The sequence below is a fragment of the Vipera ursinii genome (genome assembly GCF_947247035.1).
Source record: "Vipera ursinii genome assembly, chromosome: 1".
Classification (NCBI taxonomy): Eukaryota; Metazoa; Chordata; class Lepidosauria; order Squamata; family Viperidae; genus Vipera; species Vipera ursinii.
In genome coordinates, this window is record NC_139512.1 from 175,699,861 (window position 1) to 175,771,949 (window position 72,089).

Consider the following 72,089-nt stretch of genomic DNA (forward strand, 5'->3'; position numbering starts at 1 on the left):
GCAGACATTTCCCCAGTACAGTTCCAGCACGAAATAAACAATGAATTATCCTGTACTCTGTTCCGCATCTTCATTCCTGCACCAAAGAACCCGCTATTTAACATCTTCCATGCTCATTTAAAGACTGGCAAGGTTGTTGGGTTGTTCAAATCACTTTGGGGATCTATTCCATATGGCAGGAGCTGCAATAGAGGCAGTGTGCCTTCTATGTCCTACTGGAAGCTATTGATTGCTTAATGGATAGAAGAAGAATTTTCCATGCCTGTATAACATGTAGAAATAGTTTCATGCTTTTTAGTTGCATATTACTCATACCCTGTAAACAATTGTTTTCTATAAGCAGTGTTGTCTATGTATATGTTCACCATGTTAGCTAAGCTATGTCATTTGATATATGTACAACGATGAACTGAATATATTCAACTGCCATCATGTGTTAAATGGATTTGTATTTCCCTAGATTAGCCAAAAAAATGCCATCGCTTGAACAACTTGTGTTCAGGCTGGAATTCAACACAAAATATCTCAGGACCCTTCCTAATTAGCCACAATGTTTGGGTTTGCACAAGAATAAATCAGGAAAAAGTTGAAATAAGAGCCTGAGCATATCCCCCTAGGAATTAACTCTAATCCCAATTTACTTGCAGTAAGTTTAAGCAGCTTCTGCAAAGGAAGATTAGTCAGAATATAAACTTTGATGAATTCTGAGGAGTGTGAGTTATCTTCTAGGTTATTAGAAAGCCAGCTAGTTGAAGCTGTGATAGAACAATGTAGAATATGTAGGAACTCAAAAATATCTCCATGTCAACAAGATCAAAATAGTTGGGTCTGGAACTTTTTATTATTTCTCATCTTCCAAAGCAATAAGCTTTCTCAATTGCTTATGAGCATTTTAATTAGGCAAGAGCTAATATTTATCTATCCATATCTACCTCTCTGCCAGGAATTTAAAGTAGTGTGCATATAAGGTCATCTGTTTCTGGAAATGTATGTATGACACTGCAATTAAAATGTCCACAGATTTACAATTCCAAAAACTGTGATGAAAATTATGACTGAAGAGCTTCTAGATTTGATTCACACATTAAGTTGAGTCAGCATTTCAGAAACGGGCTGAATCGCTGATTCTAAACAGTGCTCTCTGGTTTCTTGGAACATCTGCATTTCCCCCTATTTTACTCCAGAGGTTGTTGGTGGGTTGAAAGAATTAGAAGGTGATTAAAAGATTAACATTTATTGATGTTAATAATGAATGTTTCTGTTCGTTCCTTGTGAAATCAAATTATGTTTCTTTCAGTCCTCCTCATCTTGTGAACAATAACTTTTAACACCGTAATTTAGGCTCTAGGAAGGTGATTTTGTTAGTAGCAATGAACACTTGACACTATGGATTTAGTTGATATAAACACCTGTGCAAACCAGCAACATATTTTATATGAACTGGTCTAAAACACAAGATATATTGACTAAAAAGCCAATTTTGTTTAAGAACAGGCAAATATTTGAATGCAGATAAGGTCTTACTATACAGCACTTTGAATGTGGAGATTTGCCTGTTTATATCATTTTCTCCACAATATACACCAACAATACTGTACTGACATAGTTCATATATTGCATTAAACCAACATGAGATTGATTGGTTTTTGACTTTCACCTCTTGTGTAACCCTAGCCATTGTAGTTTGAAAATTATAGTTTATAATTTTACAATCCTAGCTACCTGGATTAAATAAACCATATTTTAACATAATATGCAAAACAAAGTATTTAGCTGCTTCCTAATCACAATTTCTCCATTTATCTTAGAGCAGAATAGCATTCAGAAGTACATGCACCTTTCACAACAGATGTATCATGCCTGTCAATCAGATGTTTTATAAAGACTGATAAGATTTAATTTCATATGCCTATCCTGAATTTATACATGGATTAGAATTGAGTTATTTATTACTTTTGCAGTTTTTGAATATTTAGAAGTGTTTTTTTTAATATTCTGCTCCAAAAAGGATCAATAAGAAATATTGTCTTGTAAAAATGGGATAGATTTATTGGCGAAACCATATTACAGGTACCTGGATCTAGAACAGATTAGATTTCTTACGCTTAATTTGTACAGTTCTCTTATATAAACCAGAATTCAATCTTTTATGCATGTTTTTTCCATCCACATCCAGACGCAGCTGAAATTCCAACTCAGAATAGAAGTCACAACATAAAAGTGCAGTTAAGGAATGACAGATGTTAGTTTTTAGAAAAGGAAAACAAAATTTAAATTAGATTTCTAGGGGACGTGAGCTAAGACCTGTTTGTACGTATCCGATAGTAGCTAACCAAAGACAGGTTTTCTTCTGCTGCTGGCAGTGCTAAAGAATTGGTGCCATGCATTAGCAGGGGAATTTCATTCTCTTGATCTGTGATTTTCCGACATTTGTTAGCTAAACTGCTTAACAACCCCAGCTACCCATTGCTCACAACAGGGAAGTTCCTAAAGCACACCTTTGTGTGGAACTTGGGCTTTGTCTCCAGTTGATTTCTACTTCTGAACTTCGCTCCCAGAAAGATTCTTATGAGTAAGATAAGCCTGTAACAGTGAGACAATTTCTGAAAACTCCCCACAGAGCTCTGTCCAAAGAGCTCATTCTGTGTTCGTATATCCCTTTTCTTCTTCCTACCACAACTAGCCCAATGAAACCCAAGGGAGGGAATCTTCACATCTGTCAACTGACTTTTCTAGTTCTACAGATATGCAGGAAAGGATAGCTGTGCCAAAGATTTAAAAATCCAAGGGACACCTCAAAGGTGTCTGAAATCTGCTATTCTTCATCACCCTTCACGTCACAGGGGAAGACAGTGACCGGTGAGGTTAGAGAAGCAATTGCTGACCATTTCAACTGATGGGGGAATAATAATAATAATAATAATAATAATAATAATAATAATAATAATAATAATAATAATAATAATAATAATAATAATAATTTTATTTGTATACCGCCCTTCTCCCAAAGGACTCAGGGCGGTGAACAGGGCAATAAATACTAATACAAGAATACAAAAATTAAGAAAAAATTAAACAAAGTGCCCAATACCTTAAAACAATAAATTTAAATACATTAAAAACAGTAATAAAACCCCAAAACCCATCAGGCCAGGCCGGCTTGTTCAAACAAGTAAGTTCTTAAGATCCCGTCGGAAGGAGCGAAGGTTGGGCGCCATCCGGAGCTCAACCGGTAAACGGTTCCACAAATCCAGCGCACCCACAGAGAAGGACCTCCCCCTGGGGGCCACCAGACGGCATTCTCTGACCGGTGGCACCCTGAAGAGGCCCTCTCTGTGGGAACGCACAGGGCGGAGGGAAGTTGATGCCGGCCGCAGGTGCTCCCTAAGGTACTTGGGACCCATGCCATGTAGGACTTTAAAGGTCATTACCAGCACCTTGAATCTCACCCGGAAGACAAGTGGAAGCCAATGCAGCTCACGGAGCAAAGGTGTAACATGGGAGTATCGGGAGACTCTCAACACAACTCTCGCGGCTGCATTCTGCACCAGTTGGAGCCTCCGAGTGGTCCTCAAGGGCAGCCCCATGTAGAGAGCGTTGCAGTAGTCCAATCGAGAGGTCACGAGTGCATGAGTGACCGTACGCAAGGCATCCCGGTCTAGATAGGGCCGCAACTGGCGCACCAGGCAAACCTGGGTGAAGGCCCCCCTAGTCACAGTTAATATATGATCTTCTAAAGAAAGCTGTGAATCTAGGAGGACTCCCAAGTTGCGAGCCCTATCTACGGGGGGTAATAACTCACCCCCCATAGAAAGAGATGGAATATTCTGAATTTCCCGGGATGCCGGAATGCACAGCCACTCAGTCTTGTCAGGGTTGAGTCAAAGCCTGTTCCTCCCCATCCAGACCCGAACCGCTTCCAGGCAATGGGACATCACGTCGAGGGCATCACTGGGGTGGTTTGGGGTCGAAATAAAAAGCTGGGTATTATCAGCACCAGAATGGGTCCTCCTCTCCTTACCAGTCCAGTTTTTGCTGCCTAAAATGGAACAGGGTACAGAAGGAGGGATGTAGCAAGGAATGTGGAGAGGCTGGGAGGAGATCAGCAAGCAGGGTTGCTTCATTTCTACTGCAAAGTAAAGTTGACTTTCCTGCTAAAGAGAGAGAGAGAAAGAGCAGCAAAACTGCCTTATTTACCATACACTGCACACCCACAATCAGGACAGCATGATTTGACAGTGACTCAGAATGGAGACAACAAATGCAGGATAAGGATCAGCCATGAAGGCAGTTAATTTTTGCTGATTGATGAATGGGTAGATAGCTTTTAACTCAGCCAAGGAGAAAGGGCCCTTAGGCTCTGTTTAAATGGAGCTTCCCTAATTTCTCACAGCAAGAAGGGTTATAAATGGAGGCCACCAATATGCCCCCCCCCCCCGAGGGTGATTGACTCTTGGATCTGGACTTGTAAAGTTTCCAAATGCACATGGCAAGGTGTTAAATGCATAATGAGGGTGTCTGTGTATGCATAATACACTGTACATAAATCCAAGTCCACGCTGGGAACTGAGAGCACAATTTGACCTTGTGTCAAATGTCTCAATCCTTATCCAGAAACAATTATTTGACTTGGTGCCAAATCTGTCTCAATCCTTATCCACTAACTCTTTGCTTTTCAGTGCTTTACACCAGCCAGTATTCATCAGTAAATTAGCTATATTTTACACTTATAAATTGAACAATAGCTCTATGACCTTTTAAAGAAATATGACATAATTTAAAATCCAGCTCTAATGGTTTCAACAAACCATTAACCAGCTTTAGATTTCTAAAAAAATGCTTTTTGGTTACTGTATATTGCTATGTTATTGAATTATTCTTGATTTACTTGCTGTTTAAACTTCAGAATATTTGAAGAAAATCTGTTTTTGCCTTCTAAAGACAGCTACACATAAACCCTGACTTACTAACTAATCTCCAAATTATTTTGCATACCGTATTGATTAAGAACTCTGTGGGGTCTTCAGTGGAATGGAACTAGAATTTTATCCAGGTTGTTATCGTTCACACAAATTCTCCATGTCACTTCTACTACCTTAGGCAGGAGATTGATGTTTATGTGAAGCCAGTTGCTCTGTGGTTCAATCAATCAGAAAATGGGAGTCACTGACAGATTTCTGCCTCATCAGCATTGGCACCAGAAGGAGCCACATCATATTCCCCTCCTGTGGGATCTTCCCATCTCCTGCCTCGTAAGTGGTGCCTGGCAAACAGCCAGGCAAATGTGGAAATGACGGAGCCAGGATGCCATGAAGTCTCCCCGCAATTAGATTTCAAACAGTCCAAAGTCTAACTCAATGCCTCATTGATTTACTGCCATTTAGACACATTGGCAACATTATTTTTCTCTCTAATTTTTGGCAATTATCTGGGCACATAGTGAAACAATCAAAATATTCCATCACTCTGTGCTGAAATATCTTTGAAGCATAGTTAGGATTCTCCATTTTGCACAATATCTTTCTCTTAGTGGTAGCCCTGGGAAGCCCGACTACGAATGAATGCGTCTATGTCTTAAGTGGCCTATTTATCACATGGAAGATGAGAATACAGAGCTAATTTAAACAGAAGATTAGGACTTTAAATCTATTGTGCAAGGGGTGGTTGCCATCTCTCTAAGTGCTGATAAGGAGATGCAGGTTCTCACAAACAGGCCACCATTGGGAGACAGTTCCCTACTTGTAGTTTGGTGATATTGTCTGTGCTCCCTGGAGCTGCTGTGTAGTGATAACCGTAAAAACAATGGCTTCCAATAGGCTAGAAAGATTATGGTTATATCTTATATCCCAGAGCTCTACTGGCTAAAAATAACTGATTTATGCTGCCTCTTCGTGCAACCACCTTTTTCATCAGATATTATCAGCTGTCACACATTGCATGGCTATTTATTTATTGGCCATTTCATCTGATTTAATGTTGGGCTGTTCATATTGTTTAATGTTCTTAGCTGATTTAATTTTTTAGTTGATTTAATTTTTTAGCTGATTTAATGTTTTTTTCTTAGTTTTGAACAGCACTTACAGTCTATTGCAATTTAAAATACTGTAACAAGAAGTCTTGAGTACTTTGTTGAAGAATTGCTTTTGTCTTTTTCCAGGGTGCAAACTAAGGCTGCACACACAAAAAATCATTCTCCATATTTTTGTGTAAAGATATCAAATCAGTACCTTCAGACTGAAATCTTTTGTCCACTGACAAGACATTAAATTCAACAGCTCTTTCTTCAAAGAGAGTCAGTTTAGGATCTTCTATGTTGTTGTTGTTAGCTGCGAAGTCGTGTCTGATTCATCGCGACCCTATGGACAACATTCCTCCAGGCCTTCCTGTCTTCTACCATCTTCTGGAGTCCATTTAAGCTCACGCCTACTGCTTCAGTGACTCCATCCAGCCACCTCATTCTCTGTCGTCCCCTTCTTCTATTGCCCTCGATCTTTCCCAGCATTAGGCTCTTCTCCAGTGAGTCCTTCCTTCTCCTTAGGTGGCCAAAGTATTTGAGTTTTAGCTTCAGGATCTGCCCTTCTAAAGAGGATCTTCTATAGTGCTCAGCATTTACCTAAGAATTTAAGAGTCTACTGAAAACAGTGCGTAAAATTGTAGCTGGTTTCTTGTGAAATTTTGACCAACTTCTTCTGTCCCAGTTATATGATACAATAGGGCAGGGGTAGGCAACCTCGGCTCTTTTATGACTCATGGACTTCAACTCCCAGAATTCCTAAGACAGCCAAGCTGGCTTAGGAATTCTGGGAGTTGAAGTCCATGAGTCATAAAAGAGCCGAGGTTGCCTACCCCTGGGCTAGAAGAACAGAAAGATTGCTTATTTATAAACAGAGGTTATGTTCTGAGTGGCTGTTTGTAAATATATTTCATTTGCAAATCTAAACACGGATAGATATGCAGCACACTGAAAACTCTCAACTTTTGGGACCTTGTAGTTTGGAGTTGTAGACAGGTTTATTCATAACAGAAAAGGTTCATAACTCCAAAGTTTGAAAGAAGACTTCTTCAAAACAATCTTTTCTTACTAGATGTCCCTTAGTTCTTTTAGGTTTTAATTAGCCCGTTATCATTCTAGGTCAGGGGTAGGCAACCTCGGCTCTTTTATGACTCATGGACTTCAACTCCCAGAATTCCTGAGCCAGCTTGGCTGGCTCAGGAATTCTGGGAGTTGAAGTCTATGAGTCATAAAAGAGCCGAGGTTGCCTACCCCTGTTCTAGGTAGAGATGTTATAGTAAATGGGATTTATAATGTTACACATCTGAAGGATATTAAACTGACTCAGCTGACTCAACACAAACGCTTTGCATCTGCTCCTTTTCCCTCACGGGTGTCGAACTCGATCGCATCATGTGACATATCGCCATTTTTTTTGCCTTTGCGGGGTGGGCGTGGCCTGCGCGAGAGGCATTCGGCCCGCGGGCCAACGCTTCGTATGGTTTGTTGTCAATTATAGATCAAGAGCTCCCTCTGCTGGTAACAGCCAGTTGTTAACGTATCAGACTAAAGTCTGTTCAGTTTAGGATTTTGGTCTTTGGTTTCTCAACCTTTTAAGATATGTGAATTTCACTTCCCAGATTTCTCCAGGTAGTAGAGGCAGGAAAAAAACCTGTAAAATTATGCTTTAAAAAAAAAAAGAGAATCCTCCAGAGACTTCACTTTTAAAGCTACAACTCACTGCGCTTTGTGTGCATGCAGGGGGCTGGGATGGCGAAGCTGCTTCCTTCTAGGAGTCCCACTATTGCAGGGAGCCCCTTGGCTGAACACTGCAGATTCAGAGACTTCATTTTTAAAGCTGCTGCTTCTTCTTCTTCGCCATGCAATGCTTTTATAGTTTATACATGAATTAACAAAAGTGATTGTACTTATTCCAGACAGGAGCACTCTTCTCCTCAGAAGCTGACTCTAACAAAATTGCTCCTCTGCAGTCAATTAACGTTTACACGCAATAGGGGTATGCAAAACACATAAAGGCACTGCCTTTATAAGGCCAGCTGAAGAAATCGCTTTAAAGCTTAGGGTGGGGTAGGTTAGAGTCTGGAAAAAAAAGAAACAGATTTTGATGTATGGAGGAGTGTTTTTTGGGGAGTGGGGTAGGAGTGTACCAGGAGTGCCTGTTAATTATTTCTAAATATTCTTTGATGTTTTATTGTTTTGTACATAAGATGACCAGCCATATAAGACTTTTAAGTAAAGAAAAAGATATCAATAAAATTGATTGGGGGGGGGATTAAAACATGGCAAGGATGACAAGAACATGACCGACTACTATACACAAACACCAGACTATGCATCCAGATGGCATTCTTGAGAACCTTCAAATATGCAAATGGATTCCATCCACTTCAGTTATGAGAAGGGTTTGTAATTTCAATAGGAAGAAACAAAAATTTATAAATTCTCCACCAAATAACCAATAACTTAAATTATATCCAGTTTGCACCTAAGGGATTTGTTTATGTGACTAGTATAGAAATAAAGTCAATCTTAATAGGTTCTAATTTATATTAGAAACAGATATTAGAAATCCTTGCTATCTAAGTTTGGCAAATGAGGCCACAACATTCCCTGTCATGCTGGAGAAATATTAACATCACATTAAATTACTAACAGTTTGCTGCTGTTCGTGATACCAGGATCAGTTGCCTGAGCAGATCACTTCACCCTGCTTAAGGGATGACTTATCTGATTGATGATTTGCATGTTTAACCTGATTCCTTGCCAAGATTCAAAGTGTGACCTGCTAAAATGTAGCTCTTTTACCACCCCTCTTCCTTTGTAGATGAAGGGGAGCAACCAGATTCCTCAGCTCAATCAATTAATCTCTTCCACTATCAACCACGCCTTACTCATTCGAAGATTTTTACATCTGAAATGTAAGTATATGGGACAGCTACTAACTTGTAGAAGTGTAAGAAAATAATATATATTGGACAGTCAAGCACATAGACCTGATGCATCAGCAAACCTGGAAAAACATTTTAAATCCTGGATAGTTAGATTAACTTAGATACCTGACAGGTATACTATAAGCCATAAGAACAATCATATTTTAAAATATAAACTTGGTAGAAACTAGATGTGTAGATGTTTGTATATTTACCTATTTTCCAACTAGTAGCCTTTGAGACACTCCAGCTGCATTGGACTACAAGCTCTAGAATTCCAGACTGACTAAACTGGTTGCCAGTTTTGAGAACTATTGTCCAAAACATCTGGTAAGTGCTACATTGCTAAAATAGCTAAGGACAGTCAACTTTTGCAATATTTGGAGGAGGTTAGATTTCTTTTTAAATTCTATCTCTATTGGTTCATATAATTATGTTATTATCTTTGCCATAGACTGCTCAGAGTTCTTTTAGAGTAGAGCTGCATAAAAATACCAGTAATAAATGAACAAGCGAACAGACAAGGCTTTTTCATCAAACAAGATATTGTACTTTCTTCAAAAATTATCAAAAACCCCAGGGTCTCTTCAACCAACTTGGACCACATAATATGTGCTGTACTTCTGTGGATCCAAAATAGGGTAGCCTTTCAGGACAATCTATTTCCATCCACCATATTTTCATATAATGCAAGATTACAAAGACCCCATCAGGCAGAATAGAATAGAATAGAATAGAATAGAATAGAACAGAACAGAACAGAACAGAACAGAACAGAACAGAACAGAATAGAATAGAATAGAATAGAATAGAATAGAATAGAATAGAATAGAATAGAATAGAATAGAACCTAGGGAATTAAACTAGGTAATGCTTCCCCAGAAAAGTTTGTGGTTTTGGAAAGACCTTTTCGAAGCTTCAAACATTAAAATGGGGTAGAACAGTGGTTCTCAACCTTTGGTCCACAGACCCTGGGAGGTGGGGGAAGAATGTTGTCATAGGGGATCTGTGAAGGCTTGAAGAAATGTTATTATTTAAATCTTTAGTTAAGTCTTGGAAGTCTGTGGCCATAGGCATCAAAAAAGTATTTAAAGGGGGTCTATGGTGAAGAAAATATTGAATCGACTGGGGTAGAATATTTCTGCAACTATCAACTTAAGTGAGTCCTGGGAGTACCATTAATATAAATACATTTTTAAAAATCCCTTTTCCTCCATTCCTGAGTTATAGCTCCAGAAGTACAAGGACTTGAAAGAAAACATAAAGAAAACAGTACTAGGAAAAGGACAATAAAAGCTGTTTGTGCTTTGATTGATTTTGCTAATTTTACAAGGTGGAAGAAAGGTTATGTGCTTGGGAGTTTTCTAAGAGTTTATCTGATCTAAACACGATTCCATAAATGCATTTTCAAAGAGGGCAAACCCCAAATCCTGAACATGCTGCCATAAAACCTTTTGACTACCATGAAGAAGGTATGGAGAATCCAAGAATTGACCTGTGTGCTCCTGAAACATTTGGCATGGAGGAAGATATGACAACATATTCAGAGTCAAACAGCCAGCCAGCTGGGATTGCCCATCTCAAACAGGTATGGCTGGGGTTTGCATCTTGTGCCTACAACACAAACAAAACTGATGTGGATCTAGATTATTGAGGAAATGGGGAGGAAGGAGAGAAGGAAAGCTAGATTGGGTGACATGGACCTATTTGGTGATAAATTTCAGAATACCATTATCTCATCATTGTTAGAAAAACTGGAACTTGGCAAATGTAGTGTGAGTTTCCAGATCAGCTTTAGCATTGCCATCATGCAATACTCATGTTGATCTTCTTTCTTAATTGTCATGAAATACTTGCCTTTTCTCTTGCAACCTCTCTCCTTTTCTCTTACCATTCTTTGCTAGATTTGGCTTTCTAGGCTTCTTAGATCTTGTGGAGAGGCTTCGTATATTCTTTCTGCTACCCGTGGTTCAGTTATTATTTATCCTTTAATTGTCAATAGATATAGGTACGTTGGTAGTTGGTTGGTCACTCAGTAACTCAGCAATTCAGCAATTCACTCAGCAATTCAGTAACTCAGCAATTCAGCAATTCACTCAGCAATTCACTTCAGAGATGCTCAGCGCAGTTGAGAAAAAGATGCTACTTTCTGGAAAAATTACAATAAGGATGAATTGGATTAGGCTGAGCCTCTGCTTTTGTTCATGCACTCGCTCCCCAGATAGAGGGCAGGGTTACATTAAAAAGGAAAGGTTATATCTGATTCTTCTTTTCCTGTTTACAGGCTGAAGGTGTTTTAAAGAGCAAAAGGACTGAAAGACAAAAAATCCAGCCAATACACAAAGCTGGAGATGGGTTGAAAAAACAAAAAAAGAGTTTGAAGAAGGAGAAATACCAAAGTCACACAGAGTTTGTTGTAGGTAGGACTTTGCTATTGCATATCAACAATTTAGGAAGAAGCTGGAGGGAGGGAGGGAGGGGGGGGGAGGGAGGGAGGGAGAGAGGGAGGGAAAGAGAGAGGGAGGGAAGGAGAGAGAGAGAAAGAGAGAGAAGAATGACATAATTCCCTAGGTTTTTCAACAAGGAAGGGCTAGATTGGTGGCCATATAACCTGCTTTACCAAAGGCAACCCCTTGTCAAGTTCAAGGTGAAATGAAAGCAAATTAGCCAAGAAATGAATAAAGGAAAACTGGGAAACTGTCTATCCAAGTAAGCAAGTTAACAGAATGAGCAAGGAGTTTGGGTGAGATTATATTCAGTTGCATTATTTTTCTAAAGTTGAAAATACTCATTTAAATTAGCAGGGGCAAGATTATGGCACATGTATGCCATCTTCACTCTCCTTTCCTGATGAAGTTTCCTTGGTTTTCCTTTAGTTTTTATGGCCACCTCTATAAAGAAGTTGTTGTAGGCTAGAGCACTGATGATGTTACTTAGTTGGGTATAAAACGTCTGCAACCAAAAAAACCAGCTCAGAGACCAGCGAGGACTCCGCAATTCAACCCCAAGCTGCATATATTCTCTTCTATTGGAAGCCATTGGGGATGCCTCTGGGGAAGGAACTTCGTGGTACATTAAAAATATTCTGTGAATCAGTCATGTCTATCGCTGAAACAGTGACATCTGAGGTACTTAATTTTCTAAGTGTCCTCAGCCCTAATGATCTGTTGCATAAATTCTCTTAATGGAAAGCTTTGGTGGTCTGACAGCCCATTTTATAAAAGAATAGCGTTAAGATCAGATAAGGGATGCTTCAACAGATCTGGGGGCAGGGGAACAGGTGGGGCAAGGTTCCTTCTTAAGGCATAAATTTGGGGAACAGAAAAACTCAACTATTTTTCTTTATCACTTCGCTCCCAAATGCCTGTGCAGGTACTATTACACAATTGTCTGTAGCACAGGCTTAATCCTACAATTAATAATTTGAAAATCTCTGTGAAGTTCCTCCCCTCCCCCCCGAAAAAAACAGTAATAAAAGGTAATTTTAGCCTCAGCTATAGATCTGTGGAATAAAGCAGAATAAAAATACTTCTTTCTTACAGGGAAGCCCAGAGAGAAAAGAGTTGTTAGGAAAACAATTGCTCATTCCAAGGGGGAACCAACAGTGGCCAAACGATCAGCCCGTGTGGAAGAGGGAACCCACGAGAGAGATTCAGAGCATGAAGATGCTGAAGCAGAACCTATTAGCTGTCTTGTAGAAGAACACGGAGAAGGAGGAGGAGGAGGAGGTGGTGACCGAAGTCTTCCCGATTCTAGCATTTTTATGGAGGAGCATCCCTTGACACCTGATATGAACCAAACACTTAGTGAAGAGGTTGGCAATACTTCTGGGTTTCATCCAGGACCTGGAAGTGAAACATCCATTGCTACCTACAAAGCAGTCTCCACTGCAAATGGTTCCCAGCCTGATGCAGAGCAGGGAAAACTGTTAATAGAGGTAAGGTTTGGGTTTTTTCCTCCTAATAGAGGCCCATTTAAATTTTCCTTACATAATTTATGTATAGTGTAGCTTATGATAAAATATAAGGGACGCGGTGGCTCAGTGGGTTAGGACGCTGAGCTTGTCGATCAGAAAGTCGGCAGTTTGGTGGGTCGAATCCCGAGTGCTGTGTAGCAGAGTGAGCGTCTGTTACTCGTCCCAGCTTCTGCCAACCTAGCAGTTCGAAAGCACGTAAAAATGCAAGTAGGAAAATAGGGACCACTAGGGTGGGAAGGTAACAACGTTCCGTGCGCCTTTGGTGTCTAGTCATGCCAGCCACATGACCACGGAGACGTCCTCGGACAAACGCTGGCTCTTCGCCTTTGAAACGGAGATGAGCACCGGCCCCTAGAGTTGGAAACGACTAGCATGCATGTGTGGGGGAAACTTTACCTTTACCTTTTATCAGTGCTTTTTTTGTAAAAGAAAAAGGTGCTGGAACTCACACATGTCATACAACCTGCCTTGCCTACCCTACAAGGTTCCATCCAAAAAAGGTGCCGGAACTCCGTTCTGAGCGTTCTATGACCAAAAAAAGCCCTGCCTTTTATGATAAAATATAAGAAGCTAACTGTTCATCGCCACCTTTGTATCAGATTTATTTGAATTAGAAGTGGGCACTGTTCATTAACTGCCAGCTTAACAGCAGATTCTCATGAATGTCTGATGAAAAGTAAGCTCCACTGCCCTAGTAGGATTTCCTCCAACATTTGTGTGTGGAACTACAGCGCCTACTAGGATATTCCAAGGTGTTGCACTTGTTGCTTTCCTCAATTGCTCCATAGGTAAGGCGTGTCAGAAAACAAAATTGTATAGAAAAAAGCATGTTGAAAATAATGTGGCATTGGACCTCCAGCTAATATTAAAATTTATAGCAGTAGTCCTTCTAAGGCTTGTTTGCTGTATTTAACATTTCCACTCAGGTATGTTATGGGACTGCTGTTTCAGGTCCTCCTCCTTTTTTCCATATGATAGTTCTGTTCTTGGGAAAGTGTGCAGTATTCATAACAGTGAGATGTGTAACAAATATTGGGTCTGACAATAGCTATGGTCAGCAATGCCTATTCATCGTTCAGACCATGAAGAAATGGGCTATTGTATAAGCTTAATTTTTAACTTCATAGCTTTGCCTGCCAGAGTTTTTCCCCATACAAATATAATGGACTTCGAAGATTTATATACCTTTTCTTCATATCGTAAAAACAACTCAATGTATTTGGTTTGGTATTATCTTTTATTAATGATATATTGAGTATTAGATAACTTCAGTCATTTTCTTTGTCCACTTATTAATATTATATTTTCTGAAACTGTGTCTTTATTTTAGATACAAAAAAAACCCTTAGAAAAAAGTGCCAAGATTGAGGCACCAAGCCATTTAGACACCCTGTAGGAGATCTACAAAAGATTTAAAAGATGTTGACCTTCTACCTCATAATGTAGCTTCCCTCATTAACTGAAGCTTCAGTTTATGCTTTATGGATGAGCCAATATTCCACCTTTACCTGATGTCCTCCTTCCTAACATGGCATGTGGGAGACCATAGCTCCCCCACCTCATTTTACTGCAAGTAAAAAAAAATAAAACTATAAAGAAATACATTCTATAATATTGCTTCTTGGCCCTTTATATTGAGGGATATGATTAGGTAATAAATCCATCCAGATTCTTTTGGGTGCCTGATGGTATAACTGAGATCAAACTTTATTAAATCAAAAATAAACGTTTATTTTTAACAACATGCAACATGTGAAATGATGGAAGAATTAAAAACTGTGGAATTGCTAAAATCACATATAGCAATTTAAAATGTCCTACAATAGTTAAGATAAAATTCTGACAGACTACAGGATGATGTAGGTCTGCTTTTTGTCTATAGGTAAGCTTGATGTAAAGAGGTACGAGTCTATAGAAAAAGTATGAAGGCTGAATTGTAGGGATACAATAAACACCAGATACAACAAAGCATTAAGGGACACGGTGGCTCAGTGGGTTAGGACGCTGAGCTTGTTGATCAGAAGGTCGGCAGTTTGGCGGGTCAAATCCCAAGTGCCGCGTAACAGAGTGAGCGCCTGTTAATCGTCCCAGCTTCTGCCAACCTAGCAGTTCGAAAGCACGTAAAAATGCAAGTAGAAAAATAGGGACCACCACAGTGGGAAGGTAACAGCATTCCGTGCGCCTTTGGCGTCTAGTCATGCCGGCCACATGACCACGGAGGCGTCCTCGGACAAGCGCTGGCACTTCGGCTTTGAAACGGAGATGAGCACCGGCCCCTAGAGTTGGAAACGACTAGCACGCATGTGCGGGGGAACCTTTACCTTTTTTTTTTTTGCAACAAAGCATTAACCAACAGCTATAGGAAAGACTTCTAGTTTGCAGTGGTGGTGAATATCTGTAGCTTGGGTGTTGGACAAGGGTGAAGTTTCGTTTTCCAAGCTTGTGGGTTGGTTTCTGAATGTTTCATTAGCAGCTGGGAAACATCTTCAGTGTGTTGTGTTTCTTCAATTTGGGAGCATTTCATGATGACAAAAGCATCATCGATGTAGCATACCTAGAATTTTGGTTGGATGGTGATGTTACCTAACTTGGTAATGAAACATTCAGAAACCAGCCCCGAAGCTCGGAGAACGAACCTTCACGCTCAAAGACTTCTAGTTTCCAGACTCTTATCCAGCAGCCATAGCTCAATTTTTAAAAAGGCAAACTATTTTTTTGCCTTTACTCATAAACTAATTTTCTCTTTTGGAGAAATAGAGGGTGGGGTCTTTTTTTGTTTTTTGTTGGTAATCTGACTTTGTACATGAACCAGGTGTGTAATTCTTGCAGATATAGATTGAGAATTGAGAAACACTGTAATATTTCCAAGGGAAGACTAGCTTTACTACTATTTCCGGTTCACTATAAGCCAAATAAATAAATAAATAAATAAATGCCAGTTCTCAATACTAGCAATGTTATGAAAACTGATTTTGAAACTGGTGTAAAGTCATCACATGGAAGCATTTAAAAGGCCTGAGGATGACTAGAACATTGTCAGCTTACAGCATTTGATTAAAATAGGGTAATTTGAGTTCAAATCTCCATGTAGGGATAAGTCCCATTGGGTGAAACTTTGGCCAATCATCATCTCTCAACCTAATCCATCATACAGAAGTGTTGTGAAGATAATAGCAGAGGGTGGGGTGGGGTTTGGGGTTCAAGGCCCTTGGAACAAAGGTAATATAATGCTTGCTATAAACTTGATAAAAGTTTGCCAGAGTTCTAACAGTTTAAATAAATCCCGTATCTGCCGTCTTCAAATACCAAACACATTGAAAATGCCCTTCTCTAGCCCAGGGGTGTCAAACTCAATTTCATTGAGGGCCGCATCAGCATTGCGCTTGCCCTCAGGGGGCCGGGTGGGTGTGGCCTGGGTGGGCGTGGCCTACTGGGTGGGCGTGGCTAGAGTGCGTATGGCCTACTGGGTGGGCTTGGCCAACTCTACATCGGTTCGCATCAAGGGTGCCTCTGGGGGCCTGGGCAGGAGTGGGACGGATCTGAGGGTCTCTGGCAGGAGGAGGGTCTCTGGGCCAGGGCCAAGGCAGTGGGGGCCGTTCCCTCACTGTTTCCAGGATGGCTTCGCGGGCCGCATGAAACCACTTCGCGGGCCGAATCTGGCCCCCGGGCCTTGTGTTTGACATGTCTGCTCTAGCCCATTAATGAAGTCCAGGCCAGACTTAGTGTTTGATCCTAATCTTCTTCTATTCTCCCTTTCAACTGACCAGGATTTGTCCCTGCACAAAGAAGAGCTGAAACTATCGCGAGACAGGATAATAGCAGAGAGGGCAGAAAAGCGACGGCTGGCAGTGGAGACAAAGAGAAAAGAACAGGAGGAGCGGAAAAAGAAAGAGCAGGAGGAGCAGGAGCGCATGGAGAAAATGAGAGAAGAAATGGAACAGGAGAAGCAAAGGAAGATTGAGGAGTTTCGGTTAGCAGGGAAAAAAAATAATCGTCTCCTATTTGACAAAAGAAGCTGTTGTGGGATGCTTCCAACACCTTTCCCTTTCCCACCCCCATCCAAAAACTGCCAAGAAACCATGAATACCCATGGCAGCCTTTCCTGTCCCTGGTTCCCCAAAGTCTTTTGAAGCTTTGGAAATGAAGAACAGGCAAGGAACATCATAAATGAACCAGTCAGTGCTTCCTCCAAGTAACCCAGCGAAGAGTTTGGAAATTGTTCTTAGCTATTATGCTGCTCCTACAGTCATGGTAGCAGGTTTTCTTGCCCCACCATATAGATAAAAGGGAAAAAGTAAATTGCAAATCTAATGCCTCTGAGATCTCTTGACATATTTCCAAATTTAAAGCCCTACATGGCTTAGGCCCGGGGTACTTGCGAGACCACCTGCTGCCAATGTCAACCTCCCATCGCCCAGTTCGCTCCCACAGAGTCGGCCTCCTCAGGGTGCCGTCGGCCAGGCAATGCCGGCTGGCAACCCCCTGGGGGAGAGCCTTCTCTGTGGGCGCGCCGACCCTCTGGAACGAACTGCCCCCGGAGCTGTGGATGGCCTTCGGTCCTTCCGCCGTGACCTAAAGACCTGGTTATTCCAACAAGCGGGCCTGGACTGATCATAGTTTTTAAATTTGGTTTTTTATTGGTTTAAATTGTTCTTATTTCTTATATTGTTTAATCCTCTTTTAATTTTTGTATTTCTATCTTTTAACTTTTTATTGTTCTGAGCCGCCCTGAGTCCTCAGGGAGAAGGGCGGCATATAAATTTAATAAACCTGAAACCTGAATTAGGGGTTTGAGAAGAATTGTTTCGAACTTTTACTACCCGTTTCATCTACAATACACTCCCCGGCAATGCTTACCTGAGTCCTACTGGACTTTTATGACCAACTTTATTTTCTCTCAGTTTAAGAAAACAGCAGCTTGAAGCAGAGCGTCAGCGGCAGGAAGAAGAGGCAGACAGGGAACGACAAGCTGAGAAAGCAGCCCAAGACCAGGTCAGGCGGCTACAGGAGGAACAACGTCGGAGATTTTTGGAGATGCAGAGGAAGAAGCAGGCACAGGAATTAGAACGGGCAGGTAATCTAAGATAGGTCATGATGTCAGAGCCAACTCCAGCTCTGTGGAGATCATTAGCAAGACTGTCATGGCACTCCTCTGGCTATATTTTAAACTTCCTAGGAAAGTTTTAAGTTTTTAAGTGCCTGGCTTTATGGTACTTGCAGGTTGCCAAGGAAGATAACAGGGTCTGTTAGATGGGACTGCTACTTTAGTATATTGTACACTGCCTTCGGCTGCCATTTTTTTAAAAGGTAAAGTGCATTTGTGTTTGTTTCAAACAGAGGAATAACATTACTAAAAGTTGCCAATCAGTTCAAATGTACCCATATCATTCCTTTCCTATCCTTGGCAAATTGCCCTGTTTTTAAAAATCAGTCTCCCTCTCATTTGACTACGCATATTGCTTTATTTATTACTACTTCCCAAATTCAGAACAATACCCAGAGGACATGGGGTAAGGAGGAAAACCATAAGGAACGAATAAATGCTGAATTAAAAGTTCTACATATCCTTGAAAAGTTAGAATCCAAGTCATTATTCCTAGCACGTGACTAGAAACATTTTCATGACTTTTTATCAATTTAGTACACATTCTAATAGAGAAGTGTAAAACATTTCCCAGTGAAATATTAATTTTCTAGTGGTCTAGTGTGTCAATAAGGCTCTTGTGCCATGTATTGAAAATTAAGCTTTTTTGATGCATGGTATCGTTGAAAATTTCCTTGATTAATGAGGATGGCAAAATAGAACTATTTATAATCAAGTATTTGGCAAAGTTTTGAGATTAAAATTGGGGCAAGGAAGGTTTAGTTTCACCTCATGGTGAAAAATCATTCACTGTAGTTTATAAGAAATATCTATCCATTTTGTAGAAGCTTGTCTTTACTGTATCTTTGGATGTTTCAAATGGCTTTTTGATCAATTTACACTTTCCTTAAAACAGGAAATGGGCATTGTATTCCACGTCTTACCTTCGTTTCTATAATCTTTAATGCATGGATTCATCTTTTCTAGTGTCAAATATTATTTCTACTAATGGCTGCCTTTACTTAATATATTTTTAAAAATGTACTCTCAAGTGCCATGGTGGCGCAGTGGTTGATTCCTTCAATCCTGATTGTCTCGAGGTTAATTCAGCCTTCCATCCTTCTGAGGTCGGTAAATGAGGACCCATATTGTCGAGGGCAATGTGCTGACTCTGTAAACTGCTTAGACAGTCCTGTAAAGGACTGTGAAGCATTATATAAGTCTACATGCTATTGCTATCTCAGCAGTACCTCTCAAAGGCCAAGAGCGGTCCTCTGCCTGGAAAAAGTAGTATTTCCATTTTAACAAAAATTTACTTTTTGTTTCAAGACTGTTTTCACTTTATAAATATATTTTACTGATCCTTTAACATAGTCACCTTAATATTTGGTAAACAGCGTGTTGTCTGAGTTTATATTTAAAAACAATTAACAGTTAATTTCTATAATTCCATAAGCCACATAGTAGCTCTTTGATTTTCCCTTCTTCCAATAATATTCTCTTTTACCAACCTTAAATTAGTACATTTCTTATTTTTATAGATAACAATTGAATATAAACATTTTTCTAATATTTAACAACCACATCAATGCAAAGCTAATTCTCTAATTAATCATCTTATTACCTCGTCATAGATCCTGTTTTCAAAGTTCTTATTTAGATTTGTTTTCCCCGCAATGTTAAAAACATTCTTACCAGTTAAGATTTTCTGTTAATTACACTTAAATACTTGTCTTTTTCCTCATACAAGCTATTGCAAGAATTTTATATTTCTCATATCTTAAAAAAAAGAAGAAAAAAAGGGAGGAAATAGTATACTACTTGAGAAACATGTCCTTCTTAAGCTAAGATACATTTATATCCAGAATTTTTCTATTCTTTTTAACCATATTCAAACAAATGTTTAATCTTTAAATATTCCATCTAATAAATCAATCATCTAATCTTTTAAATCTATACTGAACATTTTTATCAATTGAGATTTTCTCAAGATCAATTACACTTAAGTATCTAAAGCATTTCCCTCATATAAACCATCCCAAAATCTTTATATTTCTCATATCGTAAAAAGAAAAAAAATACTGTTACTTGAGGGGCCCATTCCTCTTAAACTAAAATACATTTATATAAAAAAAACCTATTTTTTAAACCATATTCAAACAAGTGTTTAATCTTTGGATACTCCATCTGATAGATCCCATCATCTAATTTTTTAATTCTAAGTTTAGCCCCCCCCTTTTTTTTTGCCAAACATCTTTTGTAATCAGTATGCTCTGCTGGACCAAAAAGTCTTCCCATAGTCTTGTGGATGTTGTTGTAGGTACAGGAGACAAATCCAGTAAGATGTTTTTGTGGGAGGGTTTCGCTCCTTCGTATTCATTGAAAATCTTTTTCTTTCTCTCTCTCTTAATTTCTCTTTATCATTTTTTGGTTTCAAGACTGTTTTCAATTCCCCTCTTCTTGGTTCTGGTCTCCAATGGAATTCTTAGGCATTTCTTTCAGCAGTTCAGTTCGATGGTAGATAAAGGCTAAGGTTATTGAATCAATGAATATGAGCTTATTAACTCTACAGAAAATCTGATTGCTGATATTAAGTATTTGTCTCTAGAAATTCTTTTCAGTTCATCCAGTGGATTTGAAGAATTCTTATTTTTAATTCCATATTTTGTACTTATATCTCCAAAGAAATCATCGTGACAAATTTTGTTATCATGCACAACTCCTTTGTTCATTTCCAACATTTTATACTGCTTTTCATAAAAAGAGTTGTTATAAATATAATAAATTGTACAGTAGTTTAAACCAATAAAACCATAAAATCTAAAAACAATTTTAATATTAACAGCAACACAATAGCTGAAGAAAAGGTCTGCCTGTAAGTATTCAATTTCTGGTGAAAACATCAAAGAGTTCAACTTATTATCAGCTAGAGGTTTATTTCGGTTCTTCACCATATTCCTGTTTTATCTCCACAAGAGGCAGATTTCAGCTGAGAGAGAAACTGGCCTACGTTCATATTTTGTTTTTTGAAGTTTTATTTATGCCCACTTTCTTTATTCAGTCCAAACATCACTCCAGAGCTGTTTACTATTTGGCACAATGTTTCCCTTTGGTCCTTTAGCTTTTCATAATGTATCGCAGGACAAAAATATGTTTTGCAATCAAACATCTGCTAATTAATCGTGCACTTGAGGTGTCCCCTAAATAGTTTTTTCCTGTCTTTTCACTTCAATTACTTTTATTTCTCCTGAAATAGAAATAGCTGGTAGCTCGCTCACTTGCTCTCCGTTCCTTAGAAGCAGAAAAACGCAGACAGAAAGAAATGGAGATGCAGCTGGAGGAAGAAAGGCGACAGCTAGCAGAGATGGCCGAGGAGCAAAGGTTGGAGTATGAGAAGAGGAAAAAAGAAGAAGAAGAGAAAATGAGGCTTGAGGCTGAGGAGAGAAGGAGGAGAGCTGAGGAAGAGGCTAGAGTTGCTTTGGAAGAAGCAAGAAAGCAAGCGTTGCTACTCTCAAGGTATACAGAACTTCCTAGGAAAAATTCATTCTTAGTAGTGACTTATGACAGATTAGCAGATGCCTGTTTTGGGGTGTAATAGCACTGGATCTACCAGGAGCCTGACTTCTTAAGGTCAGATAGCTTCAGTCTTCCTCTTAGCCTAAGCTATGCTGACTCAGGAATTCTGGGAGTTGAACTCCATGAGTCATAAAAGAGCCGAGGTTGCCTACCCCTGGCCTAAGCGAACCGAGTCACATTTCTAAATTAGAACCTCTTCCTGTACCCAGCAAATACAATATTATATTCACCAGCCACCTTACACTGACTTGGCCAGCAGCAACACTCAGTCTTTACAAAAATAAAAATAAAAAATGGATGGGTCTGCTCCCAAATGCTACAGCAAGGATTTTTAGCAGAACAAATATCCTGATTCTTATTTTACAAGTTACAAATTGGTGATTATTGCATTAATGCTGCATATTGCTTGAGATCAGGTTTTAAGAAAGACTGGGTTTGAAACTAATTTGCCCATAACTGAAGGTGTCAGGAGGAAGCTTTGCTCTGTGTCCCAACAGGGGATGAGTTACTGTAAGATAAGATAAAGATAAAACTTTTGTCATTTTTTTTTGCTGTGGGCACAACGGCACACATCAAAAATGAAATTTAGTTGCCTGCTCTCAGTGAAACACATATATGACACATACATAAGAATTCCCTTGTCCCTAACTCTTCCTTATTCAGCTAGCAACTGCTTTTCATCCCACTTCAACTTTCAATATAAACCCATAACCTTGTTAAAATTACATGTTTTCTTATATTAATTTATCTGGTTCCAGACAAATGGCAGAACTGGAGAAGGAGCAACAATTTCAGTATCAACTACTTGTAGAAGCCACTGGACTGGATCGAAGACAGGAAATTTCGCGTCCGTGGGTTTATTCCTATTTCCAGGGTCCTTTTTTTACAACAGATGATTAAAATCTTAGCCATGCCCAAATATCTTTTTAGGGGAATTTTATAAAAGCAAACTGTTGCATTCAGACAAGTTTTCCAACAGACTAAGAAGTAAAATATAGAACTACTAAGTGCTTTTCTTCAAATTTTGTCTGATCTTAGGCCACACGTCAAACTCGCGACGTCACGTGACGTCATGCAATGTTATCAGCACTTATGCCATTGCCGGCAATGGGGTGGGCATGGCTTCCACATGACGCATCCGGCCCGTGGGCTGGCAGTTTGACACCCCTGCCTTAGACAATGTTCTGAATAAGTTTTTAACCTACACTGGGATGTGTACGTGGATATATGTAAATATAACCTAGGCTACTATTGCAAACAAGCTGTGTTTCCTTTAACACTGAGCAAACTACAGACAAGCTAGCTTAATGGGAGGTAAATGTCATCTGTGGGTCTTGCTTTTGATTGGCTCCAATGCAGCTTCATCTCTAAACTTGTTAAAATGATTTCTTCTCTGCCTTTCTAGCTATTTCTTTAGGCTAGAAGTAGGCTTTTTCCTCTGAAAAATTCTAAGAGACTAATTCAGTCTTTGATTTAGGCTGTGAATCTCAAGATTAAATTTAAGACATGAACTATATTTTTATTTTGCAAAATGGAAATGGACCTTCCTGAGGAATAACAACATGTTTAAAATAGCAAGGGTGATCTCCAGAAATAGGGGCCTTGGGATTTCTATTTAAGAGACAACCTAAGAGCATGGTTCATGTTATACTTTCATTCCTGCAATGTTTTGTTTTCACTGAAGATTTATGATCCTAGAAATTGGTCTGGTGTAATGTACTGCTCAGGTGTAAGGAATTCTCAGCTCCACAAGTTCTCCGAAAGCAAGTTCAGCTGCCCCCCAAATTTTCTTTCAGACTGATTATGCAATTACTTTTATTTTTTTAGAAAATGAGTCTTATTTTAAAGTATTTAATTTTTAGTAACTATGGGTTTTATTGTAAACATTTTATTTAACTTTTCTCTTGCAAACTGCTGCGCCCTCCCCTCATGTGTAACAGCAATGTAAGGGGCAAACAGTCAGGTTACAAGGAACACATTACAAAATGTTCCCACTGACTTCATTCAAATGTTTAATGCTAAAGATATGGATAACACTTAAGCCCAGATTTTGATTTTTGAAAACAAGTTTTAATTTTTAAAAAAAGTTTGGCATGCGTACAAAAAGGCATCAGAAGTGGGACATGGAAACTACAAGCATTGGAGATCCATTTAACACTTTTACAGTTAAGTGCCTGAAAAGTAAATACAATTAAATGGTTTATTAAAGTATGCTTAAGAACATTGCAGTCTTAATTTCTGACCTTTCCTATTCCCCTGGCAACGAAAATAAACCCGAGGTAGAGCAACGTTTCTAGTCCTGCCATCAATATTGCAAACCTGAGCTAAAGAATCTTTCTAGCATCGACAGGTTTTCTATGACAGTTCTGCAACTGACTAAAAGAGATATGAAGATAGAACATTTTGAATTAGACAATCACTTAAGGAAAAAAAAGGTTTCATTGATCAGGCCTCATTTCAGAATACTATTTCACATAACTTCCCAATACAAATAACTTATTTCCAGAGAATTAACTTATTTTTAGAGGTACTTACACTCTAAGATTGCCAATGGGAGATATCTGAAAAATCAACTAGTTTACTTGTCTATACAAACAGGATTTAATGCCAGGTCTTCAATCCTGAACCTACTGAGGTCAAAAGAAAAACTCTGAATTCTAAAAAATGAGGTTACTGATCTTAGATCAATGCTTTTTCAATGTTTCTAATTTTTATCACCCCTATAGTGCACATATATGGGATGCATGTAACTCTGCACAGTACCTATGTTTTCCAAAGCACTTTGACTCGATATAGATTACAAGATAGTGTTACACTGTATTGAAATCTATAGGTTAGGTCAGGGGTAGGCAACCTTGGCTCTTTTATGACTTGTGGACTTCAACTCCCAGAATTCCTGAGCCAGCACAGCTGGGAGTTGAAGTCCACGAGTCATAAAAGAACCAATGTTGCCTACCCCTGGGTTAGGTTATTCATACCTAATTTAAGTCCCAATACTTTCGGTGATTCTCTGAAACTGAAGAATTGGTATGTCCCTGTTTTTTAAACATCAAAGAAGGTGTTTGGATAGCAAATTTACTTCTTCCATATTTAGTCTTCCAATACTTTACCATGAATTTTCAGAGTTCCAGAGATACACATTGCATGTACAACTCTCAGTGAAAGATAAATTCTTAATTTCCATTTATATACTGAGAGCAAGCAGCAGGGAAAGTACTAATTCTCAAAGGTGAATCAAATCAAAATATTTTCCTGTGTAACATCCTTCAGCATAAGAAATTACCCTCTTTAAATATTCCTCACTAGTGTTTCAAATAATCTTCTGAGTTTATGTCTTAAAAGAAAATGCAGAGGTTTATGAATTTGTTTCCTCTTATTTATTTAAAGGGAAGCCAATACAATCTATGTCCATTGAAAAACCACATTCCAGACAAACAGGTACAACATAAGAATCATTAAACTCTTGTTGCAAGAAGGTGTGCATTAATTAGAACTTTCCTAGGATCTTTCTGTTGACAAAACCCCAATTTCCATGTTATCTTCAGTGAAGCCATTTCAAAGATAGTATTATCGTAAACTACATTTTTGCCATCTGTATTTGGATACTTCACAGTAAAATCTACAGAAAAACTCTTTAACACAATCCTTCTGTTTAGATTTCAAAAAACTTCTGTATTTTCTTTTCTTAAAACCCACAAATAAAAGTCACATACCTAAATTTCAGGCCAACATGAATATTAGAAACCTCTGCCCACTGCCAAATAGTCAAGGCATGGATACACGATCCTTGCCAACACGTAACTGCACGTGTAGACAGTTGCTTTTCTAAAGAGGAAATGGGGGGGGGGGGGGAAATGGGGAAGTACAACTGCAGTAGGGTCACAAAAGTCTGACACAATGACAGTGTATAATGAGCACAAGAGTTCAAAACAGACAACTGGAAATAATATTTAAAACATAGGAATGTGGTGTTGGTTTTAACTCAGTGTTATATACCACATTACAAAAGAACTATTATTTAAAAATAAAAAAGGATAAAGGGAAAGGGGGAAAAAACAAACATTCTAAATTGTCGAACGGCCTCCTGTCTGTTCCTGATAAACCTCAATCACATCTTCTTCTTCCATTCCAAGCTGTAAAATAAGAACAATTTTATTTTAAAAATCCAAAACACAGCAATATTGGATGCTCGCCACGCACATTAGTTCCGTGGATTCTCCGCAAAAGAAACTTAGCAGCAGAGTTGACAAATAAGCAGACGGTGCTTATATAAAAAGATTCTCAGCAAGGATCAGGTTTACTAAAACTTTATTTAAAAAATAAATAGGCCACAATACACAATCACTACTCAATAAAACATTTAAAATGTAGCTTCACAAGTAAATGAAAATCTTACACCACAAAGTATGTGTTAAGCCCTAATTTTAAGTTAAAATAATAATCCCATAATTGGTAACTTTTTTATTATGTCTGCTGCTCTATAGTAAAATAATTATCAAACTATTTATATAAGCTATAGATCTGTTTCACTTGCTCCATGCATAAGAGAGTAAGAAGTTATTGATTTCTGTGAAATGCAATGCTGTTTAATGATAGTATAGTTATGAGCTTGGATAAGATGAACATATAAATTTTTAAATATATAAATAATTGTTTAGATAATAAATATTTTGTGGAGCTTAGGTAATTTTTCTTTTTTTTAATTCTTAGTCACCTAGAATCATATGCTTGAGATGGTTATAGAATGAAATAAAAGGCCATTCTCATGAGTCTTGTAGATAATGTAGGAAAGATGAAGTTTGGTAACTCTAGGAACAGCAGCTATGTTTTTAGTGCCTTGTCATTTTAGTATTGTCAGTTCTTATGTACACAGATAGTCTTCACTTAATGACAGTAATTGGAACTGAAAGTTCTTTTCTAAGTGATGGAAATGCTGGCATCATTGAGCAAATCCCCACAGGTCTTTAAGTGAGGTTGTCACGTGGTCACCATTTGTGACCTCTTGCCTGCCTGCTTCCCCACTGATTTTGCTTGTAGGAAGCCAGCAAAGAAGGTCTCAGAACAGTGACCACGTTAGGAGGCAAGGTAATTGCAATCCAAATCCCAGATCCCAGTCACGAGTGTGGGGACCCTGTGACAGCCAGAGGCTAGAGGAACAGTTGTGAAGTACCACTTGTTCAGCATCATATGTTTGAACAAACACTTAATGAGAGCTACAATTTCCTGGGAACTTCATGGTTTTCACAGTATCAAAATAATTTGCCACTACCATTCTAGTAAGGTTTTTTTTAATTGTCCTGTCTTGCCTATAGGTGTACATTTTCTGAAGACTCCCCTTTCATGTACTAGCCAGGTTTGAGTCTTTTAGTATGTTAGATCACTAAAGTCGACTACTCACTGTCAACTAGCAAGCAATACATATTGTACATATATACTAAAATCCCCCAAAATGGAATTCTATTATTTTCCTAATAAAATAATCCAAACTATTGCTGTGTAGTGTAAGCTCTTGAGTACCTTTATATGAGATAGGAGACACCGAGGATCTAATTTAGTTTTTCTAGTAGCTTAAAATGTATCAATAGTCTGATACAAAAGATATTTACAAATAATAAATATCAAGAAATTTGCTTGCATTGCATAACTGAAAAGTGTTGACAATTCTTCAAAGCAAATGTCCACTCCAGATTTCCTGAAGCTTTGTTCATTTCAGCAATAAAATTTAAAATGGAAATTTACTTTGTAAAATAAACTCATTTCTATTCTAAAATAATCAGGATTGGATTGCAAAAAATCTATACAATACTTGAAATAACTACAAACAGTATTAGGAATTGATCTCCAAGAATACTTACCTCTTTTGGAGTATGATTATCAGTAATTCTCTGACCCTCAAAAAGGAACCTGAGTGAATTCATTGGAACTCCCTAAACAAAGAGAAATAGAGTGGGTCAATTTAAACTTATTGAACAAAAACCCAGATATTCACTACTTTCCATTTCTTTTAATTTTTGGACTATGCAGTGATAAATTCAGTCAGGTGCAGAGGAACATAGAAATTGAACATCTTATATTTGACATCATGTGAACAAGGAAAAGGTCATGTCACAAACCTGTCTCTGACAGTATGATTCTTTAAGTTTCTTTAGATGCGTTGTCATTTTCACTTTGAAGTGAATTTCACTGCTGTCCTACAAATTGAACAGAAAATATAATAATAATTTTGCTTACTATTAAGATAGCACTTATTATAGCTATGTAAAATGTTCTGAGCTTGTATTCAATACTTTTTTCCTCAAGTATGATCCTATGCTTGAGATATAACAGAATGTGTCATGCCACACTTCTTGAGTTTCAAGCTTTCTTACATCTCACAATTTGCTTTTTTCTTAAACTCTTCCACACATGGGATTTAGGGAAGGCATTTGCCAATAAAAGAGGTTACATCCCTACTGCCACTAGCTTGCAATAGGGTTAGGACTAAGTAAGAATCATTTTAAATATGTGTTCAGTGATCCAAGAACAACCATTTTGGATATAAAAGACAGACTTTTATATTTCCTATGTTTTGTACATTCTTTTCTGTGTGTTGAAGTGAATCCACTGTGCTGCTGGTAAACTCAGATTCTTTACAGTAGCTGTTTTTTGAAATAGGGATTGCAGAAAGCAGGTTTAATTGTTGATACTTATTAATAAAAATATTTTTTTAAACTCAACTTTTCTATAGGTAAAGTGTAAGTAAGTGACTTAGTATAGATTTGATAAGAAAATGTAACAGACCCTGCACTTGCAGAAAAATATTAAAAAGAAAAAGAACTCTTATGCTGTATAACTCTAACTATATGCTTATACCTGTAAAATTAGGAGATAGATGTTAAACAGAATATTTTAGAACTCACCTGCCCAATAACCTTAAGTTTAATGTATTCTCCCTCTTTTTTATCACCCAAATCCTCTGCTGAAGGTTTGGCTTCCTGCAATAAAAAACAAAACACATAAGAGACAAAAATGGAAAATATGAATACTCTATTTATACTTTTTTACACATTAACAGTGAATTAGCTGATAATAAGTTTTTTTGGAATTTCCTCTAGTTCTTTTGTCCTCCTCAGACAAGATTACAGGGAAAGGAAGAACGTAAACTTAACCTGACTAGCTTCATTATTAAAAACATAAAGCCACTGTTAAAGCTTCAACTAGGATGCCACAAAGTACTAAACGATTCCCAATTTTTAAGAGTTCCAATTTCCTTCATTTTATGGTTGTTTATATTTTTTGATCAAGCATACATTCAGGGCTTCAAAAAAGTCTCTAAATTCAAATTTTAATTCCTACGTGATACATTCCTATGTGACAAAATAGTTAGGAAACTCAGGAAAAATCACTGAAGATCAAATACTCTCGATAGGCAAAATTACAGCTGTCTGGCTGCTTGGTCCATCTACAAAATCTAAGCAATGATTACAAGTAGTCCTTGACTTACAACTACAACTGAGCCCAAAGTTTCTATTGCTAAGTGAGACAGTTGTTAAATGAATATTGTCCCATTTTAGAAAATGGGACAAAATTCTTACCACAGTTGTTAAGTGAATCACTGCGGCTGTGAAGTAAATCTGGCTTCCCCACTGACTTTGCTTGTTAGAAGGTCACAAAGATAATCACATGGCCTCGGGACAGTCATAATTATGAATCAGTTGCCATGGGGATGCTGCAACAGTTGTGTGAAAAAAGGTCATAAAACTCTGTTTTCAGTGCCGCTGTAACTTCGAACAGTCACTAAATGAACTCTTTTAAGTTGAGGTCAAAGGAACCTATGAGTAGTTGTCAATACCCACAACAGTTGCAGCATCCCCATGGTCATGTGATCAGAATTCAGGTGTTTGGCAACTGGCATGTATTTATGACAGTTGCACTGACCCACGGTCATCTGATCACCATTTGTAACCTTCCCAGCCAGTTTCCACAAGCAAAGTCAATGGGGGAAGTCAAATCTGCTTAATGACCGCATGATTCACTTAACAATTGGAGTGATTTGCTTAACAAGCATAGTAACAAAGATAATAAAACGAGGCACAACTTGTTTAACTGCCTTGCTTAGCAATCCAAAATTTGGACTCAATTGTGGTTGCAAATGAAGGGTTACTTTTACCTGCTCCTTTAACTCAAAACACAAGATAAAAGCAATAAACAAGCTTAGCCTTTCCTCATTAAGTAGAACATAGTTAAATTACAGCTTATTTTGTAATGAATAGCGAATAAGAGGCTTCTGTTACTCACAATGTACATGCAGACAGAATGCTCAACTACCTAAAAATATAGTAAATACATAGCCTGCTTATTCACTGGGAAAACAATCTATTGGTAATGCCTAATTAAATGTAAATCCCCTTATGTTTTTCTGAAGTAGAGTTAGACCTCCAAGTTTCAATTCTACTGGTATATAGTTGAGAAAGTACCAGAACAAGCTACTGTTGATTTACATTGCTTTTAATGGTCTTCTTACTGCTTCAGTTTCATTCCTATTTAGTATATATTCTGAAACTTGTAACTTCTAACTGCAAAAGAAATTCCACAAAATACTTCAATGAAATCATGGTTCTAAGTCTTAACTGACTTCAGAGGTTCTCTAGTATTTACAGTGCTCTGAAGCCCTTTCCCTCCCACATTTTGCAGTAGGACTCTATCTAGTTCTCCAAGTGGAAAACATGTAGGGACAGTATCTGGGGACTTTCTCTCTTGAGTTTGAATCTAAATTAACGAAGTTTGGAGACCAAAAAAATAATAAAAACAAGCATCACATACATATAAGCAGATAAGCTATTTCCTTTTGGTCGTTTACAATTAGATACTGAAGAAAATCTGAAGTGCAGGATTACTGAAGCCAAACTGACATGGCACTTTGAGGAAATAATATCACTGGCTGAAATATTTTTTAAAAATGCTTTTTTTAAAAAAATTAACAACCCAATTTCTTCCCCACTTTAAAAGATAGGGACCCCCTAATGCAAATTCATAAAATGGTCCAACTACTCAAACATAACATACACGTCATGATAGCATTATATGAATTGAGTCCTGTGCCCATGCTGAATCCCTAATTTTCCAGGATGGTTGCAAGAAGCCTGGAAGTTTGCACTACTATATTTAACACTTCCCAATTACTATTTCCTGAAACAAGTCAATTTTAAAACACATTACCAAATTGACCTTGTCAATATATTATTCTTAAAATAATCCAGGATCTGGATTAATTACATGGAAGTGAAAATGAAAGCAACCTTTTGTAAATTCCAGCTCACACTGGCTGAAGAGGAGGATCCCAGGAAGCAAAAGCTCAGAACGCTAAGGTTAAGTTAATTATGACATTAATAGACATAAAACTGGGCCATTACATTTAATTTGCTGAACAAATTCAGTTTGAATAAATGGCTAAAAAGAGCACTTCTATTTTTATTCCACCTGGCCACTGCATGGATTTCTCTTCTGTAGGCCATAAAAATGCAACAAAAAGGCAATCTTTATTCTTGTGTGATTTTTGTTCAAATAACGTCAAAGCTTATGCATTTTTTTTTAAAAAAAAGCCTATCCTGCCAAAACACGTTCCAAGGCAAAACGAACAGGAAACGTCAGGTCTTGTGAACGAGTCTATGTTCCCGGTGCAAGCAGCATCTCAAAACAATGATTCACTAATCTGTTTTTAACTTTTGTATCTTTGTTTTTAATCACCCTGTAAACCGCCCTGAGTCCTTCGGGAAAGGGCGGTATATAAATGTTAATCAAATAAAATAAATTTACAATAACCGTTGTCGTTTCTAAACAAGAAATTTCGCCCCGTTTGCTGAAAGCCGGGCTGGAAGGAAAGCTGCCTCCAACGAGAAGCGGGATCGTGGAGGGGGAGAGAGAGAGAGAGCAGACCGACAAGAAGGAGCCCAAACAGAAACTTTGGCCTTTCGTTATTTCTCCCCATGGGCTTCCTCCGTAGGTGCCAACTCCAATCTATGTCTCCCCCACCCCACCCCGCTCCACCACGGGGGCATTTCGGGAGATCGGGGTGATTCGATTTCGTGGCCCAGAAGCAGTTAGGGGGGCTAAATCCAGGGCACGAAACGGAGGCGGAGAGGGAGGAGGCCGGGCTCTAAACCGCCCCATGTTGGCCGGGGTCCAGGGCCCCGTTCCCGTAAGCCCCTCCGGCCGAGGGGACCCGGCTTGTTGTGGCCCCATCTGGCCGCCTGCGGACAGCCCGGGCGCCTTTCAGCCGGGCGGTTGGGGGCGGCCGACTGCGAGCTGCTTCCTGCCGGGCGCGAGCCTCCCACCTGATCCGACATGTCTCCCTCGCAGACGCAGCCGACCCCTCCGCCACCCCCGGAGAAGCGCCTCGCCGATCTCGCCCTCGCTGTCGACAACACGGGAGAGCACAACACACACACACACACACACACGCCGGGCGCGGGCAGGCGGGATTTCCTCTGCGCCTGAGCTCACTTCCCGCTCTCCAGGCACAGCCCACTGAAGAAGCGCAGTGCAACTCCGCTCCGCCCCCGCCGAGAGACTCCGCGGGCGGTTTTGCGTGGGTTCTAGAGCTGCTTGCTGGCGAGCCCGCTCTTTGCAGCGTTCACGACAGTCGCAACTTAAGTTTCTGCTCCGGCTTTGCGCACGGTCGACTAGGAGCGGAGGAGGGCGGTTAGGTCTCGCAGCCTCTCCGTCGCTCGTCTGTTGCCTCCGAGGTTGCACGCTAATCCTTTCCTTCCTAATACGGCAGTAGCGAGGTTGGAAGACGTGGAAAGCGGTGCATTTTCCAACTTCGCTGGAAATGGCCACCCGCCAATTTACTCCTCCCTCCCATTTTGTGCGTTAGGTAGAGAGAGGTGACGGTTATGCGGGCTTCGATGAGAAACCGTCAGCCTACATTTCAACCATAACCAGGTCACAAAAGAGGGGTGATGAAATCCACGTGGTTGGATTGCAGAAGATGAGTGTTCATTGACAAAACATGAGTTGCAAAAAAAGACACGAATTGCATGCATCTGGTATTTGCGTATATTAATATGCAAATTCGGAAAAATTATATCAACACAGCCTGTCTTATGCAGCTAAAGTTACCACAGTTTGTACGCCTTCTAGTTTGGTACTTGATAGGTGCAGGTAAGCAACAATCTTGGTATTTGACACTGGACTTCCAAGCAATTACAATAAAGGATATGTGGCCGCTCAAGTTATGAAAAAGCATGGTTGGCTGATCTACTGAACCACATTGTAGATGTCAAGAACTGCAGATTTCGAACTTTAATGGCATTCCCTAAACTTTCTCCTCCTCCCATTCCTCTCCCCTCCCCCCAACCTATACAGCACCTGAAACATGAAAGCTTGCTGTTTGAACGTTATGTAGTTGGACTTTATAAAATGCTAATTTTAACACATCAAGCTAATAATCTGGGCAACTGAACAGCAGGAACTGCTGAAAAGAGATGTGGGGCAAATCACCCTGTGTGCTCCCGCAATTTGCAGTTCTGCACCAAAGGGAAAAAATGCAAAGATCAACTGATTAAAAAAATACCATCTACAGATCTATTGGGTCTACAAGTAGTTCTCAATTTGCAACCACAACTGAGTCTAGAACAGCCAGTTCTAGACTCAATGATTAAGGCATCAGGCCAGAAAACAAAAGAGCATTCTGGGTAACTGGGCCAATCGCTTTCTCAACCAACTCACCTCACAGGGTTATGAGAAAAACAGGACAAGGAAGGAATATTACATATGTAATAACACCTTGAAGGGGCTCAGTGGGTTAGGACGCTGAGCTTGACGATCAGAAGGTCGGCAGTTTGGCGGGTTGAATCCTGAGTGCCACGTAACAGAGTGAGCACCTGTTACTCGTCCCAGCTTTTGCCAACCTAGCAGTTCGAAAGCACGTAAAAATGCAAGTAGAAAAATAGGGACCACTACGGTGGGAAGGTAACAGCGTTCCGTGCGCCTTTGGCGTCTAGTCATGCTGGCCACATGACCACGGAAAAAGTGTATATTCCAAACTAATTAACGAGGGTGCAGGCTTATTACGTCGTATGTTAGATTTATATCTGATTCTAAGGTTTGCCTTCAAGCCTATTTCTTTTAAGAGGCTTTTTGGTGACAAAGCCATATAAAGATTTTGCTTTATCATAAAGATGATCGATATATTTATTGTCGTAATGAATTATAGCTGTTATAGCAAAGCTTAGTTCCTGTTGGAAAAAAATATACGTTTTGCTAAGAAGCAAATACTGAAGTAGACATCTTGGCCAATTTATAGTTTACAATATTTTCTTCGGGTCCAGGTTTAAAATATACAGAAACGGAGACAAAAAAAAACCCTCAATAACTTTTAATGAAACCTAAAGAAGCCTAATGAGTTACAAGGATCTCCCCTCGGACCACACGGACAATTATGGGGATAAATCAGCCAGCGAGCCCCGCTGCTTCAAAAAGTGAAAGGTCAGCTCTCTTTCCCCGCCCTCTCCTCCTCCGTTCCGGCTTTCCGGCAGGCCATCGAAAGCACTTCCGGGTGAAGTGAGCAGAGCCTTCCGCTCCTGCGGTGCGTTTCCTTGCAGCGCGTGGCTTGTTTCGTCCGCGTTCTTTTGCCGCGCGCTCGCTCTTTCCCGGGGAGCAGCTGCGCTCTCTGGTCTTACCCCGCCGCAACGATGCTGGTTTTATTTGAGACAGCGGCCGGATACGCCATTTTCAAGGTGAGGATGGCAGCACGTGTTCCCGGGCTCGGGGCTGAGGGCGGGAGTAGAAAGCAGAAGGCCATTTCGCCTCTGCTGCGCTGAATGGCGGGATTTATAGTGTTAGATCAGGGGTCTTCAAACTTGGCCCTTTTATGACTTGTGGACTTCAACTCCCAGAATTCCTCAGCCAGCTTTGCTGGCTGAGGAATTCTGGGAGTTGAAGTCCACAAGTCATAAAAGGGCCAAGTTTGAAGACCCCTGCTTTAAACGATTTGTTGTAACGAGCTGTATAGGGAAAGTAAGAGAGGGATACGTAATAACCCAAAATATTACTGTAGTTGGGAAAGATGACCGGAGTTGGGGTAATTAAAAACCCCTGGAAGTTTTGCATTTGTTTTACGCAGTGTTTCTCAATACCTTCCAGATGTGCACAGTGGAACTCCCAGAATTCCTTAGTCAACATGCTGTATTAGCAACTTGAAAGAAAGGCTGATCCGCTTTTAGATAAGCAGCCGTCTCAAGCTTTCTGAATCCATTTTGAAATGCCCCCGAAATTGGCGACGTCCTGCCTAATGGACGTGGAGCGACGGATCATCTTTCTCCTTTGCTGGGGTGGGGGAGAAAAGGACAAATTGCTAAAAGACGGGGAGGGAGAGCAAGTTTTGGAACATTCCTAGTGAATGCATTTCTGGGTTTGGGGTGAGATGCGTCCCCTAGTGATGAAAGGCTGTCATAACTTGGGAGGCATACAACTGCGCTAAACCTGGTTGTATCTTTATTGTATCTTTATCCAATGTATCTTTATCCATTTGGTTATCTGGACAGAGAATTATATATTTTAAGCCACTTGCTCTTAATCCGGAAAGCGATGCTTACGTTTTGTATGCTGGCTCCTTGCTTCCAAAAAAAGAAAAAGAAAAGAATTGATTAACGAACTATTTTTGCAAAACAAAAAAAAGGCCTGCATTATATGCAGCAGAAATTTTCCCGTGCAATTTCGTGCTTTGTTTACTTGGCTTTTTCCTTTAGCCTTACAGTTCCTGATGTTCTATTGCCAGTTAATTCTGGTGAAAATGTATGGATTCTTATACATGCTGGGAAAAGGTGAAAGGAATTTGAGAAGTTGCAAGGAAAATGGGTCTTCGAACTAATTTGGATCTATTTGAGATGTATTTTAGAGTGAACTCAGAAGGATCTGGGCACTGAAAATGTGAATGCCTGGAAGGCATCTGTAGCATCAGATGTCTACTGACAAATTAACATTTCTAGGCTAGGCTGGTTGAGTCTTCTCAATGTTCTAGTGAAGAATAATCTATAAACCAGCTAAGTAAACGTTAGTAAAAAGGTTTATAACTTCCCACTGGACTTTATTCTAATTGAAATTGGAAAAGTTAAGTGACATGGATATAGAGTTCATAAATTAGACCTAGCATTAATTTTTTTACACAAAGTTTGGGGTATAGTTTCACAATTTTAATTTTTCATAGTGACAAATAAGACAGATCTTGTTAGCAAATATTGCATATATTTCATTAGTCTTTATCTTTACCACAGGTTCTAAATGAGAAAAAGCTTCAAGAAATTGATAATTTATGGAAAGAGTTTGAAACACCTGAAAAAGCTAATAAAATGTAAGTAAAGTAGTAGTAACTAATATTGCGAGAGCATGACCACTAGTTTTTTGTCTTTCCTGATCTTTTTGTATGGGGTTTCTGGAACTATTTTATATTCATGAATACAGGATATAAAAAACTGCATCATTTTCTCATTGATAGAAAAACCGTCTATAAATCAACTAAGTAATAAACTTATTGTCATCATTATATCTTGGTCATCTTCCAGAAGATGTTGAACACTGAACTTTTCTGATGGGAATTTGCATTATGATGCCTTGCAATTTGGCATTGTATCTTGTGTTTTTTTCTTTTTGTATTTCTCTATTTTTGTTTTATTGCATCTGTAAACTTAAATTGCAACTGAGTAAAAAAAAAATCTGACAACTAGGTTGAGATTGTTAGCCACTTAGAGGTTTTGGAATGAGTGGCAAAGCTACTTCATTCTAAGAGTTAGGTTTATGCTGTATTTAATTCTGCAGCACTATGGTAATTAGGACTATCAGATCTGAATTGCAAAAATCTGAATAACCACTAGGCTTAGATATCACAGAAACTGCACAAAAAGGCTTGCTGAAGTGAAGCAGGATTTGTATAATACAGATTAGTTAGGCATAAGTAGGAAGTAATAGACTTGATTAATGAACTAGTTAAGCCTAACTTATAGATAATTTTATATAATTCATGTTTGTACACAATATATGCATGCAGAATGTTTTATAAATTTTGTGTCCATTATATTTGTAATTGTTACATATTACCCTATAAAGTAGGCTATACAGGTAACCCTCATAGCAACCACAATTGGGACCAAAAATTCCATTGTTAAGCAAAGTGGTCACTAAGTGAAAAATCATGTGATTTCAGCTTCTTACATTTTACACTGGACAACTGATATTAACTGACTGTAATAGCAAATGTGACTGAGGAAGAGATGAATCAAAGTTTGTAAATGTGCCCATTGGTCACTGTTATTTTTTCCTCACTGTCCAAACTGCTAATGGTGGTTCTCCAAGGCAGTTGGTAAATGAAGACTTCACGTCATTATTAGATGGGTGGATGACTTGCCTAAAAGTTAATTAACACCTGAGTCAAAATCTTTTAAAGTATACTTTTTTCTTTGTATAGGAAACATTGACCTGATTGGTGTGTGTGTGTGTGTGTTTTAAAGCCAGAGATTACATTCATATCACTGTTTGAGTTTCCTGAAAAATGTTTATAATTGGTAGCAATTCCTCAGGTCCTAATGATTGTTGCAAAAACATTGTGATTTTTTCTATTTAGCGTAAAACTGAAACACTTTGAGAAGTTTCAAGACACAACAGAAGCTCTTGCAGGTAATGCTTTTACAATTAAGGTTATTGGTCACTTTTAAGGATAGTGTTATCTTAAAATAGATTCCAGACATTGAGTGTAATTTTCAAGGATGCAAAAATTATCATAGAAGAAACAGTGATTTACCTGAAGGAAACGGTCCTTCAGTTAGCTTAACAGCAAGCTACTTAAGGTAGGAGGAGAAGTGCTGGCTATCTGGGATGTTGAATACCAATTCTTATCAGCTCCAATGAGTGTGATCAATGATTAGGTGTGAGGAGGATAAAGTTTTTAAGTTTTTGTATACTAAATTGACTGCTTTAAGTTGGACTTGGAAATAGCACCTAACCTATGCCACATTCAGTAATTTTGCCACCCTACCTTCTTTCCTTCCTTTCTGTCTTGCAAAGTTTATATAATGACTCTGTTGCAAGCTTTGTGTAGCTTTACTTACGTCCTTGGAAATGCCTAATTTTGTAAATAAATTTCTGAAAGATACATATGCACTTCAACTATTTTCACATTTGCTAGTACACACATCAGTAAATATAACGTATGCAAGGGTAGAAAATCCATTTTCATATACCGTAATTAAAACCATTCTCACCTTTTAAAGGTGAGGCTTCTCCAACTTGTTTTCCTCCAGATGTTTTGGAGTATAATTTCCATTATCTCCAGCAAAACCCAGTGCACATTTGTCTGGATAAAGTTAGATAAGGTTGCTCCCTGGGAGAATAAATGGGTTGGTGCTACTACAGCATATTTGTAATGTCATTATGCTTTGGTTTCATCAAAAACTGAATCTTGGCCAAGATTGTCATTCAGATGATGTACCACCATAGTCTAATCCCATAGATGTTTTGTTATGTTAATCTAATTAAACTATAGTGTCTCATGGTATCTGAATCCAGATTGAGGGACATAAAATGGCTACCCTTTTCCAACCTCCAAGCAGAGTTGGATGTTAGGAGCAACTTCACTTTTATAGGATTATCTCTATTTAAATAACATTTTACTTTTCATTATCCAGTAGGAGGAGGTAAATTCCACTTAAAAACAAAGGACTTGGTTGGGGGGGGGGGGAAACCAAGCCTTTTCTTTTGTGCCTAATGGCATTGACCTTGATTGAGGTCCCATGTCCATGTATTTATCTTGTTTGGGATAAAGATGCTTACTAGCAGCTGAGAGAGTGCACGCTCTATATGTTTGCTATCCTTTCTGTGCTCACAGCCTTTTATTTCGTGTGACTTTTATCATTTTTAAAAATATATTGTTACAAGATATATTCAGTACAGCATTATTTGTACAGTATTAACAAGATTTAGTAAAAGATTGTGGCTTGAGAACTGAATATGCAGACTTCAATCCAATTTCTGTTGTCAGTGATGTATTGTTGGTAGAACTGAATCACTGTGATTGCATATAACGTTTCGTCACTACCACTGAGACAACAGAAAATGAACTGTGATCTGTGGTACTCTCTGAGTTTGGCTGTTTTCTTGCAAATGTTTTATTACCTACACTAGTAACATCAGTGCATTATTCTCTGTTTGAAGTATTTTGTAGATAAAACTTACTATATATTTTATTCCGTGCTCATTTTTCTGGCTGGATCTTTTAGAAAATTCTAGATTTTTTGCAGCTTTTTGTTTTCTCCTCAAGCATCCACAGCACTGGTAGAAGGCAAAATCAGCAAAAATTTAAAGAAAATCTTAAAGAAAATAGTAGCCAAAGATGCCCATGAACAGCTAGCTGTAGCAGATGCCAAACTGGGAGGTGTAATCAAGGTAAGTCCTAATATCTACATTAAAAAGGCTAAGTGATGTTCTGATAACAGCATGTACTAAGGGCCTGTTATAATTTCATTATTCAGTTATTCCGTGCATGTGGTTGCCCATCACACCATAATTAAATTAATTTATTAAATTTATATGCCTCTCAACTCCTAGCGTCTCTGTGTGGTTTACAATTCTTATATAACATTTTAAAAACAATACAAAAAACACAAAAACAGCGTAAGACAAAAAGGGATATTGATGGCAAAGAAATTAAACTGAGAGGGCAACAGAAAGGAAGAAAGACATTGATTTTTCTCTCCAAAGGCCTGCAAAGAGAACAGGAAGGAGCCTTGGAAATCCCAGTAGCGTGGGAGTTGCTTTTCTGGCAATTATTCATGGTTATTTTAGGCAGCTAATAACAGCTAAAAAAAATCCCAACAGCAAAAATAAAAAAAACACCTACCAGCATCTGGAAATCAATGAAACTTTGATTATTATAGCCAACTCATGGGTTCTGACTGTTGCCCAAAATCCAAAACACAGCCACATCTTCAAGGCCAGCAGGTTTGGGATAAAATCTAATCACTACGACAATGCTAGCTTTCTGGGTCCCACCAGTTGACATGATTGATGAAAAGTGCACCATGCCTCTTCTGCAGGATCTCATGGGAAAGGCAGGCTCTTAAAATCTTACCATTTTTAAGTAACCAACAACAACTTTATTGATTAGCCCTTGGGCCATATCAAAGTGCAAAGTTCCAGCAATTTTTAAGTATGATTCTCTGCCAGCCTGTTGTAAGTCCTTTGCCATTGGCCTTAAAGGCTAGTTAGATTGGAGGGCAAAAATGGTTTACTGTATGGAGTGTGGTGCATTAGTCTTAGGCAAACCGATATTTGTAAATATTTTTGCAGCTTTGACCATATTGTGTTCATTTTGATCAAAATGATACAATTTGAATTTCTGCAGGAGAAACTAAATTTAAGTTGCATCCATAGTCCAATGGTTACTGAGCTGATGAGGGGCATTCGCACTCAAATAGAAGGACTCATCAGTGGCCTTCCATCCCGAGAGATGGCAGCTATGTGTTTAGGACTGGCACACAGGTATTCTTTTCCCATCCTTGATAACTATATCAGCTTTTCAGACACTATCTCTGTGGTGTATTAAATCTCTAAATCAGACATGTCAAACTTGCGATGTCGCGCAACGTATCAGAGCTCTTGCCATTTCCAGCAATGAGGTGGGTGTGGTTTCCGATGACACGGCTGGCCCATGGTCCGGCAGTTTGACACCCCTGCTCTAAATCATCCCCAACAGACAATAATTGTAATTAATTGGATTCAACTTCATTTGGATTCCAGATGAAAGTATCCACATTGATATGGATTCTTTTCAGCAAGTATACCCCAAGGATTGTGAACTAATACAGGAAGAGATGAAAGTTGCCACCTACTGGCTTGCTGTATATGCCTGACTAATTAAGATAGCTTCATGGATATGAGAGACCACATGTTCTGGAGTGAGGGATGTCTTCCCATTTCTAAAAGGAGACAAGTTGTATAACTACAATTTAAAATGTCACTTCCCTGAACCTGGAAGATTTTTGTAATTATACAACACACTGCAATCTACTTGAGGTGACTAAAAAGTTGGTAGCCTCACAGCTCCAGATGCGTTTTAGTGAAACTGATTATTCTAGACCACAGGTGTCAAACTCACTGTGTCACGTGATATGCCATGACATATCATGACTTTTTTTGCATTGCTGGAGCTGGGGTGGGTGTGACCTCTGCATGATGTAACCAGCCTGTGGGCCGGCAGTTTGACACCCCTGTTGTATCTAGAGCCATTTCAGACAGCATTTTGCTTGAGATACTCTGCTGGCCTTGCTTTGGTTTCATTGGTGAATAACCTATACTAACAATTAAATAGGAGATTACAATTATGGTAGTTCTTTTAGATTTATTGATTGTATTCGATACCGTCATATTCCAAGGAAGCACTTAACTTACTTAAATATGGCAGGCTGGATGAGGGAGAACAAGCTAAGGTTAAATCCAATCAGATGGTTGTGATCTTGGAAAGGAGAAAGCTGATTTGAACCACCTGGATCAAGGTGGGTCTTGTTTCAGATGGGCTTGCTCTCTAAAAAGAGCAGTCAGTGGCCTTGGAAGTGCTTCAAGGATCCCAGCTGCAACAGTATTTGTAGATGGTAAAGTGGTGATGAGCGCCTTTGCACAGCTACATCTGATGCGCTAGCAGCAGTCCTTCACAAGCATGCTTTATGCTAAGCTGCCCTTGAAAACTATTCAGAATTATAGTTGGCAAGTAGGTTGTTACTGGTCTAAGGTCCAGGATTCACATGACTCTTGAACTGAAAGTTCTGCATTGATTCCCAGTTGCCCACTTGGAACAGTTTAAGCTGCTGGTGTCAGTCTTTAAAGAACTAATCAGCTTGAGGTCCGTCTGAATCTCTCTCTGTTCTGAACTTTGATAGCAAGGAAGGCCCTTCTGGCCCCCTTATTGCCAGAAACTTGTCTATTTGTTATGCAGAAGGAAGACTTTCTCCTCCATAGTCCCCCTGTTATGGAATTTAGACACAAGGAGGCATGTTTGACATCCCACTATTCGTGACGCTTAGGAAAATTTCTTTTGTTAATTGAATTTTTTACTTCAGTGGTATTGATTTTAGAATTTTGTCTTGATTTATATTTTGTAATTTGTATTTTTAATTGCCATGGATTCCTTGAATGTCAAACAAAACAAAATCCTAAGTAATTAAACACAGACTGCAAACAATGGAAGCGTTTGGCACATTTGGAGGGTGTCACATTAAGGAAAGCTTTCTGTCTTACCTATTGGCTTATCATATATGAAGTAGAATATAAATGTCACTTCTATACATGAGTATGCTTCCAAACCCAGTAACTTGGAAACTGAATTACAGGTAACTGTATAGAGCAGGGGTCCTCAAACTTGGCCCTTTGATGACTTGTGGACTTCAACTCCCAGAATTCCTCAGCCAGGCATGCTGGCTGAGGAATTCTGGGAGTTGAAGTCCACAAGTCATCAAAGGGCCAAGTTTGAGGACCCCTGGTATAGAGAATAGTGAACAACAGAAGTTCTTTGACAATCAGTTTCTGCAGCGTAGTGAGTGAATGACTTACTTTTTGATGAAGCAAAAAAAATCTCTGACAAATGTCAAGCTTGATTATGATCTAAACTTAAGTTTTTCTGCAAACTAATAATCGCATAAAGTAAAAGCAATCCCATCAACAGTTGTTAAAGATGGATATGAGTGCCTGGGTTCAAATCTCTCCCCATGTTCCAGGCTAATATTCTCTTTCACTAATAGTATATGGTTCTTGACTCTTATACTAAGAATTTGTAAAACCTTAGTATACACTTAGTAAATACTTAGAGCCTTGCAGATCTATAGAACCATCATGAATGCTACATGTTATCAAATTTCAGAAAGACATAGCCTCTTATTTACACTGAGAAAGTCCCTATAATTTATTAGGAAAAAAGGTGCATTGAATATGCCTATAAGTTAGCTATAATCTATACAGTTTTTCTGGCTTTTGATATGTGCTGGGATTAGAACCATCATCTCAGGATGAAACATAGATAGGCCTATAGCTATGTGGTATGCTTTTAACAAATATATGCTTCCAATACAGGGAATGCTAATAATGAATTAATATTTATCAATAGAAATATTATTATATTTTTCCTTAGTGTTGTCCCCTGTTTGTATACAAAATTATTTCTTTTGTATGTTTTATTTTTAGCCTCTCCCGATATAAATTGAAGTTCAGCCCAGACAAAGTTGATACAATGATTATCCAAGCAATATGTAAGTATAATTTTAAGTGAAATAATATGAATGTTTTTGAGTTACAGTATCGGGGTCTGCAAGTTTGGAATCAGTATGGAACTCCCTAGCTTGACGCTGGTGAATTGTGGTTTTTGTTCTGGTTAATCCTGCCAATCCTGCTATATCCAATTTATGTGGGAGAAGTTTCAGTGGTCAAGTATCAACATCAGGATGATAGAGCTCTTGAGATGTAAGGGGAACCAGGTTGATGATGAGGCCCTCAGTTCAGTTTTGTGGGACTTGCTTAATAGTTTTGTTGAATTGGCTAAGTGTATGATTTGGTAATATTTGGTAATACCTAGTATTGTAATGCATCTTAGAAATCGTTTAAATTATATTGTTGGCCTTTTAAGAAATCTGTCAGAAAATACCATGTATAATGGCAAGACATTACCCTAATGCTGAACAAGCTATAAAATGGAACAATTTTGGCTGATACAGCACAATGCTACTTGTTTAGTGACATTGTAGGACAGGATGAATGGTTAAAGACTGAAAAACAGCATGAACATCTTTATGAAAGTAGGAATTTACCATGGTTGCCAATTACAAATTACTTAGAAGAATAAAACTTGATCTCAAGAAAGGAGGGATCTTGAGAATGATGGTAGAATTTGAAACACTTATAAAAAACCAAGATCATCTATTAGCATATATAGATGGGCATTGAAATATATGCGGAGGGAACAAATAAAATTGCTTGAGAAAGTAGATGGAAAACTTCAAAGGCGTAATCACAGTAGAAGAATAGAACAATAAAAAAATCAAAATACTGCAATTTATAATTTGAGGGGAAATTGGTACAAAATGTTTTATAGATAGTATATGATGCCCTAACAAATGTTGCAAATACTACAAAAAATAACATTTTTGCAGATGTGATGTGCAAAAAAAAAATTAAAAAGAGGGAAATATATAAAAAGATTCAGAAAAATAAACAGATATTTTTAATGGAAATAATTCTAGTAAATTTGAAATGAGAACAATAAAAATCGCAACCTACTAAGATACAGAGAACAAATTTTGTACAGCATTCATGGAAAATGAAATGAAACTGCCAATGAGATAAGATTGGAAAATTTGCTATGGTGGTGAAACTGATAAAACAGGTGGTCCTCAATTTATAACCATTTGTTTAGTGACCGTTCAAAGTTGTAACAGCACTGGAAAAAATGGCCTATGACCATTTTTTCACATGGCCATTTCAACATTCCCGTGGTCATGTGATCAAAATTTGTACGCTTAGCAGCTGGCATGCATTTATGACTGTTGTGGTGTCCCAGGGGTCACGTGATCACCTTTTGCAAAATTCTGACAAGCAAAATCAATCCAAATTCCCTTAACAACAACAACAACATTACTAACTTAACAGCTGCACTGATTCCCTTAACAACCAAGGCAAGAAAGGTCCTAAAATGAGGCAAAACTCTTGCTTGATAATCGAAATGTTGTGCTTGGTTATGGTTATAAGGCGAGGACTATCTGATAACGTAACGACTATAATGGAGCCTGTCCATTATGGTTGCAAGTGGTGATGGCTGTTAAGTGAGATGGCCTTACTTAATGACCCCCCCCCCCCCGATGAAGCTGTTAAACGAATGTGAGGTAATTAAGTGGAGCATGGTGGCCTTAGGAGTGGGGAATGCCTAGGCCACAGGTCTGCAACCCGCGGCTCCGGAGCCGCATGCGGCTCCCAGTCCTCTGCCATGTGCAGTCCCCAAAAAAAAGTGAGACTAAAAAAGTTCAACCAACCAATTCAAATATGCAGGGTAGGTGCATATCTCGCCTTGGCTCCACTCTTCAGTCAAACCCTGTTCTGCGCATGTACGCGCATATGCGGACACATTTTTTGCGGCTCCCAGTTTTTCCTTTTGTGAGGGAACCGGTTCCGAGTGGCTCTTTCACTCTTTCAGGTTGCTGACCCCTGGCCTAGGCCCTAGCACAAGCCCAGACCCACTCTCTGAGGCACCCTGTGATCCGATCCCTATTCCTCCGGCTGAGAACTGCTTCCCACCTAGCCACTTTGCCAGCTAATGGGAGCAGAAGCTACCCCGTGAGGGGGCCAAGCCACTCAGCCATTCAAGAGAGCCTAAAGCCAGGCAGCAGAAGCTACTGGCAGTGACACAGAAGCTACAGGGACTGTTATCGCTTGTAGGCCTCAGCCCCTTTCCCATTCAGCCACCCAGGGGTTTGCAGAACTCAGCCTGATCCTCGGCAAGCTTCAGAGCCTCGCACCACCCAACTTACCTTTCTGTTTTTTTGCAAAGATCCACGCGGCCAATGGGAGGCTCAGCTTTCCTACAAACTCTGCCTGCCTCATGGCACCTCGTGCTATCCTGCAAGCTGATAGCATTGTTGAAAGTCTGTAGGGCGATCTATTTGTGGAGCCTCCTTAAAAAAAAACTGGCTTGCAACAACAGTACCTGCTTTTAGAATAATACAAGGTTGCTATGAGGCAGGCGGTGTCTGTAGAAAAGCTGAGCATCACACATCAGCTCTCCCTGCAAAAATGATAGGTGGGAAGGGGCATCACAGCATCCCTAACTTTGAACCATGTTGTAAGTAGCTTTTGGGGGTGGGTGGTCTGTTTTAACTTCAGATGATCACTAAGTGACCAATCATAAGTCAAGGACTACCTGGCGGCATATAAGTCCCAATAATAAATAAATAAATAATAAAAGAGTAAATAAATTCTGTAAGAATGATTCCTTTCCCTTACAATACTTCATAGAGCAAATATTTGAAATAACGGTTTTTAGGAGAAGAATTAAGAGACCGATCAAAAACAATAGGTTAAAATAACTTAAAATAGATACTAGCAATACTGTAACCTCCAAGGCTTATTTTGTTTTATTAGCAGTTTATCTTCTACTTCCCTTTTTTTAAAACTTTATTCTTGGTGTGATTTCTGTTTAAATAATCTGCCTAAGCTTATGCAATAAACATGTTTTGAAACAGTCTGAAAAGTTAATCAACAAAAGTTGATTTATATGATCATTCTTTTGAAGCATAGAAAGTGTTTGTGGAAATTTACATTCTATTAGTACCCCCTGGGATATGATGATACTACTAGACTATAGGATTAGTCTGGGGAAGATTTTTGGCAGTTAATATTCCTTTTAAAAAAGAATTCCTGTTTCTGTCATTTTGTCATAGTTACAATTAAATCTTTTTCAGAAAAGCAAATTAAGCTTTTTCAGCGCTTTTTCCTAGATTATGAGAGAGATTCTTTATGCTCAACACAGCCGTTTACATGAGATAAGACACCATGCATAGCTGGAAAAACCTTTTTGATTGTAAGTCACTCCAGCACAAGACTACATAACCTCTAAAACATTGCAGCATTCTTGGAAGCGCTTTACATATTAGTTAAACTCGATACAGATATTAATTCATACTTTGATTTTAATTAGGTGGAGAGTCTGAAGAAGTTAAAAATAACTTCTAAACCTATGTAGACAATAACTAATGAACAGCATGGATGGTGGGCATGTGTTTGAAACCAGAACATTGTGGCCTTCTAAGATAATACAGAAAAAGTTAACTTGTAGCATATGATACATCTTGAAGAGATAACTTTAAAACTGGCCGCGTGTGTTATTTTAGAAGGAAAACAGAATTAGCCTTTACTTTTAGGGAATATAGAAATTACGACATACCATTATAGATATTGAATTGAGGGATAAAATGAATGTAGCTTTTCCCCATCTTCTCAGGTTAGGGCCACCTTACAATGTTAGCAGTGGTGTCCTTTTATATCTAGGTGTCTTGTAAATATATCAGAATCCTTGTGATAACTTATCATGTTTCACAGGGAGTGTTCAAGAAAAAGTAAATATTAAAGCATTGCGTGAATCTTTGATATTATTTTCAAAAATTTTTATTTATTTTATTTTTATTTATTTAGATTTATATACCGCCCTTTCCCGAAGGACTCAGGGCGGTTTACAGGGCATTTAAAAGAAAGTCAATACAAACGTTAAAACAAATTTAAAAAGATTAAATAAAACCCTGAGAAAAATAAAAACCCAGTTAAAATTAAAATTTTTAAAAAAATTCTCAGCCTGGGCCAGAGAGCTTGAAGAGCCAGGTCTTCAGGTCCCGGCGGAATGAACGGAGGTTGGTGGCAGTCCTAAGCTCCACAGGCAGCTGGTTCCACACGGCAGGCACACCCACTGAGAAGGCCCTACCCCTGGGTGTTACCCGCCGGCAATCTTTAACCGGCGGCACCCTGAGAAGACCCTCCCTGTGGGAGCGCACTGGACGAAGGGAGCTTGATGCTGGCAGCAGGTGTTCCCTCAAATATCCCGGACCCTCGCCATTTAGGGCTTTATAGGTCATCACCAGCACCTTGAATCTCACCCGAAGGGCAACCGGAAGCCAATGCAGCTCGCGGAGTAGAGGTATTACATGGGAGTATCGGGAGACCCCCATCACGACTCGCGCGGCTGCATTCTGCACCAGCTGAAGCCTCCGGGTGGTCCTCAAGGGCAGCCCCATGTAGAGAGCATTGCAGTAGTCTAAACGGGAGGTCACGAGCGCATGAGTGACTGTGCGTAGGGCATCTCGGTCCAGGTAGGGTCGCAACTGGCGCACCAGGCGAACCTGGTCACGGCTCCTATATGGTCTTCAAAAGTGAGCTGTGAATCCAGGAGTACGCCCAAGTTGCAAGCCCTATCAACGGGGGTAACACCTCACCCCCCATCGTTAGAGATGGAATAGTCTGGTTGACCCGAGATGCCGGTATGCACAGCCACTCAGTCTTGGCAGGATTGAGACGAAGCCTGTTTCTCCCCATCCAGACCCGGACCGCTTCCAGGCAATGGGACATCACGGCGAGGGCATCGCTGGGTTGGTTTGGGGTGGAGGAAAAAAAGTTGGGTATCATAGCGTACTGTATAAAATGTATAACTGAACTAAGTAATACATGTATTTTGCCTTTTCCAGCTCTTCTTGATGACTTGGACAAAGAATTGAATAACTACATTATGCGTTGTAGAGAATGGTATGGGTGGCATTTCCCTGAATTGGGCAAAATTATCACAGATAATCTAGCATACTGTAAATGTGTACAAAAAATTGGTAAGTAATGCTTAATCTCCTGCAAATGGTGAACAGTCTGACCTATTCAGTATTTCTGAAATTATTCAAGTTTTCCTGTCAGCTGTGAGGCCCAGGCTTTAATAACTGCTATAGAATATGCGTCTATTGCTAACTTTCTCTTCTTATTTACATAAACACAATAGTTACATAAGCAAAACTTTTTTCTGCATTCTATCAACTTCTTCAGCAATTAGGCAATGAAAAATACTAAATATAAAGACTGTTACTCTATTTTCCAGTTCAGTTGTATGCAGGATGAAATGAAAAAACAAAGCTAGTTATTGAAAAGTTGTTCTTACCTGTATAGATTCTTATCTAAACTTATTAAGTAGAAATTTCTTGTTAGACATAAACACTTGAAAATCATCTGCTCCTCCATTTCCTTTTCATTCTTATCTTGGTACCACAAACCTATGGCTAGATTAACTTTTAATTTCTGTTTGTTGTTTGCCCTTATTGCTATTTTATATTTTTACTCCCCAGGAGACAGAATAAACTTTTCCTCTTCTGATCTGTCTGAGATCCTTCCGGAGGAAGTGGAAGAAGAAGTGAAAGCGGCTGCAGAGATCTCCATGGGGACTGAAGTGTCAGAAGAAGATATAAGCAATATACAGCATCTTTGTGATCAGGTGATAGTGTAATGGCAAACGAACAGTAGCAGCAGTGGCTGGTTAAAAAAAAGTTACCAGTCTGTAGGCCAGACATGTCAAACACAAGGCCCGGGGGCCAGATCCGGCCCGCGAAGTGGTTTCATCTGGCCCACGAAGCCAGCCTACGCACTTTAGCCACGCCCACCCAGTAGGCCACGCCCACCCAGCCCCCTGAGGGCAACCGCAATGCTGATGCGGCCCTCAATGAAATTGAGTTTGACACCCCTGCTGTAGTCCATTTAACACAGCTAAGTGCCACTTTGTTTGGTCTAAATCTGTTTTAAATCTAAAGGAATAGAATCTGAGTGGATTGATCCAGTTTGGTTGATCATGTCTTGGTTTAATGAGCTCAGGCCTGAAGAAACACTTGTCCCCACATAGTCAAAAGTCCTTTTAATTGTTTATATCTCATGTTCTGATTAATTCAGAAAACATCTCTTTAACCACAGTTTATTTAGAAATGGTGATTACTAGCTTTGTTAATGATAGTTAAGGATAGGAGTCCCAGTGCTTAGATTTGCAGCAAGCAAACTGCCCACACTCTGGAATTCGATCCTGACAGGCTCAAGGTTGACTCAGCCTTCCATCCTTCCTAGGTCAGTAAAAGGAGAACCCAGATTGTTGGAGGCAATACTGTATGCTGACATGGTAAACTGCCCAGAGAGTGCTGTAAGTGCTGGCACTTGACAACCAGCTCACATATATGACTGCTGCAGTATCCTGTGGTCACATGACAGAGATACGCATACTTTTTGCTATTTTCCAGTAGAAAAATGGCAAAAAAACCCCACCCATTGGATATGCTGGATTTTCTTAACGACCACATGATTCATTTAACATGGTGGCCCACTTAGTGACTTCAATAACTTACAACCAAAATTTAGGTTCAGTTGCGCTCATATGTCAAGGACTACCTATATGCAAGCAAATTTATGAAATCAAGATATGATTGCCCGCAAATCTTGTGGTTGATTTTTAAATCTGTTTGGCAATTGATTGTGTTAGGGTAATATTTTAGAACACATCCAAATTTGCAATTGGTATTAGTTTTCGATGGCAAGTGATGATTCCTCTAATGATGCTTTCCTGATGTACAACCTATGAGGGTTGCATAGTCACTACCTCTTCTGATGCCGTCACAAGTAATTGGTTATCATAATTGGAACATATTCAGGACAACAGCTTGGCTGAATGTATATACCTGCTTGTTCTGAAATCTGCAGATGGTTTTATAGGGTATACACTAAGATAGCAGAATGGTATCTTTTAGTTAGATCATTATAGTGCCAGGAGGCCAATGCTACTTAGTGCTAATGGGCCAAAAATATCACAATAATTTACTTCTTGTCCAGAAATACTGCTTTTTTATTTTTATGCTGGATTAGAATTTTTTTGTTAAAGTATTCATACTTTTAATTATTATTCCTTGTAGTAACAATAAAAATCGCCATCAGTCAGTTGCAAAAAGTAGCTTTACTTGGAACAGTTTGTATTCTTGAGCAATATCTTTAACAACAACTTCTCCTATCCCAGGTCCTTGGGTAGGTCTCAAGCTGATGGATAAAAATTCCAAATCCAGTTTAAACATTTGACCGATTGCATAATAATACATCATCATGCTCCTGATTCCTTAATATCCGTTTCACTTCATTCCCAGTTTTCTTTGGCAGTATTCCATAGCTTGAACCTTCTTGTTATTTTGCCTTTCAGGTTATTGAGATCTCTGAGTATCGAGCAACGCTGTATGATTATCTGAAAAACAGAATGATGGCCATTGCGCCTAACCTCACTATTATGGTGGGAGAACTAGTAGGAGCAAGGCTTATTGCCCATGCTGGTATGTTGCCTTTCTGAGTTTGTATGTTGGCTGTGTGCAGCATCCTTTTCTATGATCATCTTAGAGAGAAACTAAACAAGAAACCGTAATGCAGAGTTACATTGTCGGGTCAAGAAGTTGACGATGATGATCTTATTTGAATTTTGCTTGATTACATCTTGGAAGGTGAAAGCAACTCTAGTCACTACCTCTTCTGAGACACTTCTTGAGCCATTCTCTGCTTTTCTCATTCATTCACTCCCAAATGCCAGACTTATGCTGCCTTTAAGTTATTTTCAAATCATGGAAATGGGGCGGGCAAACTTAGGTTCAGGATTTTCCCTACAGTTCACAGAAATTGTACGGTGATGCCCATCCTCAGGGAGGCCTTTTGTTTCTGTTTGCTAGAAATATTTAGCCAGCTTGGAGGGTAATTAGGTATGAGGCTTATCATTTCCAAATCTTGAACACAAACGTTTTGTAAAGGGCCAATTTAAGAGTTTACTTCATTTATATAACCTACTATTGTATCTTGTCTGCAACAGGTTCCTTGCTGAATCTAGCGAAGCATCCGGCATCAACCGTTCAGATTTTGGGGGCTGAGAAAGCACTTTTTAGAGCACTGAAGACTAAGCGTGACACTCCAAAGTTTGGTCTGATTTATCATGCTTCCCTTGTAGGGCAGACAACAGCTAAAAATAAAGGAAAGGTAAGATGTTGTTCTTGCTGCTTTTGTTTCTGAAACAGGCAGATTATGATATCGCAAGTTCAATTGGCAGGAAATAAAATAAATAAATAAGGAATGAGGCTTAAAGTTTGGCTTGGTTTTCAGTGAGGTTTTTTGTTCATCAGATAATCTAGTGTTACTTTCAAATATTATTTATTTTATTTATTTTTATTTTAATTCCATTTATATCCCGCCCTTCTCCGAAGACTCAGGGCGGCTTACAAGCTTAGCAGTAGCCTTCATTCTATGTATATGCCTGCTTATTAGGGCTTTCACACACACCCCAAGCGGCATTATTACAAAGTCAGCTTAATTGCCCCCAACAATCTGGGTCCTCATTTTACCTACCTCGGAAGGATGGAAGGCTGAGTCAACCTTGAGCCTGGTGGGATGCGAACCTGCAATAATTGCAGGCAGCTGGTGTGACTTAAGGAGGCATTAGCCCACTGCTCCACCAAGGCTCTTATACAATGCTTTTGCTCTACATCAGCTCTGAATGTTCCATGGCCTAAGAACCATTAATACAAAATAAAACAAAATTGCTGCCCCCATCCATCGGCTAAATCATACCCAAGGAATGTTTGTTTAAACAAAGAAGCAGGGCTGTCTGAACTTGTCTCTTCCTAGTCAGTTTGGCATGAGGAACCGGAACAAATGGATTTCTCCCAGCAAGCATAATTAAATATTCTCCGCCATGAGCATTCAGCTTGCACAAGTCTTGGCTGATTGATATATTCTGGGGTCCTCTCACCTACATCGGTGATATGCAAACTGGTCTTCAGGTCGACGTGTTTGTGGGCATCCGACACTTACCAGATTTGTTTCACTTTTTTTTTTTTACAGATTTCACGTATGCTAGCTGCCAAAACGGCTTTGACTATTCGTTATGATGCCCTTGGAGAGAGCACAAGTTCTGAGATGGGAGCTGAGAACAGATTGAAAGTAGAAACAAGATTACGGCACCTGGAGGAGAAAGGAGTATGTTTACAAAACTCTCACGTTTGGGGGAAAATGGACCTTTGAAAATAAAAATGAGTAAAACAACTATTCAAAAGTGTTTCAAAAAATACCTCAGGCTTGCGTGGTTAAACAACTGAGGGCTACAGGATGAACAGGAAAGCTACAAAATCTTGTTTCAAAAGTTTTATGAATTTAGAAACTTAAAAGATTCATTTGCCCGCAGTCTCCCTGTGTTTTGGGAGACTGATGGCCACCATAGCTTGGGGTGTGGGAATTGATTGCCCAAACACGTCTGAGTAGAGATGGAAAGGCTAGGAAGGCTGCTCCCTTTCCTTTGGTATATAGAACTGATATCCTGGATTGATTAATATGAAACTCGTTATAATTGCAAAGGAGCTTTTATTCCCATCAAATCAATTAGATATGGAATATATTAACTACTTGTCTGTTTATTTACCTGTTAAAATAGAGAGCACTTGGTTCCCTTCCTGATTTAAGCTTTGTGTCCATGATTATGGGGTTTTTTTCCCCCTTTCCACTATCATCTATTAACTATTAATCTTTTTAAGGGACTGCATTGGGTTGTATCAATTTTTAATTTTATTTTTTGTTTTGTTTTGACTCCCCTCCTATCCAGATAAGACGAATAAGTGGTACTGGAAAAGCTGTGGCCCGTGCAGACAAATACCAGCACAAGAGGCGAGTATGCGAACATTGACTTTACTCATGGATAACTCTGCCAAGAGTGCTTAATTTTTCTGCTCAGATACTTCACGTTCGTAGAAATGTTTTGCCAAAAGAAATATTTTCAGTTCTCAGTACCACCTACCTTGGTTGCTTTTCTAGCCATTGTGAAACTGGAGATTGTCATATTTAAAGGAAAGCTTTCCCAACTTTTGCCATAATTTGCTGATTAGATTGAGGATACGTAGTTATGAAGTTTACTTTTCTTAGCATTTCTGTATTCAACATTGTTTTGAAAAGAGCCTCTGTTTTACACTGTAAAACTGTTAGTGTAATGTACCCAGTATCTGCTCCTTTAGGCTTTTCACAAAGAGCCACAAATTCATTGAAGCTGTTTCACAACCTCCACTAGATCATAGAAGAACTCCGCTGAAAGACTAAAGGTCCTTATGGGTGCTGTGGCAGTACTACTTTGACTTCACTTTGCCACCCAGCAATTGGCATTAATGGGTTTCCATTCATTTACCATTTGCTTATACTCCTTTAAACATTCCAGTGAAGTGAAGGTTTATGATCCTTCTGGGGAATCCACGCTCCCACTGGTCCCAAAAAAGCGCAAGGAACGGGAAGAGAATGAAGAAGAACAGGCAGTTCCACAAAAGGCAAAGAAGGTTAAAATAGAAATCAAAGGTTAGTTTAATGAACTTTAATGGTGAATCTGTAAAAGGATTTTGTATGGTTGAATACTGACTTGTTTATTTGCTGAATTGCATTTGTCCTTCAAAATCTCCAAAGTATTTCTTGGGGGGAGGGATTTGCTAGTTGGAAGTCCAGAGAAAAGGGACAATCTTCTTTTTTTTTCCCCTCCAACAGCTCCTAGTTCTCCAGAGTGCAAAGTCTCTCTTTTTCCCATAGTGTTTTTCTAAATTTCTGTTTCTAAGCTGGGCCTACTTCAAATCCTAATGCACTTTATCCCACTGTTTTTCCACCTGAGAAGTTAACTAAATTTAATTCCATGAAGCATTAGAAGGTCCTGGCATCAATGTATTTTCAAAGCATTAAAATACATTTTAAAGGAAGGTTGTTTGTTACCTACATTTCCTACTTTTCATACCTTTCATGCACTGAATAATGAAATCTTCCCCAAGGTAGCCATAACACATATGTGTCATGGTTCCGACAGATGAAACTCTTCAAAAGAACTTAGAGGCATTGTCTACCTTAAAGCATCTTTTATTCGAGTAGCATAATATCGGCATTTACATAATCAAAGCCAAAAACTGAATTCCCCTCCCCTGGGCACATAGTATCAAAGCACAGTTCCCTCCTCCAATTTACAGTCATAAATTTATTTATTTATTTTATTTTTATTACATTTATATCCCGCCCTTCTCCAAAGACTCAGGGCAGCTTACAAGCTTAGCAGTATCACATTCCCCAATTGGCTTGAAGCGGGGGCTTCCTCCCCAGCTCTCCAGCCCGCCAATTCTTTATCATCTCTGATTTCAACAACCTTGATTCTGTGTTGTTATGTCTAGCCGGACTCTCATTCATATCCCCCCTCCCCAGTATCATCTAACTCTAAAAGCGAAAGGAAGAAAATGGCTATATTTCCATTTCTGTTGTCAATGGAAAAACATCCAATGTGAGCAGCATTGACAACGTGTGGAGACCGGCACACAGAATTCTTCAGCATTTTAGTCTTTTGCAGAATATTAACATGCCTAATTAACCTGAGTGGTCTTCTGGGTCTTGTGCCTTGAATCTTAAGTAGCTAACTGAGAATCTCCAGGGGGAAAAAACAGCTGACTTTTTATTTATTTATTTATTTTATTTTATTTTTATTTTCCTTCTGGCAAAGCTTGATCAGTCAAGCTTTAGTTGGCAGCCAAATTATATTCATTTCATAAATACATTGTTTAGTAGTTAACTTAAGGATTGTGAATGGATTCTATGTAACATTAGTGTAGAGATACATTGATGAGCTAAGATGTAGAAAATATGTGGCTTACATTACCTTACAAATGAATTGAGTGACATTTGTCCAGATGTTGGATGTTAACTCCCAGCAGTCTTAAGCAGCATAAGTTTCATTCCAACAACTGGAGTCGTATTTTGCTTATCTCTGTCCTACTCCATAGCATCTTATGTTTCCTATAAAATGTTTCTATATCATTCTCCACTTCATTATGAGTGGAAAGGAGGTTTGTATGATTATTGTACAGATATGTTTGAAAGTTGCAGATGGTAAACTTGGTGTATCAGGACACCTGGGTAAGAAGGAGTACAAAGTCCTTAAGCAGTGTTGCATGAACCAACACTGAGATGGATAGGTGTTGAGAAGGACAGGCTCATGAGCCCTTTTCACAGCCTTATCATTCCTGCCTTACTGAATGTTTGCAGTAGAAGAACTTTTGCTTTTGGTGAATTAAGTCACACCTCTAGACTAAAGTTTCTAGTTCAGAAAATTTGAGAAGTGAGATCTCCATCCTTTTAAAAAATTTTGTAAAGATTTTATTGGTTTTTTACAATAACATCCTTAGTGCCTGGTGTACACTGTGTTGTCTAGAAAAAAAATACAATTAATAATAAACAATAGTAATTAATTTTTATATTTCCATAGTTAGTATATCAATTGTAAATATATTTCCTAGATCTTCTCTTCACCCAATGATATTTTCCTTCTATAACATTAAACAAATATAACTTCTAATATTTGACATTTTGCATATTTAAATGATTAAGAAAAAACATTTTCTTGTATATTTATACCAACAATAGTAGCGTCCTTATATGGCTTTTTTTTCAGCTTACGTTATAAATATCTAAATTGTCCCTTTAAATAAATCATCACAGTATGGTCATATTTCATATATTATAGAAATACTATACTAATCTATCATAACATCTAATAACATCTTTCTAGTCAGATTATATTTCACTTCTATTTGTACAAATTAGTTAAATCACTATACATCCTTTTTTCAGAATTCTTTTTAAACCTAATTTCCCCTCAATATTTCAATCTTTTAATCTTAAATCTTTTCAAACTTAATTTGTCTTTAAAATTCAAACTTTTCCTTCATAAATGCCATAATCTCTGTAGTTAGCCTTGTCCAGCTAACCAAAACTCAACATTCATACAGTCCAGTTTTGTATAGTTCTTGTTATATATAATTTTTGTAATCCACTGTAATTTTCAGTTGTCGGAAGTTTCAGTAAAGTCAATGTTTTGTAAGAATTCTTTTCTCTCAGGAGTTCATTGTCAGTTCAGTATAATTAACCAGCTTAAATCCTTCCTGTAGCTTCTCTTCTCATTACTTTATCATAGGTCAAAGTTTTTAAACAGTTCATAAATTTAAACCACAATCAGAACATTTCTTTTCCTTTAAACACTTTCCAATCTTGTAGCCGGCCAGGTACACAATCTCTTCTCTATTCCTTAGCAACTATAATCTTGAAAGTTAGAGTTTATGGGAACAGATTTGTTATTCTTTGTTTCTGGGCCTTGTCTTTAGTGTGCTATACTGTCCTTGTCCACTAGATGTCAGCAAATATTTATTTCCAGCTCTTTCAGACAAAAAATTCTTATTTTTATTTTCCTATGTAGTTAAATCAAAATCCTTTAGAATATAATCTTAGCAGTTTGTTTTAATTTCTGAGTTTGGTTTGGTTATAGTATTTTGAATTTTAATTTCAATAAAGTTCTTTTCTCCTTAAAGGTTAATTCGCCACTTCCGTCTATGGGGGAATGGGAATGTAGTCCCCTCCCCTCACTTTCAGAGGTTGTTTGGGGGTCTTTCCCAGGGACTAGTTGTAAAATAAGGGAGAGAAGATCAAATACTCTCACCAGTTCCAAGCACATTGTTCACCGTTGTTCTTGGTAGTGCTCTTGGACTTTGGCCGCAGTAGCTTGGGCTAGACGCTGGCATGCAGCTAGCCTTTCTCCTGTCGGGTTCAGAGGGCTTTCCCCGGATCAAATGAAGCGATTGCCATCACTTCGTGATCAGCGGGGTACCCCTTCTTTGCGGTCACCTCTCCAGGGCGACTTCGGACCCATCGAGGGTCCCCCAGGCAGGGCAAAATTAGCCATGGGGAGCGGAGGTCTGTTCTCACGCAGCCATGTGCTACAAGCGCAAACCCAAAGTCTATCGAGATCCCCATCCTTTTTACTTCCACCTCCACGGTAGAAAAGGTCTTGAAGGACTTCCAAAGATCAGTCTTCAGCAAGAAATCCTCTTAAGACTTTCTGTTTTAGATTTCGTCAGTTATTTGACAAGATGTTTAATTTAATGGTTTGGGTATTAAAAATACTCTTTCTTTTGAATCATTCAAAGAGGAAACACATTTTTAAGAATACCTATAACACTGTATGATGGTGCACGATAACACCAAACATGGTATCTTACGGGTATACTACAGTTTACGGGCAGTCTGAAACTTTCCTCAATGACTTCTTCCAGTTGGGTTCCATAAGTGTAAATGCTTTAGGTCTGGAACCTTCAGTGGATTGCCTTCTCACCACATCTCTTCCTCCCCTAGGACATCCATGGAAAATAGCAATAGATGGCTACTTAAGGTGCTCAGTTTGGAAATTGTTCACCTAGGTAGGCAGCAGATGCTTCCAGAATGATAAAGCAAGTTATGTCTAAAGTGCTAGATGAAGTTGCAGAAAACATCTCTATCAGCTTGTTTTCCAATATCTGGGTTTGTGATAATCCATAACTATTCCTTGATGTGTCAGGAATGGATCATGGCCAGCAGCAGCACGCTCCCAGTTTTGAAAAATGCCCACTAGCCGCTTTGGCTAATTCCTAGCATTCTTGCTTTGTTTAACTTGTATTTGTAATATTTTCCCTGCATGACACAAGACGAACAAAATGAGGATGAGCAAATTGAAGAAGAGGCGGAACGTGTTAAAGAGAAGAAAAAGAAAAAGAAAAAACAGAAAACTCAAGAAACATCTGTTTGGGTAGAAGACAATGCAGAAGAGCCATCGACCAGTATGGTGGTGGAGGTAGGACATTCAGAATAGCCTTCCCCAGCTTGCTGCTCTCCAGAATCGTTCGCTGTATCTGCTGTACACCTTGAATGTTAGTGGTGCTGACCAGGGCTATATATTTTCTGGTGCAACAAATCTGGCTGCCTTAACAAAGCCATCTTTAGTATTTATGTATGCACCTGGCCTGATTTTTTTTTTAAAAAAATAAAAGCTCCCATTTGTTTAGCTAAATGTAGACTCGTTGGAAACGTATATACTTGATTTAAGGTGGGAGCAGATTAGCAGTCTCATCCCAAACATCTCTATCCTAGAAGAATCTGGAATATCAGATACAGGGGGGAAAAAGGGTTTTTATATGTAGTGGGTGAGAGCCAGATTAGCACAGTAGTTAAAGGCCCCGGGCTAAAAAGTGGGAGGCCGTGAGTTCCAGTGCTGCCTTAGGTATAAAGTCAGCTGTGTGACCTTGGATCAGTCACTGAATCAGTGCTAGGAAGGAGGTTGCAATGGTAAACCATTTCTGAAAAATATAGCCAGGAAAATTGCATGGTCTTGTTCAGGAAGTCACCAAGAATCACAGGCACAGAAAAGGTGGGTAGGGGTGGGAAGGCACCAGGTAGCCAGATCTGTTTTCTAGCTTTTGAATCTTCTTTGCTTAGAATTTTCCCAGTTATAGTTGCCGCAGAATGTGATTGCAGAAAAGAAGTTTTAAACTAGTAGGTAAAGCCTCCAAGTTGGTGTTCTATTGATAGCCTTCTCTCCTTTTTTAAAAAGTATTTAAAATGTTATTTATTGATCATTTCTAAACTAGTTTTTTTAGAAAGGAATGAATATTTTTTAATCGGTAGACAATTGCCTTTACAAAACCAGATAAGTCTCTTCACTCACCATTATTAAAGAAATCCTGGTTAGTTTCCTTTCCGCCCCTAATAGGTTTAAAGGGGGTTTTCATATCTAATCTGAGGTAATGCTCTCTCCATTTAAAATTCCAAAGTACCTAGTCTTAACATCTGGTAGCCTCTGTCTAAATTGTGGAAGTCGAACTGTTCCACTAAGATGCTTGGAGATACAAAGCTGTTATACTCTATTGTGTAGTTCCATTGACTCATTTCATTAATGTTACATCAGTGTTAATCATGGATTCCTACAGTTCTGTAAGCTTCGTTATCCAAACATATCTTGAAGAAACAAAATCAAACCATGAAGTGCTACGCATACCTTTCATACAGAAAAATCTGTTTTTTTAAATACTATCTACAGTTCAGATATTATACTTTTTATTTATCACAATGAAATGATGTGACAATGCTTATGTTTCAGAATACAGAAAAGAAGAAAAAGAAAAAGAAGAAAATTAAAGAAGAACAAGAAGATTAAGAACGGAGTTTTTTGGGATGGTTTCCCTCATGTTTGGACTTCAGGAACTTTAATTTTTGAACTAGATTTTTGTCTAATCGTTAAGATCAAGAAATTCTGTATATTTTCCTTGGTATATTTTGTTTTTGAAACTGATCTTAGTTTTAACATTGCTCTGTTAAATGGTTATAGTTTTATTTCAATAATACTATAAACTGTTTTGAAATTACTTACCAAAAATGTAGTATGATTGCTTGAAATGAGTAACAATGAGTCTCCCCTCTCCAAAGAAAACTCTACTTGGATTAACTGAATTGCTGTCAATTTAATTTTATGAAGAGAATTTTCAAATATCTTTTCTTGCAACAACATTTAGCAGATATGCAATGTGGTTCCGTTACAGAACATGCTGAAATAATGTATACAGAATAGTTTTGTTGATTGGATACAAATAACCTCTGGCCTTTGAAATTTTTAACAGAAATCGAACTATGCCCACTGATACAAAGGAACAATTAACATTTTTTTAAAAAAAGAAACTTGCAATCAGCACTATTCACTTAAATCCTTTTACGGGTAGGCCTTGGTTTATAGTGGAAATTGAGACCAGAATTGTGGTCATAAAGCACAATGTGCAATTTACCAAAGCGACTTATAACCCCCCCCCCAGCTTCCCCATTGACTTCTATGAAGCCAGCAGGAAAAATTGCAAATAGCTAAACCTTTGTAAGTGCAAACTAATTGTCAAGCACCCAAATTGTGATTGTGTGACAGGTGTGATAGTTGAAATTTCAATGGATGGCACATAAGTCTCCCTTGTTCAGCACCACTGCAGCTACCACTGCAGCTTCAAGTAGGTAACTGAATCAGTGTTTGGTTAAGTGAGAAACCATGCTGTTTCCTTTCTGTTTGCCCCACTCTTTGTACTACTGGTTGAGAAGCAAGAACCAGCCCAAACTCACATGAACTGCTTCCGCTGACGTCCCTGGCCTTCAAGAGCAGGAAGAAAAGGCAGCAGAAAGGGAAGCAATATCAGGGGAATTAAAAAGTTCTCTGTGGGAAACCATGAACTGTATAGGACAACTTGAGCATGAAAAGAGCATGGGAAGATACATACAGGTATCCCTGAATAAAAGTTGATGAGAAGCTTTGTTTGATATTTCGGCATTGGGTTTGTGGTTTGTGTTTTCCAAACCCAGCTTACCTTTTTGAAATCTTGTATCTAATACTTTCTTTGCCATGTCCCAAAAGATACTGATTATAAAGAGAAGAAAATTTGATCTATATGTCTGCTTCTTCTTGGGTAAAAACAGTAGGCTGCATTTTTATAAGGGGTATATTTTGAAATGACACAAATGGACCTACAGAACATTGTAGTGAAAGATTTATCTGGAATGGATATACTGAAAGATTGGTAATTTTCACTTCCATGACTTAAAATTGTTCCAAGTGTGGCTGGACAATCCACATGAAGTACCACATATTCAAAGAACACACTTCTGCTTGAATTACTCAAAGGAGTTAGACTTGGCATTACTTTTGGACCATGAAGAAAAAAGATGGAAAATTCAGTTAGTGATCTGCACTATCTTAGAAACATGCAAGAATTTTGCATTACTGGCCAGGGTGTTATTGTTAGCTAAACTAGTGTCAAAATATGATCATAGGTTTGAGTGTTGGAAGTGATCTAATGATTGTATCATTAAAGCAATAATTTACTGTTAAGGATGGGGTACATTTATCAAGTGCCCCAATTTTAAATCAATAGTATTTTTTTGTTTTGGGGTGGGAAAAGATTAAACCCACCTTTAAAAGGAGATTGACAGACTCGTGGAGACTACAGCTATCTGTGAGGAACACATGCTGCCTCCAGGTTTAGAAGCTGCATCTATATGGTAAAAGAATTCAGTAGATGAGTGGCTTCTTTAGGTTAATGCCTGTTGGTTTCCTAGGGACATCTGGCTGGTTGGTTGCTAGGGAAAATGGTTGCTTAACTGGATAGGCTGTGATTCAATTTCCTTTTCTCTTCTGAATTGATGGAGGGGAAAACCTACCGTGCTGCTATTTTTATTGATAAGATCAAATGAATCCTCTTTTTTTAAGCAACAAATTATTCTCAGAAATTGCTTCCTCATGGAAACCTGGTGGCTTGAGGGATGGAGCAGGGATCACACGCTACTTGGAGAGGGAGAACAAAATTCCAGATTAATTATAAACACAAGAAAGCCGTTGCAGCCAAGTGTTCATTGTTAGCTGCAGAGTCGTGTCCGACCCATCGCAACCCCATGGACAACATTCCTCCAGGCCTTCCTGTCCTCTACCATCTTCTGGAGTCCATTTAAGCTCTCACCTACTGCTTCAGTGACTCCAACCAGCCACCTCATTCTCTGTCATCCTCTTCTTCTCTTGCCCTCAATCTTTCCCAGCATTAGGCTCTTCTCCAGTGAGTCCTTCCTTCTCATTAGGTGGCCAAAGTATTTGAGCTTCAACTTTGGGATCTGGCCTTCTAAAGAGCAGTCAGGGTTGATCTCTAGGACTGACCGATTTGATCGCCTTGCAGTCCAAGGGACTCGTAGTGTTCATACTCTAAAGTGTTCATATTCTACTCTAAAGACTACAATTGCACATTTTCTCTGAAAGTATGCTCAATGCAGGAGCTGGGTTATCCAAAATAATACATCCTTTAAAGTACCTTCTAAATTTCTTCAAAGAATATATATCCCTTATATTTGAAAATGCAGTGTAAGCATGCCTTGCACATTAAAACCATAAGTGAAGCAGTTGTTGCTCCAGGACACAGATAGTTCTACTTTAGATAAACTATCTCACAGCACATGTTCTCAGGTGTAAAAACAATATTGGGAATTGCAGGAGACAAATGTTATTCTTGTGAAAAATTGGAAAAAACCGAGGCTTGTAAAGAAAATCCTTGGAAATACTTGCAGCCATATGGTTGGATGTGTTCAATAACCATGGTTATAAACAATTAACTATGCATGTTCTAGGTATCTGCTTTTTTGTTGGTTTTTAAATCCTGGTAAAATGCCCCGTAGGTTTTAAAACTTAGTGGACAATTTTATAACCCCATTCTTAAAATCCTAATTGGTCCTGTGTGAGGCAGTACAAGCCAAGTGATGTCACCATTCTTTTTTCTATCAATTGGAATCATCTTGTTCTCAATCCAGTTATATCGAGGTCCTGAGTTATATTCTGGAGCAGAGCTTTTGCAGCTAACTTTACCTAGACTAGTTCTTCAAGCTTGTGCGAGCTCCTGCCCCATATTGCTTGCAGAAAAGATTTCCCCATGGATTAGAATGGGACAGAATTTTCCCAGAAGGTTGGGAGTTGTGTTTTTCCTCCCAGAAAGAGGAAATGCATCAGAAAATAAAGATGCATAACATTGGTAAGGAGCACCAGTCTAAAGATGGAGTGTGAGTTCTGTCTTGGACATGGAGCCAGTTGCTGACTTTGAGCCACTCAGCCTTAGGCAGGCACAAATCTGTTGTGAAAAGCATTGCTAAGAAAAGGTACAGATGCCTGGAGTTGAGGGTGTTTTATACATTAAAACAAAATATATCTTGGCTCTTGCCAGTGGACTACTGTGACAGCTTTCCAGCTACAAATAGCAAATTTAGGGCTCCTTTCATCTTATTTATTTGTATCCTGCCTTTATTATTTATACAAATAAGTCAAAGCAGTGAACATATCCAACACAACTTCCTCCTATTTTCCTCACAACAACAACCCTGTGAGGTGAATTGGGCTGAGAGAAAGGGACTGGCCCAAGATCACCCAGCTTATGGTTACCTTTAAAACAGGTCAGACAGAATTTCAGTTATCTGTGAAATTGACACATACTGTAGAGGTTAATCATATTTATCTTCCTTATTGGGTGTCTACCTGAGAAGGGGAGAGGCCAGGCACTGCATCAACTGAGCAGGGAGCATTTAGTTCTATAACCAAAATATCAAAATATTTGCAGGGAAAAGATCCCAAAATAATAGATGTTTATGCAGATTCTCCCAGCTGGGAAAGATTGAGGGCAAGAGAAGAAGAGGACGACAGAGAATGAGGTGGCTGGATGGAGTCACTGAAGCAGTAGGCATGAGCCTAAATGGACTCCAGAAAATGGTAGAGGACAGGAAGACCTGGAGGAACATTGTCCATAGGGTCACGATGGGTCGGACATGACTTCGCAGCTAACAACAACAACATGCAGATTCTCACACAAAAGATAAGGATAAATACAAGTTGGGAGTGGTACTGTAGCATGTCTTAAACCATGGGGTCCTTTTAGCACTCTTCCCAATATCTTAAGCCTTGATGATTCCTGAGCTGGCTTGTTCAGCATGTTTACATAAGCAATTTTTGTTAGTTGGGTCATCAGAGAACCCACAGGATGAAATTAAAGTGGCACTCCTTGAAAACCTGAGTCACAAATGTCTTAATTATGTTAATATGCTGTAAACAACAGGCATGAAATGGGAAAGTCTCAATACTTTAACATCTAGTTGATTTCAGCACTGAAAATGTACACAAATATTTAACTCTCACTTTAAAACCAAGAGAATTTAATAATAGTTTTTACCCATTGGGCCTGACAAATTGGACAATTGGAAAACTGGCAAATTATTTTAAAAAGCATTCCACTGAATCTACATTGCACAATACTTTTTAATTATCAAAGAATATACATATAGCTCTTCATAATAAATCTCCTTTTGGTAGAGTTAGATTACTGCTAACATTTCCAAATTGGTATGAAATGAAACCCCAAAGTCTGTTCTTTAAATGGTTCAGAACACCTCACCACTGTGCAAGGAAAAAAAAGGGGAGGGAATGGTTACCTTTTGTTCAGTAAATGTATTGCAACACATTGTATGAAGCAATAGAGTGATATAATTGTGTATATTTTGCTGTCTGGTATAGCCTTTATCAGAAGGTGAGATGGAAGGATACAGGTTTTCCTCATTTGGTGACAGCCTCATTTGACAACCCTTTGCAGTTCCAGAGGTGATGAAAAAGTAACTTTGTAATCTCTTCAGCAAAGTTTAGGGGATTTCAGTATCAGTATTCTGTTTATAAGGGCTTCGTGTGGTCAGTGTCTTGTGATGGGTCAGGTGTGTGTGTGTCAAGTGAGGGTCTTGTGATGGGTCTTGTGATGGGCCAGGTATGAGTCATCTGTGGGAGTCTTGTAATAGGTTACATCAGATGAGGGTCATTGGGAGGCGAAGTGCAGGTTGGGGGGGCTTGCATGGGTTGATTGAGGGTCAGTCAAAAGATGTTGAGCCTCTAGAAAGAGTACAGAGAAGAGCAACAAAGATGATTAGGGGACTGGAGGCTAAAACATATAAGGAACGGCTGCTGGAATTGGGTATGTCTAGTTTAATGAAGAGAAGGATGGGGGGGCATGATAGCAGTGTTCCAGTATCTCAGGGTCTGCCACAAAGAAGAGGCAGTCAAGCTATTCTCCAAAGCGCCTGAAGGCAGGACAAGAAGCAATGGAGGGAAACTAACCAAAGAGAGAAGCAACCTAGAACTAAGGAAAAACTTCCTGACAGTTAGAAAAATTAATTAGTGAAACAATCTGCCTCCAGAAGCTGTGAATGCTCCAGCACTGGAAGTTTTTAAGAAGAGACTGGACAGCCATTTGTAAGAAATGGTATAGGGTTTCCTGCCTGAGCAGGGGTTGGACTAGATGACCTCCAAGGCCCCTTCCAACTTCTTCTTCTTCTTCTTCTTCTTCCTCTTCTTCTTCTTCTTCTTCTTCTTCTTCTTCTTCTTCTTCTTCTTCTTCTTCTTCTTCTTCTTCTTCTTCTTCTTCCTCTTCCTCTTCCTCTTCTTCTTCTTCTTCTTCTTCTTCTTCTTCTTGTTTTGTTGTTTTGTTGTTTTGTTGTTATTGTTTTTATTATTATTATTATTATTATTATTATTATTATTATTATTATTATTATTATTATTATTATTATTATTATTATTATTATTATTATTATACATGAACCGCAGTCAACTGAACATTCAAAGTGACTGCCGCTGATGGTTGACACAGGTTGCTGCCAGCATCCTAAGTATCAACCAGGTACCTCCTTAAAATGTAATATGTTCCGAGTAACGCAGTTTTTTTGTAGCATTGCTGGAGTTATTGAGGAAGGTGCAGTTTCTTGATGTATTTTTTAAAGTTTTTGGACATAGTTCCCAGTGCCCCGATGACAATGGGTATCATTGTTGAATGTTTCATTGATAATTGCACAGTTTTGATGGCCAGGTCGCAATATTTTGTAATTTTTTTCAGTTCTTTTTCTTCGACTCTGGCATCTCCTGGTACAGCGCTATCAATCAGCTGTACGCTTCGGTTCTCTGCAACTGCGATATCTGGTGTGTTGTGTTCCAAATGCTGATTTGTCTGTATTCGGAAGTCCCACAAGATCTTCACCCTCTCATTCTTGACAACTTTTTCCACCCTATGTTCCCATGACTTTTCAGACACAGGCAAGTCATATTTTTTACACAATGCCCAGTGGATTAATTTAGCAACTTGGTCATGTCTAGCTTTGTAATCAGTTTGCGCGATTTTGCTGCACTCACATATTAGATGTGAAATATTATTATTGTTGTTGTCGTTATCATTAATGATGTCTCTGGTTGGCTGTGCAGTTGTTTTGGATTATGAGGGGTTCATAGGCTGGTTGTAGGTAAATGTGTCTGTTGATGGAATCGCTTATGGTGTGCCAGGCTTCGATGAACTCACAAGCGTGGCACGTGGTAGTGTGGCCAATGATTTTTGTGTTGCTCCAATTGAACTGATGATGTTTGGTGTCAGTGTGGGTTGATCCTGTTTTTTAATTGATGCGATGTTTGTTCCACATAGAATTGGTTGCAATTGTTACAGTTGATTTTGTTTCTTTCATCCTTCTGTATCTTAATAATAATAATAATAGTAGTAGTAGTAGTAATAGTAATAATAATAATAATAATAAGTTGGAAGGGACCTTGGAGGTCATCTAGTCCAACCCCCTGCTAAGGCAGGAAACCCTATACCATTTCAGACAAATGGATGTCCAGTCTCTTCTTAAAAACTTCCAGTGTTGGAGCATTCACCACTTCTGGAGGCAGGTTGTTCCACTGGTTAATTGTTCTAACTGTCAGGAAGTTTCACCTTAGTTCTAGGTTGCTTCTCTCCTTGACTAGTTTCCATCCATTGCTTCTTGTCCTGCTTTCAGGTGCTTTGGAGAATAGCTTGACTCCCTCTTCTTTGTGGCAGCCCCTGTGATATTGTAACACTGCTATTTAATTTTAATTTTAATTTATTAATATTTCTATACCGCCCTTCTCCCGGAGGACTCAGGGCGGTGTACAGGGCAAGAATAAAACACAGAAATTTACAAAAACTAAAAGATAACTAAATGCATGCCCGATTAAAATACAATAGATACATAGTAAAAACCCCAATAAAAATAATAAAAAACCCCACCAATCCCCCCTCAGGCCAGGCCGGCTTGCTCGAACAAGTATGTTTTCAGATCGCGGCGAAAGGAGCGCAGATCGGGCGCCGTCCGGAGCTCAACCGGTAACTGGTTCCATAGCTCCGGGGTGCCCACAGAGAAGGATCTCCCCCTGGGGGCCACCAGTCGGCATTTTCTGACCGGTGGCACCCTGAGGAGGCCTTCTCTGTGGGAACGCACAGGGCGCAGGGAGCTTGATGCCGGCAGCAGATGTTCCCTGAGGTACTCCGGCCCCATGCCATGGAGGGCTTTGAACACCATTACTAGCACCTTGAATCTCACCCGGAAGACAACTGGCAACCAATGCAGCTCACGGAGCAGAGGTGTCACATGGGAGTATCGGGAGACTCCCAACACAACTCTCGCGGCTGCATTCTGTACCAGTTGGAGCCTCCGGGTGGTCCTCAAGGGAAGCCCCATGTAGAGAGCGTTGCAGTAGTCTAGACGAGAGGTCACGAGCGCGTGAGTGACCGTGCATAAATCATCCCGGCTTAGATAGGGCCGCAACTGGCGCACCAGGCGAACCTGGGCGAAAGCCCCCCTAGTCACAGCCACCATGTGATCTTCCAAGGTGAGCCGCGAATCTAGGAGGACTCCCAAGTTGCGAGCCCTATCTACGGGGGGTAATAATTCACCCCCCATAGAAAGAGATGGAATATCCGAATAGACCCGGGATGAAGGTATGCAAAGCCACTCGGTCTTGTCGGGGTTGAGTTGAAGTCTGTTCCTCCCCATCCAGACCCGAACCGCCTCCAGGCAACGGGACATCACATTGAGGGCATCACTGGGGTGGTTTGGGGTAGAAAGAAAAAGCTGGGTATCATCAGCGTACTGATGATACCCAACTCCAAAGCCACGAATGATCTCACCCAGCGGTTTCATATAGATGTTGAACAGGAGAGGCGAGAGGACCGACCCCTGAGGAACTCCACAAACGAGAGACCTCGCGGTCGACCTCTGCCCTCCTGTCAACACCGACTGCGAGCGTCCCCGGAGATAGGAGGAGAACCACTGTAAAACCGTGCCTCCCACTCCCAATCCCCTGAGACGCCGCAGCAGGATACCATGGTCGATGGTATCGAAAGCCGCTGAGAGGTCTAATAGGACTAGAACAGAGGAATGACCCCTGTCCCGAGCCCTCCAGAGATCATTCACCAGCGCAACCAATGCCGTCTCCGTGCTGTGCCCGGGCCTGAAACCCGATTGGTACGGGTCTAGATAATCCGCTTCATCCAGGACCAAAGGGAGCTGATGTGCCACCACACTCTCAACAACCTTCGCAAGAAAGCGAAGGTTGGAGACCGGACGAAAGTTGTTCAATACAGCTGGGTCCAAGGCAGGCTTCTTGAGGAGGGGCCTCACCACCGCCTCTTTCAAGATGGCAGGGAAGCTACCCTCACTCAAAGAAGCTGATATAAATGCCTGGAACCAGCTGCGTGTCCTCTCCCGGGCTGCATAAACCAGCCAGGAAGGGCATGGGTCCAATAAACATGTGGTGGAGCTCAGTCTCCCCATAATCCTGTCCACTTCCTCCGGGGTCACAGAATCAAACTCCTCCCAAGTGATATCGACAAGACCACCCGCGTCCTGATCGCCAGACTCTGCCCAGTCAGAGTCCAGACCGGTCCGAATCCGAGTGATTTTGTCCGACAGATAATTGTTAAACTCCTCGGCACGACCCTGCAAGGGTTCCTCCCTCACCTCCTGATTAAGGAGGGAGCGAGTCACCCTAAACAGAGCGGCCGGGCGATTATCTGCGGACGCGATAAGGGTAGCGAAGTGATTAGACCTTGCCACCCTTATCGCAGCGAGATAAGACCTAATATGGGTTCTTAGTCGCAATCGGTCGGATTTGGATCGGCTGGACCTCCAACCGCTCTCTAGGCCCCGTCTCCGACGCTTCATCTCCCGGAGCTCCGCGGAGAACCATGGAGCTCGACGGGATCTGCATCGGGTCAGGGGCCGCAAGGGTACAACTCGGTCAAGAGCCTCAGTGGCTGCCCTTTCCCAAGCTTCCACTAAGGCATCTGCCGAGCTGTGAGTGGGGGAGGCAGGTGGGGACCCCAGCGCTGCCTGGAATCTCGCGGAATCCATTAAGCGTCTGGGGCGGTACCATCTAACTGGTTCCACACACCCACGGCGGGGGGTGGCAAAACGGAAGACCAGCCGCAGGAGATGATGATCGGTCCATGACAGGGGCATAATAATTGGGGAGCCCCCACCAAGATCATCTAACCACCGACCAGATAAGAAAACTAGGTCAAGGGTGTGGCCTCCCTCATGAGTCGGTCCTGAAATTACTTGCGTCAGGTCCATGGCCGTCATGGAAGCCATGAACTCCCGAGCCAACTCAGATGATCCTCCCAGAGATGGTAGATTGAAGTCCCCCAAAACTATAAGTTTCGGGAACTCAACCACCAACCCAGAGAGGACATCGAGAAGCTCAGGCAGGGCTGCTGCTGCGTGACTAGGCGAAAGGTACACCAGCAGCAAGCCCAACTGCGCACCAGGGCCGCATCTCAAGAAGAGAGACTCACACCCGACTATCTGCGGAACGGTGGCCTCCCACGGAGCTAAGGTCTCCCTCATAACAACAGCCACTCCCCCACCCCTACCCTGAGCCCGAGGCCGGTGTAGCACCCGGAAACCTGGTGGGCAAAGATCAGCCAGAGGAATACCGCCCTCTGGGCCCAACCAAGTCTCCGTGATGCAAGCCAGGTCCGCCTGCTCACCCTCAACCAAGTCACGGATGAGAGGAGCTTTATTAACGACAGACCTGGCATTCAAGTACACCAGCCGGAGCTCAGGAGGCTGCACATCCTCACTCCCGGGACCTCGGGGCAGAACAAGAGGGTCGGAACGCCTCACTGCTTGCAAGTAGAGGAGAGGCCTTCCCTGAGATCGATACGGCCCTCTGTTTCTGCACCTGCTGCCATTCCCTAATGTCGTGGGAATAGGCATTCCCACGACTTGCCCTGGAGCCCCGGGGGCGACCGACCCCCGCTCCTCCCCTCCGCGATCAATCCCGGCCCTGGCCTGAACAGTGGTTGCTGGACTGCCCCCCATATCCAAACAACCAAAAGAAGTTCCCACCCCCCTCCCTAACCTCCTAAAAAATTTAACCAAAAAACTAACCAGGGGCCTCTTATTTGGCTATCATGTCACCCCTCACCCTTCTCTTCATTAAACTACACATACCCAATTCCAGCAACCATTCCCTATATGTTTTAGCCTCCAGTCCCCTAATCATCTTTGTTGCTCTTCTCTGTACTCTTTCTAGAGTCTCAACATCTTTTTCACATCGTGGTGACCAAAACTGGATGCAGTATTCCAGGTGAGGCCTTACCAAGGCATTGTAAAGTGGTATTAGTACTTCACGTGATCTTGATTCTATCCCTCTGTTAATGCAGCCTAGCACTGTGTTCGCTTTTTTGGCAGCTGCAGCACACTGCTGGCTCATATTTAGGTGGTTGTCCACTAGGACTCCGAGATCTCTCTCACAGTTACTACTATCGAGCAAGGTACCACCTATACTATACCTGTGCATTTGATTTTTCCTACCTAAATGTAGAACCTTACTTTTTTCACAATTGAATTTCATTTTGTTAGATAGTGCCCAGTGTTCGAGTCTGTCCAGATCCTCCTGTATCTTAAGCCTATCTTCTGGAGTATTGGCTATTCCTGCCAGCTTGGTGTCGTCTGCAAATTTGATGAGTTCCCCATCTATCCCCTCATCCAAATCGTTGATGAAGATGTTGAAGAGCACTGGGCCCAGAACAGAGCCCTGGGGCACCCCACTACACACTTCCTTCCATGTAGATGCAGTTCCATTGAGGACCACACGCTGAGTACGGCCTGTCAGCCAGCTACGAATCCATCTGGTGGTGATGCTATCTAACCCACATTTTTCTATCTTATCAAGTAATAGGTTGTGATCTACTTTATCAAATGCCTTACTGAAGTCCAAGTAAATTATATCTACAGCATTCGTCTGGTCCACTAGTTTTGTCACTTGGTCAAAGAATGCAATAAGGTTTGTCTGGCATGATCTGTTTTTGACAAACCCATGTTGGCTTTTAGTGATAACTTTGTTCGCATCAAGGTGTTCACTGATTTGTTGTTTGATTATCTTTTCCAGAATCTTCCCAGGTATTGAGGTCAGGCTGATAGGTCTGTAGTTCCCTGGGATCTATTTTTTCCCTTTTTTGAATATGGGAACTACATCAGCTTTCTTCCAGTCCTCTGGTAGTTCCCCAGTGTTCCAGGATCTTTGAAAAATATAGTTCAGTGGTTCTGAGATCACGTCTGCCAGTTCCTTGAGAACCTTGGGGTGTAATCCATCTGGTCCTGGTGATTTGAACTCGTCTAGGCTGGACAGGTGCTCACTTACCATTTTCTTGCCTATCTTAACTTGCGTTTCTATTCTGTTTTTTATGGCACTGGTTTTGGTAGGTTGGACTGTTTTTTCCCTTTGTGTAAAGACAGATGCAAAAAACGAGTTAAATAGTTCTGCTTTCTCCCTGTTGCTTGTCACATTCTTGCCACTTTCCCCCACTAATGGACCAATCATTTCCTTAACTTTTTTCTTGTTTCTTCTTATATGTTGAAAGAAGCTTTTTTTGTTATTTTTGACTTTGGTCACAAGCCTTAGTTCATTTTGAGCCTTAGCTTCCCTCACTCCATCTTTGCAGGCACGGGCTGTTTGCTGATATTCTGCCTTAGTTATGTGCCCCTCTTTCTACTTCTTATACTTGTCCTTTTTATCTTTCAGTTTATCAGAGAGTTCTTTATGCAGCCATGCTGGTTTCTTTTGAAAGCTGTTATTTTTCTTCTTTGTTGGTATTGTGCTAGACTGGGCCTTTATTATCTCACTTTTCAAAATTTCCCAAGCTTCTTGAGTTGTTTTCCCCTTTAGGATTCTCATCCATGGAATTCTTCCCAAGGTCTCTCTAAGTTTATTGAAATTAGCTCTTTTAAAGTCCAAGACTCTAGTTTGGCTGTATTCTATTGCTTGTGCTTCCATAATGTTGAATTCCAATATTGCATGATCACTTCCCCCCAAGGTTCCTGTAGCTTTAACACTTTCTATCATTTCATCTCTGTTAGTGAGAATTAAATCCAATATGGCTAATCCCCTAGTTCCCTTCTCTACTTTTTGGGAGAGAAAGTTGTCTGCTAGGTTTGTCAGGAATCTGTTAGATCTTCCACTTGGTGCAGAATTTGTCTCCCAGTTGATATCAGGGTAATTAAAGTCCCCCATTACTATTGTGATGCGCTTCCTAGATACCTTAGTTAACTGACTAGCAAAAAGTTCATCTATTTCCTCTGCTTGGTTGGGCGGCCTATAGTATACACCTATGGCAATGTCATTTTTCCCCCTTTTATATTGACCCAAATACATTCAAGTTTACAGTTTTCATCATTGTT

At 39.7% G+C, this 72,089-nt stretch overlaps 3 protein-coding genes across 3 annotated transcripts; 2 read left to right on the forward strand and 1 right to left on the reverse strand.

Annotated features, from left to right (window-relative positions):
• Positions 1-10,417: 10,417 nt before the first annotated feature.
• Positions 10,418-22,478, forward strand: KIAA2012 (the record flags this gene model as incomplete). Its single annotated transcript, XM_083369304.1, has 7 exons — positions 10,418-10,531; positions 11,228-11,363; positions 12,486-12,880; positions 16,687-16,889; positions 17,821-17,993; positions 21,299-21,518; positions 22,337-22,478. The coding sequence occupies 7 exons, from the start codon at positions 10,418-10,420 to the stop codon at positions 22,476-22,478; spliced, it is 1,383 nt and encodes a 460-aa protein (XP_083225430.1).
• Positions 22,479-24,420: 1,942 nt separating this feature from the next.
• SUMO1 (small ubiquitin like modifier 1) lies at positions 24,421-32,095 on the reverse strand. The gene is made up of 5 exons (XM_083379632.1): positions 31,892-32,095; positions 28,478-28,552; positions 27,692-27,769; positions 27,434-27,505; positions 24,421-25,711 (listed from the first exon to the last, which is right to left on the reverse strand). Exons 1-5 carry the CDS (start codon positions 31,901-31,903, stop codon positions 25,643-25,645), a joined length of 306 nt encoding a protein of 101 aa, XP_083235758.1. The 5' UTR covers positions 31,904-32,095; the 3' UTR covers positions 24,421-25,642.
• Positions 32,096-34,129: 2,034 nt separating this feature from the next.
• On the forward strand, positions 34,130-60,459 carry NOP58 (NOP58 ribonucleoprotein). The gene is made up of 15 exons (XM_083350758.1): positions 34,130-34,297; positions 35,834-35,910; positions 37,177-37,229; positions 38,869-38,993; positions 39,952-40,088; positions 42,780-42,844; positions 47,813-47,947; positions 48,452-48,597; positions 50,329-50,455; positions 50,980-51,143; positions 52,005-52,139; positions 52,759-52,820; positions 53,362-53,495; positions 57,677-57,822; positions 59,125-60,459. The coding sequence occupies exons 1-15, from the start codon at positions 34,253-34,255 to the stop codon at positions 59,179-59,181; spliced, it is 1,608 nt and encodes a 535-aa protein (XP_083206884.1). The 5' UTR covers positions 34,130-34,252; the 3' UTR covers positions 59,182-60,459.
• The last annotated feature ends 11,630 nt before the right edge of the window (positions 60,460-72,089 follow it).

Bases quoted from the DNA above. Each gene is read 5' to 3' on its own strand.
- SUMO1 (XM_083379632.1), bottom strand. The intron at 27,770-28,477 runs GTGAGTTCTAAA...TTCAATTTGTAG, and splicing joins AACTTAAGGTTATTGGGCAG to GACAGCAGTGAAATTCACTT. The intron at 25,712-27,433 runs GTAAGTATTCTT...CTTATTTTACAG, and splicing joins ATAATCATACTCCAAAAGAG to CTTGGAATGGAAGAAGAAGA.
- NOP58 (XM_083350758.1), top strand. From the start codon at position 34,253: ATGCTGGTTTTATTTGAGACAGCGGCCGGATACGCCATTTTCAAG. The intron at 42,845-47,812 runs GTAAGTATAATT...TGCCTTTTCCAG, and splicing joins AATGATTATCCAAGCAATAT to CTCTTCTTGATGACTTGGAC. The intron at 48,598-50,328 runs GTGATAGTGTAA...TTTGCCTTTCAG, and splicing joins TACAGCATCTTTGTGATCAG to GTTATTGAGATCTCTGAGTA.